Here is a 72,089-nt window from a genome sequence, read left to right on the forward strand (position 1 = left end):
TCGTAGGCAAAGTGCTGCCTACCCGCCACCACTGCTACAAGAAAATGAACAAAGGGCGCTTCCAGTACGAAGTTCTCGACCTGACATACCAGACCCTGACGCCGCGGGTTCCGACTTCATACCGGAGTTCTTTAACCGTCAGTTACTCCGAGCAGCCGAAATAACCAAACCACTACTTCCACGTCAGCAGCAGGATCACTCCCGGAAACATCCGTCCCACGTTTTGGAGAGGATCCAGGAGAAAAACAGGACCTTCCGCGAGTGGTAGCTCAGTATTAGGCGAGATATCAAGGCAGTGGTCGAGGAATACAGAAATCGGGATTGGGCTGGCCTGGTGGCCGTGCTTAATCCACAAAACGGTAGTGCGTGGCAACAGCTTCCTCTGTCGGTGGCAACGCATCCCGCCGCCACAAGTCGGCTGGAACATCTTCTGCAGCCCAGACGGGAAGGCCAGTGTACTGGCAGACACTTTTGCCGAAAACTGTACAGTTGTTGACGGCATCATCGACTTGTATCACATCTGCCGTGTGGGAAGAGCTACTGACCTACCCGGCAGCAAGGGAAGACAGCAATGAAATAACTCCCATCGTTGAAGAAGAGGTGGCACAACAGCTGCGGTCGCTGAACACCGAGAGTGCACAATCTCCTCCCACATAACCTCCCGGAGGGTGTCCATCGACGCCTGACGAGCATGTTCGACAACGTCCTTCTGTCTGGAGTCTTCAGTTCCGTATGCAACATGTGGATATTGTAGCAGTACTGAAGACAAACAAGGATGTTCGTCTGGTCAGCAGCTACAGACCCATCAACTTGTTTCCGTCCGTGTTCAAGCTGCTTACATCAAGAGGCTGCTGCGCCACGTCGAAGCAGAGCCGATCATCTCCGGCGAGCAGTTTGGGTTCAGGAGCGGACATTGCACTACCGACCAGCTGCTGTGGCTGGTAGAAGAATCCACGCGCCCTCTGGAGACACGAGAGTACCTTGGGACGCGACTACTCGATGTTTCCAGGCCTTAGCCTCCGTGTGGCGTACGGCCTCGTGAACAAACTCTTTGTGAACGCCATACCGACGTCACACGGACTCCTCATCCGCTCCTTCCTCGACTGACGGACGTTCTACGTCCGTACAGACGACGGAAGATTGACGCAATGACCGATACGAGCGGGAGTGTCACAGGAGTTGGTACTCGGCCACCTGCTCCACTCCATTTACACTGCCGACCCTCCGCGGATGACGCGAGTGAAGTTGGCAACACGGCGCTTCTTGTGAGCAGTATGAACGTGGCGGAAATGAGGTAACTTTGAACAACTTCGCTGCGATGCCTATTGTGCATGGTCAACCAAATGGCGGTTGAGGTACTACGCCTCCAGGAGCTAGGCAGTGGTGTTCACGAGGAAGCTGCTACCTGCAGATCTCCCGGCGGTCACCACCATGGGAGGCCCCATAGCATGCGACTACTCGATGTTTCCAGGGCCTTCGACTCCGTGTGGCGTACGGCCTCGTGACAACTTCGGGGCTATTCTCGGCCACAGATTAGAGATGTAAAGAGCAGAGGAATTGGGCGCCTTCTCGCCCAATGCCCTCGACCCAACCCGTCGTCGTCGCTTTCCCCACGCCATGGCGTAACACTGTATCTGACACTAATCAGACCAGTGTTTGGATACGCAGCAGTAGCGTGGGGAAATACGCCCGACACCAACATCAGAATGCTGCACAGAGTGCGGAACCGAGCGCTTACGCTAGCTCTACGCCTTCTGAGAAGATACAGACACTGCCATTTCGCTCCTGCACCAAAGGTTCAGACAGACAGCACTCCAGTTCCAGGACAAGGCGGAACACCCCGGGAGCAGGCTCATCCTGGAACTGGACCACCAAATTCCCCGCAGGCCGACGATGCGTTGATCTGACCTGTTGCGGGAGTAGTCATCTCGCACAGCAACCTGAGGACGATACAGAAGCCCAACAATCTATAGGAAAATCCGCAAACAGAGGCAAAAGTACACCGACAAAAGGAAGTGCTACAGGAACAGCGCACAATAGTTAAGGCTTCTCATTTTCAGCGACCAGCTACGGCCCCGGCAGTCTGTAGCTTTACATCTGACAAAAATGGCGGCGAAAGCGATCGAAAGCTCAAGAATTTTATTCAAATTGGTAAGATTTGGAAACCAGGAAGATTTTATTCATTAAATATAGTTGTACATAACATACAGGACGATTTAAAATGAAACAACAGGTTTCACTTGTTTATTACAAACAAACTTTAAAGGCAGAAACACTTTGCACATGTCACTGGATACAGAAAGATACAAAGTTTTGCCACAGGTGCACTCTAGTTTGTTTGTAGCAACATGGCGACTACACCGCAAGAGGAACAATTTTGTGTGTTGGAGTATTTGTGAAGTCAGTCCATTGTTCAAGTGCAACGTGCATTCCATCTTCGATTCAGCAAAACGATATCTCTACAGAAGTAGATTTATGACTGGCATGAAAAATTCTTGGAAGTTGGTTCCATACACAGAGAGAAGAGCACAGTTCAGCCACGTACGTCTGATGCAAATGTCGAGCGTGTTCTAGAATAATTCACACGAAGCCCTCGGAAGTACATAAGACGGGCACTCCAGAAGTTTCCAACTTTCTCGAACAACCGTGTGGTGTCTTCTAAATTGAGGCCAGCATATGAGGCCTTAAAATTGCAGTTACTACAGCAATGGACGTCTCGGCGACCATAACAGAAGGTACGAGATGAGGTACTGAAAGAAGTAAAGCTGTGAGGACCGGGCGTGAGGCGTGCTTGGGTACCTCAGATGGTAGAGCACTTACCCACGAAAGGCAAAGTTCCCGAGTTCGAGTCTCGGTCTGGCACGCAGTTTTAATCTGCCAGAAAGATTCACATGAGGGATTCTACCTAATATCCTGGCACTCATACAACTAAAAAAGCCCATGTCATTAGAAGGAACTGAAAATATAATTTTACAATGAAGTTAATTGTACTTGTCATTCTACTTTTATAATTTTTCTATCTTATTTTGTGGCTCCTATTATTTGTGTTGTATATCGTATGACTGACTTTGTCAACAAAATAAGAATCTGGAATGGTGCTCACAAATGAAGTATTCATACGCACATTGATGAAGTTCAACCATTACATGTCCATTTCTCTATGTTGTCTATACACTGTCTGTAGGTGACATAAGGAATGAAACTGAGGGCTTTAATTTTTGTGCCTACGAGGACGGTCTATGCACATGTGGCATGAAACACTGTCACAAGTGAAAGACAATTAACTGGCTTTTGTCCATTTATTTCTTGGAATTATCTATGTAAATAACAAATGAGAACAGGTATTTTTATTTGTATTTTTATTTGCATATAAGCACGTCAGGAAAAAGGAAACTTGCGCAATTCGATGGGGGAGTCATCATGAAGACAATTGTACTCCAGTCAATTAGATTTCAGGCCCCGATCGCCCCAAAGACTTGTCTGGAGACGGCCTAGAGAGCTGTGGAAACCAACTTGACTGTCAACCGCCATGCGGCCCGACAACCAGAAGTGATTATATAGCGTGACACTGCTTTCCATAGCAGGAAGCCTTTGGTAGTCATTTGCGACACCCTTACAACACAGCGGTACGTCGACAATATTCACGGCCCGTTTTTTTGCCTTTCATGGCCACCCATCCTGGGTTTACATTTCAGCAAGGTAATGCCCGCCCGCACATTTTGAGAGTTTCTACGTTTTGTCTTCGTGCTTGCCAAACCACCCCTCGGCCAGTAAGGTTACGGAATCTCTCCCCGCCGGCCGCGGTGGTCTCGCGGTTCTAGGCGCGCAGTCCGGAACCATGCGACTGCTACGGTCGCTGGTTCGAATCCTGCCTCGGGCATGGATGTGTGTGATGTCCTTAGGTTAGTTAGGTTTAAGTAGTTCTAAGTTCTAGGGGACTGATGACCACAGCTGTTAAGTCCCATAGTGCTCAGCGCTATTTGAACCGTATTTTGAATCTCTCCCCAGTTGAGAACGGATGCAGCATTACGGATAGGACTCCCAAACTAGCTCGCGATTGTGACGATCTAATGCAGCAGTTGGAGATACTTTGATACACTATTCCTCAGGAGGACAAAAGAAGTCACCCACACTTTCCAACGGCCTTGTCGAAGAGGGCAGAGGAGCGGACAGAGGCTCAGGGCACTCTTGGCCTACGGGTGGGAAACTGCCGTTGAAGGCGGAAGAATCAGCTATGATCAACGGCTTGAGGATGCAGAATGAATTGGAAACCACTATACATCTACATCTACATCCATACTCCGCAAGCCACCTGAAGGTGTGTGGCGGAGGGTACCTTGAGTACCTCTATCGGTTCTCCCTTCTATTCCAGTCTCGTATTGTTCGTGGAAAGAAGGATTGTCGGTATGACTCTGTGTGGGCTCTAATCTCCCTCATTTTATCCTCATGGTCTCTTCAAGAGATATACGTAGGAGGGAGCAATATACTGCTTGACTCCTCGTTGAAAGTATGTTTTCGAAACTTCAACAAAAGCCCGTACTGAGCTACTGAGCGTCTCTCCTGCAGAGTCTTCCACTGGAGTTTATCTGTCATCTTCGTAACGCTTTCGCGGTTACTAAATGATCCTGTAACGAAGCGCGCTGCTCTCCGTTGGATCTTCTCTATCTCTTCTATCAACCCTATCTGGTAGGGATCCCACACTGCTGAGCGGTATTCAAGCAGTTGGCGAACAAGCATACTGTAACCTACTTCCATTGTTTTCGAATTGCATTTCCTTAGGATTCTTCCAATGAGTCTCAGTCTGGCATCTGCTCTACCGACGATTAACTTTATATAATCATTCCATTTTAAATCACTCCTAATGCGTACTCGCAGATTATTTATGGAATTAACTGCTTCCAATTGCTGACCTGCTACATTGTAGTTAAATGATAAGGGGTCTTTCTTTCTATGTATTCGCAGCACATTACACTTGTCTACATTGAGATTCAATTACCATTCCCTGCGCCATGCGTCAATTCGCTGCAGATCCTCCCGCATTTCAGTACAATTTCCCATTGTTACAACCTCTCGATATACTACAGCATCATCAGTAAAAAGCGTCAGTGAACTTCCGATGTCATCCACAAGGTCATTTATGTATATTGTGAATAGCAACGGTCCTACGACACTCCCCTGTGGCACACTTGAAATCACTCTTACTTCGAAAGACTTCTCTCCATTGAGAATGACATGCTGCGTTCTGTTATCTAGGAACTCTTCAATCCAATCACACAATTGGTCTGATAGACCATATGCTCTTACTTTGTTCATTAAATGACTGTGGGGAACTGTATCGAACGCCTTGCGGAAGTCAAGAAACACGGCATCTACCTGGGAACCTGTGTCTATGGCCCTATGAGTCTCGTGGATGTATAGATCGTGCTGGGTTTCACACGATCGTCTTTTTCGAAACCCATGCTGATTCCTACAGAGTAGATTTCTAGTTTCCAGAAAAGTCATTATACTCGAACATACCACGTGTTCCCAAATTCTACAACTCATCTACGTTAGAGATATAGGTCTATAGGTCTGCACATCTGTTCGACGTCAATTCCTGAAAACGGGGATGACCTGTGCCCTTTACCAATCCTTTGGAACGCTACGCTTTTCTAGAGACCTACGGTACACCGCTGCAAGAAGGGGGGCTAGTTCCTTCGCGTACGCTGTGTAAAATCGAACTGGTATCCCATCAGGTCCAACGGCCTTTCCTCCTTTGAGCGATTGAAATTGTTTCTCTATCTCTCTGTCATCTATTTCGATATCTACCATTTTGTCATCTGTGCGACAATCTAGAGAAGGAACTACAGTGCAGTCTTCCTCTGAGAAACAGCTTTGGAAAAAGACATTTAGTATTTCGGCCTTTAGTCTGTCATCCTCTGTTTCAGTACCATTTTAGTCACAGAGTGTCTGGACATTTTGTTTTGATCCACCAACCGCTTTGACATAAGACCAATATTTCTTACGATTTTCTTCCTAATCTGTAGTTATAACATTACTTTCGAATTCATTGAACGCCTCTCGCATAGCCCTCCTCACACTACAATTCGCTTCGCGTAATTTTTGTTTATCTGCAAGGCTTTGGCTATGTTTATGTTTTCTGTGAAGTTCCCTTTGCTTCCGCAGCAGTTTTCTAACTCGGTTGTTGTACCACGGTGGCTCTTTTCCATCTCTTACGATCTTGCTTGGGCCATACTCATCCAGCGCATATTGTACGATGGTTTTGAACTTTGTCCACTGATCCTCAACACTATCTGTGCTTGAGACAAAACTTTTCTGTTGAGCCGTCAGGAACTCTGTAATCTGCTTTTTGTCACTTTTGCTAAACAGAAAAATCTTTCTACCTTTCTTAATATTTCTGTTTATGGCTGAAATCATTGATGCAATAACCACTTTATGATCGCTGATTCCCTGTTCTGCGTTAACTGTTTCAAATAGTTCGGGTCTGTTTGTCACCAGAAGGCCTAATATGTTGTCGCCACGAGTCGGTTCTCTGTTTAACTGCTCAAGGTAGTTTTCAGGTAAAGCACTTAAAAAAATTTCACTGGAATCTTTGTCCCTGCCACCCGTTTTGAACGTTCGAGTCTCCCAGTCTATATCCGGCAAATTAAAATCTCTACCCAGAACTATAACATGGTGGGGAGATCTTCTCAAAATATTTTCCAAATTATGCTTCATGTGCTCAGCCACAACAGCTGCTGAGCCAGGGGCCTATAGAGACATCCAATTATCATGTCTGAGCCTGCTTTAACGGTGACCTTCACCCAAATTATTTCACATTTCAGATCTCCGTCAATTTCCTTCGATAATATTGCACTTCTTATCGCTATAAACACGCCTCCCCCTTCACTGTCCAGCCTGTCTCTGCGGTATACATTTAAATCTGAGTTTAGAATTTCATTACTGTTTACATCTGGTTTCAGCCAACTTTATGTCCCTAGTACTATGTGGGCATTGTGACCGTTTATTAATGAGAGCAGTTCTGGGACCTTTCTATAGACGCTCCTGCAGTTTATTATTAGCACATTAATATTGTTATTCCCTATTGCATTTTGCCTACTCCTACCTTGCCGCGTCTCAGGAGGCGTCTTTTCGGGCCTAGGGAGGGAATTCCCTAAAGTAAAAAACCTACATGTGCACTCCACACGTACTCCGCTACCCTAGTAGCCGCTTCCTGCATGTAGTGCACGCCTGACCTATTCAGGGGGACCCTACATTTCTCCACCCGATAGCGGAGATCGAGAAATTTGCACCCCAGATCTCCGCAGAATCGTCTGAGCCTCTGGTTTAAGCCTTCCACTAGGCTCCAAACCAGAGGACCGCGATCGGTTCTGGTAATGATACTACAAATTGTTAGCTCAGATTCCACCCCACGAGCGAGGCTATCCGCCTTCACCATCTCTGCCAACCGCCTGTACGAACTGAGGATGACCTCTGAACCCAGACGGCAGGAGTCATTGGTGCCGACATAAGCAACAATTTGCAGTCGGGTGCACCCAGTGCTCCACATCTCGGACGAGACCCCAGGCAAGCAGACAGAGTGAACACTGGCCTTCTACACGGACCTTTTCGCTATTTCCCTAAGGGGCTCCATCACCCGCCTAACGTTGGAGCTCCCAATAACTAATAAACCCCTCCCCCCGTGTGCCTGCTAGGACCTTGCTGAAGGAGCGGCCACATGTCCACTCACAGGCAGAGTGGGCGATGCCACACGGCCAGCCTCCACATTGACCCTCCGCCTTGTGTGCCGCGAACGCCGCTGAACCCGCCACTCCCCTTGGGAGTGGGTGACCCAACCGCGCCCGGTACCCGCGAAGATGTCTCGACAGCAGGGACAGTGGGTGAAGCATGTAACACCTGGGGTGTACAATGCGACGCACCTGACTCCCCACTGCCGCTACACTCAGAGGCAGCAGCCTGAAGACGGCTGTCCGCGGCCATCAACACGTTTAGCTGTTCGTGAACAGTGGCCAGCTCCTCCCGCGTCCGTACACAGCAGCCACACATTCTATCCATCCTAAGAAATCAATTTACTGTAGAGAGTTAATTTACTTTTAACTAGACTGCTATTTCACTAAAGGCGGCTGATAGTTGACTAAACTGTGGTTACTAGACACTTCGGTAGCGTTCTCGCTTCCCGCGCCCGGGTTCCCGGGTTCGATTCCCGGCGGGGTCAGGGATTTTCTTTGCCTCGTGATGGCTGGGTGTTGTGTGCTGTCCTTAGGTTAGTTAGGTTTACGTATTTCTAAATTCTAGGGGACTGATGACCATAGATGTTAAGTCCCATAGTGCTCAGAGCCATTTGAACCATTTGAACTAGACACTTCTTGTAGAAAACAATGAAAATAGCACTACCTGTCTCTGGACTGTATCCAAAACAAACACTAGCACTAGTGGCACTATGGCTGATAAAAGGGACTCTCTCTGACTGTATTCAAAACAAACACGAAATCGGTGGAACACTATTACCAGCACTCGACAATTAAAGCTTCCTAAAAGCAAAAACACACGGTAGAAGAAGTGACAAGTAAGAAAAATACAGTTAATACTTAAATTAACGTAGCTCGCTGCACAGCAGACGTGAAGCAGATGGCAGTTACGACGACTACACGTAACGTGTATCCACAGGACATGTGTCCTGTAACTGAAGAAGTGTCATGATGATCTCCCCTTTTGCTAAAGATTCCGAAATGGTCCCCTATTCGCATCTCCGGGAGGGGACTGCCAAGAGGGAGGTTACCATGAGAAGAAGACTGAAGAATCCATTCCAGTACGATTATGCCATAGGTGGTAAATCATTGGAAGCGGTAACGACCGTAAAATACTTAGGAGTTACTATCCGGAGCGATCTGAAGTGGAATGATCACATAAAACAAATAGTGGGAAAAGCAGGCGCCAGGTTGAGATTCATAGGAAGAATTCTAAGAAAATGTGACTCATCGACGAAAGAAGTAGCTTACAAAACGCTTGTTCGTCCGATTCTTGAGTATTGCTCATTAGTATGGGACCCTTACCAGGTTGGATTAATAGAAGAGATAGACATGATCCAGCGAAAAGCAGCGCGATTCGTCATGGGGACATTTAGTCAGCGCGAGAGCGTTCCGGAGATGCTGAACAAGCTCCAGTGGCGGACACTTCAAGAAAGGCGTTACGCAATACGGAGAGGTTTATTATCGAAATTACGGGAGAGCACATTCCGGGAAGAGATGGGCAACATATTACTACCGCCCACATATATCTCGCGTAATGATCACAACGAAAAGATCCGAGAAATTAGAGCAAATACGGAGACTTACAAGCAGTCGTTCTTCCCACGCACAATTCGTGAATGGAACAGGGAAGGGGGGATCAGATAGTGGTACAATAAGTACCCTCCGCCACACACCGTAAGGTGGCTCGCGGAGTATAGATGTAGATGTAGATGTAGATGAAATAATAACATTCTACGAGTCGGGGGTGGCATGTCAGAAGCTTGAACGTGGTAGGGAGACTAGACAATTTGAAAATGGAAATGTAAGCGCTCAATCTAGATAAAATAGGGATCAGTGAAATGAAGTGGAAAGAAGACTGGGATTCTGGTCAAATGAGTGTAGGGTAATATCAACAGCAGCAAAAAATGGTATAACGGGAGTAGGATTCGTTATGTATAGGAAGGTAGGGCACAGAATGTGTTACTGTGAACAGTTCAATGCCGTGACAGGGTTGTTCTTATCAGAATCAACAGCAAACCGGCACCGACAACGATAGTTCAGGTATACATGCCGACGTCGCAAGCTGAAGACGAAGGGATAGAGAAAGTGTATGAAGATATTGCAACGGTAATACATTATGTAAGAAGAGGTAAAAATCTAATAGTCATGGTGGACTGGAAGGCAGTTGTAGGGGACGGAGTAGAAGAGAAGGTTACAGGAGAATATGGGCTTGGGACAAGGAATGGGAAAGAAAAAAGATAAATAGAGTTATTTAATAAACTTCAGCTAGTAATAGCTAATACTCTGTTCAGGAATCACAAGAGGAGGAAGTATACATGGAAAAGGCTGGGTGATACGGGAAGACTTCAGTCAGATTACATTATGGTCGGACAGAGATTCCGAAATCAGATACTTGTTTGTAAGACATACAAAGTAGCAGATATAGACTCAGATCACAATATAGCAGTGACGAAGAGTAGACTGATGTTCAAGACATTAGTCAGGAAGAATCAATACGCAAAGAAGTGGGATACGGAAGTACTAAGGAATGACGAGATACGATTGAGTTCTCTAGGGCTATAGATACGGCAATAAGGAATAGCTAAGTAGGCAATACAGTTGAAGATGAATGGACTTCCCAAAAAGGGATATAACAGAAGTTTGGAAGGAAAACGTAGGTATAAAGAAGGTAACTGCGAAGAAACCATGGGAAACAGGAGAAATACTTCAATTAATCAATGAAAGGAGGAGTCCCAGGAATACAGAAATACAGGTCGCTGAGGAATGAAATAAATAGGAAGTGCAGGGACGTTAATAGAAGTGGCTCTATGAAAAATGTGAAGAAATGGAAAAAGTAATGACTATCGATAGGACTGACTCAGCATACAAGAAAGTCAAAACAACCTTCGGTGACGTTAAGAATAAGAGCGATAACATTAGGAGTGCAAATGGATTTCCACCGTTAAGTGCAGGCGACGGAGCGGATAGGTGGAAAGAATACATGGATGCCTCTATGAGGGAAAGATTTGTCTGAGGTTATAGAAGAAGAAACAGGAGTCTGTTTAGAAGAGACAGAGGACCCGGTATTAGAATCATAATTTAAAAGAGCATTGGTGGATTCAAGAGCAAATAAGGCAGAAGGGTTAGATAACATTCCATCATAATTTTTAAGATGGTTGGTGGGAATGGCAACAAAACGACTTTTCACTTTGTTGTGTAGAATGTATGAGTCTGGTGACATACCATCTGAATTTTGGATAAATATCATCCACACAATTCCGAAGACTGCAAGAGATGACGAGTGCGAGAATTATCGCACAGTCAGCTTAACAGTTCATGCATCCAGTTTGCTGGCCGACGTGGCCGTGCGGTTAAAGGCGCTGCAGTCTGGAACCGCAAGACCGCTACGGTCGCAGGTTTGAATCCTGCCTCGGGCATGGATGTTTGTAATGTCCTTAGGTTAAGTAGGTTTAACTAGTTCTAAGTTCTAGGGGACTAATGCCCTCAGCAGTTGAGTCCCATAGCGCTCAGAGCCATTTGAACCAGAGCATCCAGTTTGTTGACAAGAATAATATACAGAAGAACGGAAAAGAAAATTGAGGATGCCTTAGATGACGATCATTTTGGCTTTAGGAAAGGTAAAGGGACGAGAGAGGCAATTCTGACGTTACGATAATAACTGAAGCAAGACTAAAGAAAAATCAAAACACGTTCATAGTATTTGTCGACCTGGAAAAAGCGTTCGAGGATGTAAACCGAAATTCCGAGAAAAGTAGGGGAAAGCTATAGGGAGAGTCGCGTTACTTATAATATGTACAACAGCCAAGAGGGAATAATAAGAGTGGACGGCCAAGAATCAAGTTGCAAGGATTAAAAAGGGTGTAAGACAATGATGTAGTCTTTCGCCCCTACTGTTCAATCTGTACATCGAGGAAGCAATGATGGAAATACGAGAAAGGTTCAGGAGTGGAATTAAAAGTCAAGATGAAAAGATATCAATGATACGAATAGCTGATGACATAGCTATCTTGAGTGAAAGTCAAAAGGAATTACATGATCTGCTGAACGGAATGAACAGTCTAATGAGCACAAAGTATGGACTGAGAGTAAATGTAAGAAAGATAAAGGTAATTAGAAGTAGTAGAAATGAAATCAGCGAGAAACTTAATATCAGGATCGATGGTCACGAAGTATATGAAGTTGAGGAATTCTGCTACCTAGGCAGTAAAGTAACGAGTGAATGACGGAGTAAGAATGACATCAAAAGCAGACTAGCAATGGCAAAAAGAGTATTCCAGGCCAAGAGAAATATCGCCCTTAATTTGAGGAAGAAAATTCTGAGAATGTACATCTGGAGTTCAGCATTGTATGGTAGTGAAACATGGACTGAGGGAAAACCGGAACAGAAAGGAATCGAAGCATTTGAGATGGGGTGGTACAGACAAATGTTGAAAATTAATTGGACTGATAAGGTAAGGAATGAGGAAGTTCTGTGCAGAATCGGAGAGGAAAGGAATATGTGGGAAAAGCTTGTACGGAGAAGGGTGAGAATGATAGAGCCTCTGTTAAGACATGAGGGAATGACATCCATGGTACTAGAGGGAGATGTAGAAGGCAAAAACTGTAGAGGAAGACAGAGATTCGAATACATCCAACAAGTAATAGAGGACGTAGGTTGCAAGTGCTGCTCTGAGAGGAAGAGGTTAGCGTAAGAGAGGAATTCGTGGGGGGGGGGGGGGGGGGGCGTCAAACCAGTTAGAAGACTGATGACTGAAAAAAAAATTGTTCATAAAAATAATTGCTAACTTTCATGAAATTGGGGACTCTATTGACAATCCTTCCCCTAGTCGGTTTAATTCTTTCTTGAATTCAAAATAATTTTGGCAAGTAACGAGGTGCAAGTGTATGCTTATCTCTTTTACGTGTTCGTGTGGTAACTGGTTGTAAGTACCTAGGTCTTGCTCTATTACCTTGAATGTTCCTTGACTGGGATTTCGGAGTATATGATTTGTTCATCTAATGAGATCAACCTATCAGTGTCTCGTATATACAGGGTGTTACAAAAAGGCACGGCCAAACTTTCAGGAAACATTCCTCACACACAAATGAAGAAAAGATGTTATGTGGACATGTGTCCGGAAACGCTTAATTTCCATGTTAGAACTCATTTTAGTTTCGTCAGTATGTACTGTACTTCCTCGACTCACCGCCAGTTGGCCCAATTGAAGGAAGGTAATGTTGACTTCTGTGCTTGTGTTGACATGCGACTTATTGCTCTACAGTACTAGCATCAAGCACATCAGTACGTAGCATCAACAGGTTAGTGTTCATCAAGAACGTGGTTTTTCAGTCAGTGCAATATTTACAAATGCGAAGTTGGCAGATGCCCATTTGATGTATGGATTAGCACGGGGCAATAGCCGTGGCGCGGTACGTTTGTATCGAGACAGATTTCCAGAACGAATGTGTCTCGACAGGAAGATGTTCGAAGCAATTGATCGGCGCGTCTTAGGGAGCACGGAATATTCCAGCCTATGACTCGCGACTGGGGAAGACCTAGAATGACGAGGACACCTGCAGTGGACGAGGCAATTCTTCGTGCAGTTGACGATAACCCTAATGTCAGCGTCAGAGAAGTTGCTGCTGTACAAGGTAACGTTGACCACGTCACTGTATGGAGAGTGCTACGGGAGGACCAGTTGTTTCCGCACCATCTACAGCCTGTGCAGGCACTATCAGCAGCTGATTGGCCTCCAAGGGGTACACTTCTGCGAATGGTTCATCCAACAATGTGTCAATCCTCATTTCGGTGCAAATGTTCTCTTTACGAATGAGGCTTCATTCCAACATGATCAAATTGTAAATTTTCACAATCAACATGTGTGGGCTGACGAGAATCCGCACGCAATTGTGCAATCACGTCATCAACACAGATTTTCTGTTAACATTTGGGCAGGCATTGTTGGTGATGTCTTGATTGGGCTCCATGTTCTTCCACCTACGCTCAATGGAGCACGTTATCATGATTTCATACGGGATACTCTACCTGTGCTGCTAGAACATGTGCCTTTACAAGTACGACACAACATGTGGCTCATGCACGATGGAGCTCCTGCACATTTCAGTCGAAGTGCTCCTACGCTTCTTCACAACAGATTTGGTGACCGGTGGATTGGTAGAGGCGGACCAATTCCATGGCCTCCACGCTCTCCTGACCTCAACCATCTTGACTTTCATTTATGGGGGCATTTGAAAGCTCTGGTCTACGGAACCCCGGTACCAAATGTAGAGACTCTTCGTGCTCGTATTGTGGACGGCTGTGATACAATACGCCATTCTCCAGGTCTGCATCAGCCATCAGGGATTCCATGCGACGGAGGGTGGATGCACGTACCCTCGCTAACGGAGGACATTTTGAACATTTCCTGTAACAAAGTGTTTGAAGTCACGTTGGTACGTTCTGTTGCTGTTCGTTTCCATTCCATGATCAATGTGATTTGAAGAGAAGTAATAAAATGAGCTATAACATGGAAAGTAAGCGTTTCCGGAGACATGTCCACATAACATATTTTCTTTCTTTGTGTGTGAGGAATGTGTCCTGAAAGTTTGGCCGTACCTTTTTGTAACACCCTGTATATGTCTTTTCATGTGATTTGTTAGTTTCGTGTTTTTCACTTTTCTGCCATTTTGTGTTTTTTATTGCTGTGAGATTATGTTTTCCATATGCCTGGCGAGAGCGTATGCGGGTGCTTTACTGTTTATGACGGGCCTCGCACGCGTATTTTCCCTATGAAGCTTTGATTTGCCTTGTCTGTCATGTTGTGTGTGTTCAGTTGTCTTTAGTACTTTCTCATTACTATCTCTGTTTAATAGCTTGCAGTCACAGAGCACAGTTAGAAGTCTGCACACCAACTTTTAGTGTTACTTCATTCTCTATTGGTATATTTTCAAACTCAGTAGCGCCATTTGAGACCTTATACTAATTTTATACACAGTGCGATGTGACTAGGGACTGTGTTTGTTGTGAGTGGACACTACCAGAGTTGGCTACTGTCCGTGAACAGCTGGAAGCTGGGTTGGCTACTATCGACAAGCTTCTAGGTAATGCTCTAAGTTGCGGTGACGTAAGGGCACCAGGAATGAGACCTGCGACGCCTTTGGTGCGACTGGAATCCCCTGTTGACCCGGACGTCGCTGCGGCTTCCGATACGCAACGTCTGACCGGTCCGTCCTCACTCCACAGTGGATGGCAGACGGTGGTGGTTTCGCGTGTCACTGGGCGGAAGGCGAAAGAGGTAGCCGGCCGTGCGGCTGGCTCCCTATGTCATAGTAACAGGTACGAGGTGCTTCCCAGTGTTGATGATAACTAAGTCAGCACGGGACGCCTCTCCTGTTGGGCCAGCGTTCGATTTTCCTGCCCAGTCCGGACAAGTACAGAGGGTGGGTATGCTTATCACTGGGCACTCCAATATTAGGCGGTTGATGGAGTCCCTCAGGGAGACAGCAGGCAAGGCGGGAAAGAATTCCAGGGTGTATTCGGTATGTTTGCCAGGAGGTCTCATATGTGATGTGGAGGAAGCCCTGCCGGCGGCTATCAAGTGCACTGGGTGCAACCGGCTGCCTGTAGTGGCACTTGTCGGCACGAATGACACCTGCCGCTTGGATTCTGAGGCTATCCTCGGCTCCTTTCGGCGGCTGGCTGATTTAGTGAAGGCAACTAGCAAAGCGCGGCGGCGGGGGGGGGGGGGGGGGGGTATACTGCTAAGCTGTCTATTTGTAGCGTCGCACCCACAGTTGATCGCGGTTCTCTGGTTTGGAGTAAAGGTCTAAACCAGAGGCTCAGACGGCTCTGCGACGGTATCGGATGCAAATTTCTTGACTTTCGCTAACAGGTGCAGGGGAATGATTCCTCTTAATGTGTTAGGCGTGCACTAAACGCAGGAAGCAGCTACTGGGGTAGCGGAATACATGTGGCGTGCGCATGGGGCCTTTTTAGGTTATAGGGCCCGTTCCTTGGGAGCAAAGACGATTTGCTTGTTAAATCACAGAGACCTCATAGAATCTTGGTCCTCGTAGATCAGAGAGAGAAAAGATTAACATCATTTTAGTAAACTGTATTAGCACTCAAGGAATGGTCCCAGAATTACTGTCGCATAATGAAGGTTATAACGCACAGATCGCTTACTGAAGATTACAATGCACAGATACCATTCGGAACAGAAAGCTGGTTGAAACCAGATGTCAGTGACAACGAAATCCTAAGTTCAGACTGGAATGTTTATCGTAAGGGTAGGTTAGTCGCCAATGATGGCGGCGTGTTTATTGCAGTAAAAAGTTCGATAAAATCTAGTGAGGTTATCACAGATTCCCAATGCTCTGGGTAAAACTGAGATGAATGGTCAAAAATGGTCATCGGATGCTTTTATAGACCACCTGGGTCAGAATCTGTAGTTGTAGAGCGCTTCAGACGGAACTTGCAGAATATCATTAGTATTTTTTCCTGATCATGCCGTTGAAATAGGGAGTGATTTCAACCTGCCAGGTGCCGATTGGGAATGTTATGCCACCCAAACTGGTGCCAGAAACAGAGAATCGTGTGGCATTGTTCTGGATGTCTTGTCCGAAAATTACCTTGAGCAGATTGTTACAGAACCAACTCGTGAGGGTAACGTCTTAGACCTCCTGGCCACATAAACATCTGAACTTACCGAATCAGTTAACACAGAGGAAGGTATCAGTGATCATAAGGCTGTGACAGCATCTATGACGACGGGTCCTACAAGGAATGTTAAGAAATGTAGGAAAATATATTTGCTCAGCATATGTGACAGTATACAAATTTCAGAACATCTCAGCAGCTAATATTCAGTGATGAGGAGGAAGATGTGGAGAACAAATGGAAAAAATTCAAAGGCATCGTCAAATATGCCCTAGACAAGTATGTTCCGAGTAAAGTTTTAAGGGATGGGGAAGCTCCACCATAGTTTAACAGCTGTGTTAGAAAAGCGCAACGTAAATAATCACCTCAGATTCAAAAGAAGTAAAAACCTAGCTGACAAACAGAAGCTGAACGAAGCCAAAACGAGAGTGAGGAGAGCAGTGAGAGAAGCATTCAATGATTTTGAAAGTAAGACGTTGTCAACCGACCTGAGTAAAAACACTAAGAGATTTGGTCGTATGTAAAATCAGTAAGTCAAAATCATCTATTCATTCTCTCAGCGACCACACCGGCACCAAAATGGAATATAACAGAGAGAATGCCGAAATACTGAATTCGATCTTCCGACGTTGTTGCATAGCGGGAGATCGTAACAGTGTCCCTCCTTTTTCGTCGTGCGAACGTCCAAATTACAGATATTGAGATACCGATCACGGAACTGAAAAGCAGCTACAATCGCTTAATAGTGGAAAGGCTTAAGGATCAGATGAGATACCTGCAAGATTCAATAAAGATTATGCAAAAGAACTTGCTCCCTTTCTAGCAGTAATTTATCGTAGATTGCTTGAGCAACGAAAGGTAGCTAACGACTGGAGAAAAGCACACGCCATTCCCGTTTGTAAGAAAGGCCGTAAGACAGATCCACACTTATGGACCGATATCGTTAACGTCAATGTGTTGCAAAATTATGGAAGATGTTTTACGCTCAAGAATTACGACGTTCTTCGAAAATAAACATCTCCTCTATAAAAATCAACGCGGTTTCCTCAAACAGAGATCCTTCGAACTCAGCTGGTTCTGTTCCTCTATGAAATCCACAGCGCAGTAGATAACGGCGCTGAGGTTCATGTCGAGTTCGTTGATTTCAGTAAGGCAATTGACACCGTTCCGCATTGCCGTTTAATGAAAATAATACGAGCTTACGGAGAATCGGAGCAGATCTGCGATTGGAATCAAGACGTTCTCGCATATAGAACTCAAAATGTCGCTCTTAACGGAACTAAATCAACAGATGTAATGGTAATATCCGGAGTACCACATGGAAGTGTGATAGGACCGTTGCTGTTGACAATCTATACAAATGATCTAGCAGAAAGCGTCGGATGCTCTTTAAGACAATTCGCAGATGACGCAGTTGTTTATACCAGAGTAGTAACGCCAGACGATAGTAAGAAATTGCAGAACGACTGGCAGAGAATTGATGAACGGTGCAGACTCTGGCAATTGACCCTGAACGTAAATAAATATAACATCTTGCGCATACATAGGTACAGAAATCCACTACTGTACAGCTACACTGTTGATGACAAACAGCTGGAAACAGCGTCGGCCGTAAAATATCTAGGCGTAACTATCCAGAGCGACCTTAAGTGGAGCTACCATATAAAACAGATAGCGGCGAAAATCAGACACCAGACTGAGATTCATCGGAAGAATCTTAAGGAAATTAACTCAACCACGAAGGAAGTGTCTTATAAGGCGCTTGTTCGCCCGATTCTAGAGTACTATTCATCTACCTGGGATTCCTATCAGGTAGGACTGGTAGACGAGATAGAGAAGATCCTACGAAGACCGGCGCCTATCGTCACGGGATCGTTTAGTTGGCGAGAGAGTGTTACGGAAATGCAAAACAAACTCCGCTGGCAGACGTTATAAGATAGGCGTTGTGCGTTGTGCGTTACTGAAATTTTTGGACAGCACTTTTCAGGAGGAGTCAGACAATATATTATTTCCCCCACATACATCTCGCGTGTTTACCAGGAGGAGAAAAATGGAGAAATTAGGGCCAATACAGAGGCTTAATCACTCTTCCTGCGCGCGCACTATCCTGGAGTGGAACAGGGTTGGAGGTGTCAGATGGTGGTACCGAAAGTAATCTCCGCCACACACCATTAGGTAACTTGCGGAGTTTGATGTAGATGTGAAAACAGGGACGTGGAAAAGGGCTTCAAAAGACAGCATACGTAAACGGAGGTCCAAAGCTATAAATTGAATGGCCTTCCCCATATTGATATGACTGATAATACGTAAAACGCGGTCAACAGCCCGCGCGTCATTAACTAAAACGACCGATAACTCTGATGGCAAACCCTAGTGGTAGCGTAAACGGTTAAAAAAATTCTCATTCCGCCAGGAAGTGGCGGACAGTTAAAACTTGGACGCAGTATGTACAAAATGGTGGCCGAGTGCCACTTATCAAATGACGATGGCTAATAAGGCAGTGCCCTATGCTCAAACTAGTTAAAATGGCCTCCCGGCAGGAGGGCCGAGAGGAGGTCGTCAAAGCGACTGGTAAAGTTTAATAATCCGGAGCTTATTCCGGTAGGACCAATGACAATGCCAAATGGACACCACCTCCTGACAGACGGCAGCACGGAAATCATTGGAGGGAATATAGGAACCAGTGGGCTGAGGTACGAGGACTGCAGCCTTGGCAGCAGCATAAGCAGCCTTGTTTCCTGGCAGACAGACATGACCAGGAACCCACATAAATATCACAGTGGCTCCGCCAAGAGTGTGCAGGTGACAGTTTTCCTGCACGCGTTGCATTAAGGGATGGCCAGCGTACAACGCACATAGACTTTGAGGGGCGCTGAAAGTGAGTAGAGGACACAATTGAAAAGTCTGTCTGACCGCATGTGCACCATGGCCTGATACAGGGCGAAGAGCTCGGCTGTAAATACTGAGAAGTGTACCGAAAGCCGACATCGAAAGACGAGGGGACGCCGGACACCACGGTCTGTCCGACAGCCATCAGTGTACATAACGGTACTATTGCGAAGTTCCATGCGAAGGTCATGAAACTGAAGCAGACCGATCGAGGCTGGAGTAGTGACCTTAGGAAGCGAATGATGGCCAGCGTTAACACGGACCGCTTCACGAAGCCAAGATGGTGAAGGGTTCACATCCACCAGGAAAGTCGCAGATAGTGTGAAATTAAGCTGTCAGAGCAAGTGCCAAAGGCGGACTGCAGGAGGTAATAGAAGAGGGACGCGCCCCATACTGGCGATCAAAGGAATCATTGAATAAGGAGGCATAGATTAACGGCATGCATACCTGCTGCGGAGAAAGTGATGGCAGTAGGACAGTGGTAGTTGAACAGCCTCAGCATACAGTCTCTCAAATGGGCTAGTGGATAGGCGCCAGTGGCCAAACAGATGCCATAAGGGGAGGAGGGGATAGTGTTGAGACGGTGTAAGAGGGACGACATGCAGGCGCATAAAGCACCCCACGGTCTAGTTCGGAATAGATAAGGGACCGGTACAAACGGAGGAGGGTGGTTCGATCTGCCCCCGAGGAAGTACCATTAAGGACACGCAAAACATTAAGGGACCACGTACAGCGGGCTGCCAGGTAAGACACATGGGAACATATTTCCTATCAATCATGACCGCCAGGAGTTTCGTAGTTGCAACGAATGGAAGAGCAACAGGCCCAAGGTGTAAAATGGTGGCAGGAACCAAATGCACCGCCAGGAATTCACACAGACGGTTTTGTCAGTGGAAAAACGAAAGCCGATGTGGAGGCTCCAGGAGTAAAAACGATCAAGACATCACTGAAGATGCAGCTCAGTGATACTGGTTCGTGGAAAACGGCAGTATATGGCCAAATCGTCAACAAAGAGGGAGCCGGAGATGCCAGGCTGGAGACAGGCCATTATAGAGTTAATGATAGCAAAGAGGACGACGCTCAGGACGGAACCCTAAGTGACACCTGTATCCTGGTTAAAGGTGTCCGACAAGGCAGAACACACATGCACCTTGAAAACTTTGTCTTAAAGTTTCCTGAAGGAAAGATGGCAGGTGGCCACAGAAGCCCCATGTAGATGCCAGTTCTGCAGCAGGTGTCGTAGGTCCTCTCCAAATCGAAAAACATGTCCATAGTCTGGGATTTCCGCAGAAAACCTTTCGTAACATGGGTGGACAAAGCAACGAGATGATCAACAGCAGAACAGAGCGTTCGAAATTCACACTGTGTAGTGTGGGCAGAGCTACCATACCTGCCAGGCATGAGTCATACACTCCATCACCTTGCAAACACAGTTGGTGAGAGAGATGGGGGATAGCTAGAAGGAAGGTTTCTGTCCTTACCGGGCTTGGGTATGAGTACGACTGTGGCTTCACGCCAACGTCAAGGAAATGCGCCCTCTGCCCAGATGCGGTTGATGTATTAACCTGAAAGTGCTTACGCGCAAGAGGAAGGTGCTGCAACATCTGAATGTGGACTTGGCCTGGTTCTGGGGCGGAGAATCGGGATGAACTGACAGCATAATCTGGATCTCTCATAGTAAAGAAGGCATTGTAGCACTGACCATTCTGAGTAGAGCTTCCTCCGCTAGTTTCTGATGGAGAAAGACAGGGTGACAGTGGGAAGAGCTCGAAATTTCCTCAAAATAGCGGCCCAAAGTGTTGGAGATAGCAACAGAGGCCACGGTGACGTCGTCTGCTACTATGAGGCCGAAATATGGCGAATGGAACTTGATCCCAGACAGTTGTCGGAGGTTTGCCCTTACGTCAGATGAAGGGATGGAACTGCTAAAAAAACTAGTTAATGAAATTCAGTTAGCTTTTCTCCTATCCCAAAGAATGCGATGACACTCTGCATGCATCTGTTTATACTGAATGCATTTCGCTATTGTAGGATGGAGGTTAAAAACGCGGAGAGAACATCTCCGCTCGCGAATTGTGTCGCGGCATGCTTCAGTCCACCGAAGGACTAGGACACGGCTTGGTAAAGAGGAAGTGCGGGAAATGGAACATTCTCAAGCAGTAAGGAAAACGTTTGTGAGGTATTCCCCCCTGGTCATCACAACTGGGGAAATATTGTTCTTCGAAGGTCGATAGTGGGGAGTAAAGCGACTAGTCAGCCTTTGTAAGCTGCCATTTGGTTGCGTACGCATGTGGGATAGGACTCAGCAAATATATAGCACACAGGAAATGGTCGCTCAAGTAGGTGTCAGAAAGAACGGACCACTCAGGACGATGGGCAAACTGGGTGGTTCAGAAGGATAGATCCTAATGGGAATATGGAAATAGGTGTGCGAGGAGTCAGAAAGGAATGTGAGGGCTCCAGAGTTAAGGCAGAAGAGGTTGAGTTGATTAAGAAGATCATCCAAGGGGACACCTCTCTGACAGGTTCTGTGGGACCCCCTAAGGGGATGATGTGCATTTAAGTCACCAAGTAGCAGAAATGGGAGAGGTAGCTGTCCAATTATCGGAAGGAAGTCTGCCCTGGTGACATCGAATGCGGAGGGACATAAATGGTACAGAGGGAAAAAGTCAGGCGAGGAAGGAAAAGGTGAGCTTAAACCTAACTAACCTAAGGACATCACACACATCCATGCCTGAGGCAGGATTCGAACCTGCGACCGTAGTGGTCACACGGTTCCAGACTGTAGCGCCTAGAACCGCTCGGCCACAATGATCGGCCAGGAGGATGGGTTGACTATGAACGTCATTCTGAATGAGCAGCATGAGATGGAATGCCGACCTCAGAGGCAAGTTCAAAACGAACTGAGATCAAATACTGAAAGATCAAAGTGGTAGTCAGGACGCAATTTTGTTTCCTGAAGGCAGAGTATAAGGGATATAAGGGGCGTTGCGACGCTAAAAACAGCTGGGACCGAAGGACGTCAATGTTCCATTGCTGGAGAGTCATCATGAGAGAGAAATGAAGGGAGTATCAGTTCAGCAGCTACCGAGTGACAGAATGTGAAGTCATACAGCCACAGGGCAGATAAGCAGGAGGATCCGGCTCGATGAGGACCACAGAAACATTAGCTTACTTGTGCTGTCGGTCTGTGGTGTCCTACTCAGAAAAACGTGGCAACACCGTCAAAGGGGATCTTCGAGTCAGCGAATGAGAAGACCGTTTGGCTTTTCTAGATTTCTTCGAGCCTTTCCGGTTAGTAGAGGAAGACGCAGGTGTTGTTTGACTGGAGGGTTGTAGGAAGTCTTCACGGGAGTACTACTCCTGACCTTTCCAACGTACCAGTTGTATATCTGGTGGATTCACTTCTTGAGGCATAAGCTTAATTGCTTGTTGCACAGCAGGACGGGGGATGGCTATGCTACTTTGACATTTGGCGATTTCACAACCTGAGAGTTGAATTTGAGGTCACATGCCTTCGTGGCCATGTCCTTTGGAGCGAGAGGTAAGAAGAACAAAACAAAACAAGTGGCAGACGGGAGAATGCAGAGTTTGCGATTTGCCAATAACTTGCGAGCAACTGGGTAAGGCAAGTTTTCTTTAGTCTGATCTCCTGGACAGCCTTGTCATCAAGATACATGGGATAATACCGAGAGGAGGCGGCATGGCCGCCATTGCAGTTGATTCAGTAGGGAGAAGGAGGCGAACAATCTCATTCATGCGCATCCCTACCACTGGTTACTGGAGGGTTATAATTTCAGAGCCTGCTTTCATCTTGGACGGAAGCACCACTCTATCAAAGATGAGAAAAAGAATGCGGGTGAGCACTAGGGAGGAATCTACCTTTTTTCATTACCTGATGGAGGGCAATGACATCCTGATCAGAGAGGTAAGATTTTATTTCGGCCTCTGTCAGATCATCGAGCAGCCTAGTATAAACAACACCACGGGAAGAATTCGGAGTTCTATGGGCCTCAACACGAACAAGATAGCCGTGGAGAAGTGAGGCGGCAAGCAGTTATTGTGCTTGAGAATCAGAAGTAGTCTCCAAAAGCCAAGTGCCATTCTGTAAACGAGAGTTCGATTTCAGAGAACCGGCCATGGCATCAACATCTTTCCAAATAATAAACGGATATACTGTTACTAAGAGCTGACCATCTTCAGAGCGTGAAACCACGAGGAACCATGGTGCAGCTTCAAGGTTATTTCAATCATTAGCCACATTTCATTTACATTTCGTAGACGTTGATTGTGAAGATAATTTGCTAATTCCGAGAAAAACTCCCACGATTGTCAGCGTCTCTGATGGCACACTCCTTCCAACTGGGGGCCCCCCTTCACACAGTCACCTGTTATGCTTCAGACACGTGGGCCGGCCGTCAGGAGCGCACAGGGAAGAAGAAGGAAAAGAGGATCGTTAAACGCCGAAGAGGAGGAACGACAGGAGCAGGGAAACAAAGAAAGGGAAATGGAATGAGAAACAGTAGTGAGACTGTTCTTGTGACAGCGACAGGCGATGTGGAACATTCCCGTAACACACCAGACGTGTTCTCCAAGGGAGGGGTAAAAGAATAGCAAGAGGATAGACATGCAACACAGAAGGGGAAAAATGCTGCAACGGCTGGGGCCCCGTGGTATCCAAGTACGAACCCACTAAAGAGTGGCGAGCCCCATTGGGGTGGGGGGGGGCGGAATTTTTTGGTGTATAACATTCTAATTTCAATAGCAAGCAAGCTGTGATGATGCTTTATACCTTTGAAATTCATTTAAAATTACTATGTTAATAATATATTATTATTATTATCAAACGCAAACGCAAAATAAAGCATAATTATTACCTCATTTATCCACTTTATTTGAAATCCTCTTAACTGCAAGAGTTATGGAAGCTCTCATTTTGCTGTTTGAATGAACGTCTTAGCATAATGAGAAATAAGGATTTGGGTTTTGGTGTTGGCGAAATCGCTACACGCAGTATTGTTGGTCTGTTTGAGAAAAGTCGTTGTAAATGATTTCGTAGGTTATTTTATCTTCTTTATTTTCATAAATTTTCAGCTTTGAAAAAGATAGCGCCGTTTCCGACTTATAAGCGAAAAACGCAAGGAATCCCTTTTTTCCATGGGTATTTCCAATTTTGACCCACTAACGTGTCGAAATTTTGGGGTACCTTGAGACTTCGGTTTCAGCACCACCAAGAACATATAGATAGCTTGTCGAAAACGCTTCGACGAATGTTTCCTATAAGAATCACCTTTTCACTGGACTATCATTATCCGTGTTTTAATTGTTTTGTGTGTTTGGTATGCTCTTGTCAACACTGTGGTTCATTAGCCTCATGCTAATTTGGTGTTTCAATATACTGGTTGCTTTTCAAGAAAGGTGTTTATTTTCATGTGTGTGCAAAGCTCCTTCTAGTGCTTTTGATTGATTTTTATTTTATTGAGTTATTCTAAGGGAGCCGATTTCATCGAAAACACGCTCTTGTGTAACAACGCTAAATTTACGATCATTGGTCCATTAGCTTCCCACAGTGACCGTTCACTAGTTGTTCGCAATTTAACCGTTACTGCTGGAGAGTGTGCTGCTTTTGACAGTGAAGCAGCTACTGAGAAGTTTTGCGGCACCGTTAGCTGACACCATAATATTTTACTTAAAGCTGCGTTTTAAAATTTTGTTATTTATGAAAATATTTCACTAATCATAGTTGTTGTTTGCATGTTACAATCCAGAGCTCGGGTTGGGTTGTGGATTTGTGGTATTATTATGTTTGTTGTTAGAGGAATGTTCGTTTTTTGATGTAAAATTTTTCTCAAACCAATCTGTAATCAAAGTTTTCATGTAATGCAAGCGCCGCTATTGGCATAATGAGGGACCCTTGCGCGTGTGCCATTTTGTAACAGCCTTAACAATGGTTTTGCTCACTGTTTAATCTATTCCAAATATCGTAGTAAATTGTGAATTTTAAAATTTCTGCCTGTTGGTAATGTTCCGATTTTGAAGTGATTTTGTCGTTTCTGTTATGTTTATGATTGTTCTTCAGAATTTAAATTGTCTGCAATTGAATTCTAAATTGCTACAGTTATATAGGTAGGTTTCAGGATGTTTCACATTTACAACTTCCACTTTTGTTTATTGAAGATAGGGACAGTTCGTAACAGTACGTGTAAGGAACCACAGCCTAGTATCCACTGCAGTGGAAGTTAGACACATCAACAACATACATGCATTAAAAGAAAAAAGAGTTCTCAGATTTTCCACCAGTGGAGTATGAAAGGAAATTTTTTATAGAACATACTTGTGAATCCATCTCTCTTTCTTTAAACGCAAGATAAATTTTAGATGTCACTTTAGAAAAAGGTAAAGAACGTTACACCCATTATTCTTGACACAACACTTCCAGTCGCCTTCACTGTTCACATCTAAAAAGATGGGAATACTCGCGTCATCCATATTTAGGCAAAGAATGAAGCCACAAGGCTAACGAACTACATAGTAGTTTGTGGGATTCTTCTTTGATCAGTACTTTCTGGAAGTAAGAAATCAGAATTAGCTTCACTATCCTAGAGAGGAAATGCGGGAATAACGCATTTCCATTCAGTATCATTCCTTTGCGGCCAACTACTACTGTAGATGATGTACTCTTTAACGTACCGTAACAATATTGTGTTGATTGTCTCCCCGTGGAACCGAATTTCGGTCTGTGGCTATCTGTACCACGCTTGTAACGGGCTTGGCATTCGTTCTGGAATGTATTGGTTTGCTACTTCCTGTAAGAAGCTATGCATCGTCGTCTCCAAGCTTGTGGTGTCTCTGCATTTGTTCACCAGCCGTTTGCCTCCAAGCACGGCGAATCGGCACTCGCCTATCGCGCGTAAAGAACAATTCGTGTTCATATCCAATAGCGGCGAGTCTGTTCCTATGTGTGTCATTCCATCGTGAATGAGTTTATGGAACTATGGAAGCAACAGTTGCAAAAACAATATCAGCAGCACCGGTAAGAACAGGAGCAGCTCCGGGCACTGCTGGAACAGTGGCAGCACAATGGGCTATTGGCGCAACTGCAGCAGGAGAGAGGTTTGCAGGCTACTCCAGCTCCGTGGCTCCTCACTTTTGGTAGTTTCGACGGGGCGTAACAACAGTGGGAAGTTTATCTGCGTCACCTTTTGTTGTTCAGTGAAGTAAACAATACTGTCGACCCAGCGCGACAACGAGCTTTCCCGCTCCCTTCGGGTGGCGCTGTTTATGAAGCAGTGCAAACATTTCGCCTGTTAGTAGATGATGTGAATTACATTATATGCGATTCCTGGCTTTCTTGACATATTTCAGCTATGAAATCTTCACGGGTTATCAGCCGAGTGGCGTCGTCTTCTAATCGCCGGAGACGACGCCACTCGGCTGACAACCCGATACGATTTCGTAGCTGAATTACTTTTCTCTCCCGTCTGTGATTTGTTGTCCAGCCACTACGGACAACTCTCGAACTATGTAGCGGCCCTACCACAGAACAATCGGTACCATTAATGACTTGATCAATCATGTGCATTGCTCGCAAACATGCAGAGACTCAGTAGAAGATGCCAGTTCGTCTGTTCTAACTGTAAAGTTTCCCATGTGAATTCACTCATTTGGGACGATCTAGCGCGACCAGCTCGAGATCAGGAGATCCGCACTAAAGCAATTCTGATATTGGACTGATCAAAGTTTCTAAGCTCGTTTGAAGGTACGTCATTAGCACTTCAAAGGATTTGACTACGAGCTGTGCGGGGCAGCCAGTCGCTGCTGCAATCTACAACCAGCAGAAGACAGCCGCCCCGCGTCTAGTGAGGTTTCTTCCTCCTCTTCGCCACGCCCTCGCAAGGCAGCATCGCGTATATCAGTCTCACCTTCATCCCTTCCCTAGCATTTTCCCACCCATATGGGCACGTCTTCCCATTTTTATCGGTCATATTCTTCCCTTTCTCTTATACGTTCCTGATAATCCATGGATGACCAGATGGAACATGTACTGGCTCAGTACGGACCCTTGACGCCAACCAACTCTAGTTGGTATTCATTCCGTTGACACTATTCTGCTTATTACTCGCATTCTGGCACCATTATACATTCCCTAATTGAGACGTACACGTTTCTATGGCACATCCCTATCTCATACTCCACCAAATTTCACTAGACATGGCCTGCACCTCAACAGCTATGGGAAGGGGAGGTTGGCAAAGCTTATAGGTGACTGCATAGGTGGGGTTGGTGGGATCACTCATGGGAAAATTCCTGCAGTAGTGGGTGTTAGAGCTGCACCTTTTTTAGATTGAGGTCAGCTGACAGGTATTCCTGCTTAAGGGAAATCTCTCTAACAAAGGAACCACTTTTGACAAAGCTTATATATCCGAGTAATGAGGGAATTAGTATATTTCATCAAAATATACAAGGTGTAAAGATAAAGTTAGTGAACGGCTTATAGATGTTGACTCTGAAATTATTGGTATATCTGAACACTTCTTAAATAAAGAGATAATTCAGAGGCTTCCTTTACCAGGATACAGGTTGGCTGGCAGCTTTTCTAGGAGCTCTTTGCGGTGTGAGGGAGTAGCCATGTATGTGAAAAACGTCATCCCATTTGAATCAATTGACGTTTCAAAGTACTGTTGTGCAGGTGTGGTTAAATTTAATGAAGCTAAACTTCTAACTGTTGTTATTTATAGATCCCCAGACTCCGATTTCACAACATTTTTGCTAAAGCTAGAGGAGGTTCTTGGTTCACTTTATAGGAAATACAAAAAGTTAGTTATATGTGGTGACTTCAGTATTAATTGTATAAGTGATTGTGCAAGGAAGAGGATGCTGGTAGACCTCTTTAATTCATATAATCTTATGCAAACCGTATTCTTTCCCACGAGAGTGCAAGGGAGCAGTAGAACAAACATAGACAACATTTTTGTTCATTCCTCATTACTAAAAGGGCATTCTGTTAGCAAAAAGGTGAATGGCCTTTCAGATCATGATGCAAAAATTTTAACTTTAAAAGATTTTTGTGCTGCAACACGTGTTAAATATAGTCATCAGCTGTTCAGGAAAGCTGATCCAGTTGCTGTAGAGACCTTTGTAAACCTTACAAAGGAACAAGAGTGGCAAGATGTTTATAGCGCTGATACAGTAGACGATAAATATAATGCTTTTCTCAACACTTTTCTCATACTCTTTAAAAGTTGCTTTCCGTTAGAACGTTTAAAACAGTGTACTAGCACAAACAGGCAGCCTGGGTGGCTGACTAGAGGTATAAGAATATCTTGTAGAACAAAGTGGCAATTATATCAAAACGCTAGAAACAGCCAAAATCTATATGCAACCCATTACAAACAGTATTGTAAGGTGCTTAAAAATGTTATTAGGAAGGCAAAAAGTATGTGGTATGCAGATAGAATAGCTAAGTCTTAGGATAAAATTAAAACCATATGGACAGTCGTAAAGGAAGTTGCTGGTCTGCAGAGACAGGTCGAGGATATAGAATCAGTGCGTAGTGGGAATGTCCGTGTTACTGATAAGTCGCATATATGTACAGTATTTAATAATCACTTTCTGAATATAGCAGGTGAACTAAATAGAAACCTAGTCCCAACAGGGAATCATATAGCGCTCTTAGAAAAAAGTGTTCCGAGACTGTTACCTGAAATGCTCCTCCATGATACTGACAAGAGGGAGGTTGAGTTAATAATTAAATCACTAAAGACCAAAAACTCTCATGGATATGACGGGGTATCTAGCAGAATACTGAAGTATTGTTCTATGTATGTTAGCCCAGTTCTCAGCCATATCTGTACCTTTTCCTTTAGGAGTGGTCGGTTTCCTGACCGATTAAAGTACTCGGTAGTGAAACCACTTTATAAAGAGGGAGACATTGATAATGTTGACAATTTCAGACCTATTTCTATGCCATCGGTGTTTGCTAAAGTTATCGAGAAGGTTGTATATACAAGGTTACTGGAGCATTTAAATTCACATAATCTGCTGTCAAATGTTCAGTTTGGTTTTAGAAATGGCTTAACAACTGAAAATGCTATATTCTCTTTTCTCTGTGAGGCTTTGGACGGATTTAATAAAAGGTTGCGAACGCTAGGTGTTTACTTTGATTTAACGAAGGCTTCTGACTGTGTTGATCACAAAATATTACTGCGGAAGTTGGACCATTATCGAGTAAGTGGAGTAGCTTACAATTGGTTCGCCTCTTACTTTAAGAACAGAAAGCAGAGGGTAATTCTCCGCAATATTGAGAGTGATAGTGATGTTCAGTCCCAATGGGGCACTGTTAAGTGGGGCGTTCCCCAAGGGTCGGAGCTGGGGCCACTGCTCTTTGTTATTTATATAAATGATATGCCTTCTAGTATTACAGGTGATTCAAAAATATTTCTGTTTGCTGATGACACCAGCTTGATAGTGAAGGATCTTGTGTGTAATATTGAAACAGTAACAAATAATGTAGTTCATGAAATAATTTTGTGACTTGTGGAAAATAATTTGATGCTAAATCACAATAAGACTCAGTTTTTACAGTTTCTAACTCACATTTCGACAAGAACCGATATTTTGATCAGACCGAACAGGCATATTATAAGCGAGACGGAACATTTCAAGTTCCTAGGCGTTAGGATAGATAGTAAGCTGTTGTGGAAAGCCCATGTCCAGGATCTTGTTCAGAAGCTAAATGCTGCTTTATTTACCATTAGAACAGTATCTGAAATATGAGACACTTCAACACGAAAAGTAGTCTACTTCGCATATTTTCATACGCTTATGTCGTATGGTATTATTTTTTGGGGTAATTCTTCTGATTCAAAAAGGGTATTTTTGGCTCAAAAAAGGGCTGTTCGAGCTATATGTGGTGTAAGTTCGAGAACGCCTTGTCGACCCCTATTCAAAAATCTGGGAATTCTGACATTGCCCTCACAGTATGTATTTTCTTTAATGTCTTTTGTTGTTAGCAATATTAGCCTATTCCCAAGAGTTAGCAGCTTTCACTCAATTAATACTAGGCACAAATCAAATCTGCATGTAGAATGCACTTCCTTGACTCTTGCGCAGAAAGGAGTGCAGTATTCTGCTGCATCCATTTTCAATAAGCTACCACAAGAACTCAAAAATCTTAGCAGTAGCCCAAACTCTTTTAAGTCCAAACTGAAGAGTTTTCTCAAGGATCACTCCTTCTATTCTGTCGAGGAGCTCCTGGAAGAGAAAAAATTGAAGCAAATTCCAGTGTTACATTGTTGAATTTCTTCATTTAAACTTACGATTTGTCACCTGAATCTGTTTTTTTTATATTTCATTTTATCTGTTTCTAATATCGTGTTATAATATCATGTATTGACTCGTTCCATGACCATGGAGACTTCTCCTTAATTTGGTCCCACGGAACAATAAATAAATAAATAAATAAATAAACGTGGCAGTCAAACGTTGTTCTCTTCTACGTTTATGAAGACCAATGTATTCTCACATTGTCCCTCTGTAAGTTGCCAAAGAACATGTATTACATCCATTCTGTGGCAAGAATCCGAACTGTTCAACCCATACTGCTGTTCGTTGTCAGAGACGTCTTTCTATTATCTGCTCCCAGATTTTCATAGTATGCGCCATTTGTTTTTTTTTTTTTCCTCTGTAATTACAACACTCCTTAATGCTACCATTCTCCTTGAATATAATCTGTATTTCTTTCTTCCTGATGTATCTATGGCTTTAATTCCAAGAGCGCATCCAACCCTTCTACACCGAGAGTCTTCCAAGCTTCAAGAAAGACATCATCAGGACCTAGTGCTTTTCCACTTTTCATTTACTCTACAGCTTCTACTACTTTTTCTGTGGTTACACCAGGTGTAATGTTCTACCAGGAAAACCCACCATCAGACAATGATACTGAATTAGCTTCACTCAGTAGATATTCTAAATGTTGCTCCTATCTTTTCTTAATACTTTGTCCCTCGTAATTCTTTATTTTTCTGATTTGGGTAATATCTTGTTAACTTTTGTCTTGCTCCAGTACTCTATAAATCTCCATACCTATTTTAGCTGTCTCTAGTTCCTTATCAACCTTAATCCGTGCAAGTAACTTTGCTCTTATCACAGCCCTTTCAGCAATTTCATTTGGCCTTCGTGTTTTGACCGTGACGAATCCCTCGCTTGTTCACAAACACTTAATTGTCTTATATCTTATTGCTCCAATACCACGTTCCACTGTCCACAGTGGCCATTTCCCAATGTTTCGCCACGTATCTCTTTTCCTAGTTTCCAAATGGCTCTTCGATATGTTTTCCATTAATTCTCTACTTATTGCACTGGTAATATCACTTTCAAAACATTGAACTCACTTTGAAACTGAAGGTCCTTCAGTCTCTGTCACTTGATTGTTCGTTTTGTTCTTATATTATTTGTGCAACTGCACACTCAATCTAGCACTAACATTCTACGATTTGTCGTTACTTTTTCCTGTGTTATATCTTTAGATTCTATACACTGAGGTGACAAAATTCATGGGATAGCGATATGCACATATCCAGATGGTGATAGTAACGCGTAATCAAGGGGCATAAAGGCGGAGTGCATTTTCGGAGATACCATTTGTGCTCAGGTGATTCTTGTAGAAAGGTTACTGACGCAATCATGGCCTCCCGACGGGAATTAAGACATGCAACGCGGAATGATAGATGGAGCTAGACGCATGGGACATTCCATTTCGGAAATCGTTAGGGAATTTAATATAACGAGATCCAAAGTGTCGAAAGTGCATCGAGAATACCAAATTTTAGGCATTACTTCTCACCATGGGGAACACAGTGGTCGGCGGCCTGCACTTAACGACCGAGAGCAGCGGCGTTTACTTAGTTTTGTCAGTGGCAACAGACAAGCAACTCTGCATGATATAACCGGAGGAATCAATGTGGATCACGGACGTAACCGTTAGGACGGTGCGGCGAAATTTCGCGTAAATGGGCTATGGCAGCAGGCGACCGACGCCATAGACTTTGCTAACAGCACGACATCGCCTGCAGCGATTCTCCTGTGCCCATGACACACATGGAGGACTGCAATACCGTGGCCAGGTCGTATGAGCTCCAATTTCAGTTAATAAAAGTGGTGCTCAAGCCATGGACTTAGATTCGCAACAATGCACTGTGCAAATCGGTGGTGGCTTCATTTTGGTGTGGGCTGTGATTAGATGGAACGTACTTGGTCCTCTGTTCCAGCAGAACCGATCATTGACAGGAGATAACGAAGAGGTCTGTTGGTACACAAAATACAGCACCGGCAACACTTTCGCAATTATGGATGGGTATGGGGGTAGCGTACTTGTTGAGCCCATGCCATTTCTAGATGCTGGCTTTCTCTACCATTTCTGTCATACGAGTGTATCACCATGTGCCCCTCATTTTTTGGAAAAAGATTTGCTTCTGGCTAATTGCAAGCCAATTTCACTACCCTCTCCGCTTGTTTATTGCCTGTACCATGACCCTAGCCACTATGCACTATTCTCAACAGTCGGTTCATCGTCGGTTCTGGTCAGGTCCCAGAAACAATCTTTTCTCGTATGTATACTAACGAATTCTAACGGTAACTCAAAATCATCCCAAACAGCTTTCTTCAGGTGATGTGAACATCCTTTCTGCCTTCACCATCATCACCATTGCACAAGAACTTTTGTCCACACCTTTGTTCTCTGGCCTCATCTCCCTTCAGTCATGTGTCTTGTATGATTAAGATGTTAATCTACCTGTTTTTCGATCATGATGACGACCTGTTTTCCTCTTCCTGGTCATTTAGATCTCTAGTTTGTACAAAAACCTCCAGATCGTTGATAGTTCCTCCAGTTACGGAGCGGAAAAACCGAAGTAGCTCCTGTTCTACATATGATGCATTAACTCGTATCCGCATCTCGTTAATGTTGCTATCAGAAGCACGTAGTCTTATATGGGACAAATCTACACTATTTGCCATATACAGCACACCAGACTTTAGTACCCTCAACGGGACGCGTTATGCTACACACCCAACAAGTCGGGAAACCTGCCAGTAATTAGCATGAGCTATCACGTCCCATTAACACGTGGCAGTACGGGGGTTCGCGCCATGTCGCTCAGGGCCACGCTGTCGGGAACAAGCTACTTCTATGCGTCACTATTAATGGTTTATGTGTGCCGTTCGAACTTGACTGCAGAGCAGCAGACCGAGCGATAAATAGGGACATTTTCAGGCGTATCGTGACTTGCCGCGTCATCCACCCCACTGCAGGGGTTTACTTATAGTACGAATAGTAAACTATGTTGTAAATCCACAGAAACAAGTTTAAATGGGTCTGAGCACTATGGGACATAACATCTGAGGTCATCAGTCCCCTAGAACGTAGAACTACTTAAACCAAACTAACCTAAGGACATCACACACATCCATGCCCGAGGCAGGATTCGAACCTGCGACCGTAGCAGTAGCGCGGTTCCGGACTGAAGCGCCCAGAACCGCACAGAAACAAGTGCTTGATCCTTTAAAAATACGTCATTATCAAAACTTAGATAACAACTCACGACTTACTCTCTGGATGCCGGCAAATAAAACACTGTTTAACAGGCAAACTTTGGGTAGCTGCACCACGCTGACAGAAAAATATGGATTGTCATGTGACGGGGATGTCTATACTTGGCACTGATCAACAGCATAATAATCGAGTGCACTATGAGCTAGCCACCCTTTTCATCACAGCAAAATCACGGACGTATGGAATAATCGACCTATGAGGTTATGAACACACTGGACTTTTAAATTGTCGTAGTGATTAGGGTGTCACGTAAATATCTGTTTCGGAAACACTCCTGATAGGCAGCCAGCAGATGTGGACAGGAAGTGTGTTTTGCAAGGTTACTGAGACATGTGCTGCAAATCATTCGTTAGTTGAATGCTAGGGGCAACTGCGGGTGAGCCGCCACACCATCCAGAACCAACTCCACACTACTCGCTGCAGAAGCAGATGGCCAATGCTCACAAATGTGAGTGTGGATGACTGAACAGCGCCGCTAGAAGTTCTTCCAAAACGCGATCCTGGTCACGTTGACATATCGATGGAGAGGAGTAGGCTGTTCGACGAGTATCTGAAGCGATGCTTTCTCCTTGTACTGTTCAGGCACGTGGTGGACCTATTGTGGCACAGGAAATCTATAATGGGCCGACTGGACGCTATGTATACCATCGTCTTCCACTGTCGATCAGTGCAGGAACGGAGGGTTCAGTTCTGTCCATCAGTTTATTCTCCTAGTGTTACTCATAGGTGACGTAGGCAAGGAGGATTACATATCCATCCATTCTTCTTCCCCTTCGCCTCGCTCCAGTGTCACCTGACCTAATTTGTTTTACACACGCCTGGGACACCACTGACAGTTTTGCGTGCTTAGGCACGTCTCTGACCCCATTCCATCGTTGTCAGCGACGCTGAGTTCTCTTGATGGCACCAATGGCTTGTAGTCAGACGTGGGGTCCGTCTCGCGTCGCGTCGCGAAAGGCGGTGCTACGCACTACTAGGTAGTTCACTCTTATTCTGCATCCACATACAGGCGCCACAAGCCCTCGTTAAGTGCATGGTGAAGGACACTTTGTTCCACTCTTATTCATCTACCTCTACATCTGCATCTACATTTATACTCCGCAAGCCACCCAACGGTGTGTGGCGGAGGGCACTTTACGTGCCACTGTCATTACCTCCCTTTCCTGTTCCAGTCGCGTATGGTTCGCGGGAAGAACGACTGTCTGAAAGCCTCCGTGCGCGCTCTAATCTCTCTAATTTTACATTCGTGATCTCCTCGAGAGGTATAAGTAGGGGGAAGCAGTATATTCGATACCTCATCCAGAAACGCACCCTCTCGAAACCTGGCGAGCAATCTGCACCGCGATGCAGAGCGCTTCTCTTGCAGAGTCTGCCACTTTATTAAACATCTCCGTAACGCTATCACGGTTACCAAATAACCCTGTGACCATACGCGCCGCTCTTTTATGGATCTTCTCTATCTCCTCCGTCAAACCAATCTGGTACGCATCCCACACTGATGAGCAATACTCAAGTATAGGTCGAACGAGTGTTTTGTAAGCCACCTCCTTTGTTGATGGACTACATTTTCTAAGCACTCTCCCAATGAATCTCAACCTGGTACCCGCCTTACCAACAATTAATTTTATAAGATCATTCCACTTCAAATCGTTCCGCACGCATACTCCCAGATCTTTTACAGAAGTAACTGCTACCAGTGTTTGTTCCGCTATCATATAATCATACAATAAAGGATCCTTCTTTCTATGTATTCGCAATACATTACATTTGTCTACGTTAAGGGACAGTTGCCACTCCCTGCGCCAAGTGCCTATCCGCTGCAGATCTTCCTGCATTTCGCTACAATTTTCTAATGCTGCAACTTCTCTGTATACTACAGCATCATCCGCGAAAAGCCGCACGGAACTTCCGACACTATCTACTAGGTCGTGAGCGTTATTAATTACAAGTTAATAAACTACCTGAATGCCACATCGAACAGCGCCATGAGGGAAAACAAGGGAAAGGAACGATAACACTTTACCAAACAACGTATTTATTTTCTCGCATTAGTAATTGAAGCGTATTAATTTGAATTATGTATACAATACTTACATAAAGTGTCGTATATTTCATAATACGTAACTTAGGAAATGACGAGGTCACGCACTTCGTTTCCTACAGAGCTGGCATGAGCACAAAATAACCATTTAGGGGAAGAATGAGAAGGCTATACGACGCGAAAGGAAGAAACACAGGTGATCAGTAACGGCTCAACTTTCATTTCGATAATTCGTGACAGCGTGGCGGGCATAGACCAGGGGTGTTCAACCTGTGGCCAGTGGGCCGCATGCGGCGGAAAGCTATTATCAGTGCAGCCGAAGAAGTGAGCATCCATCACATTATCGAATAAATAAATCTGAAAATTCCGATACTGTAAAGTATGATAAATTGAATATTTTCAATTTGAAACTAACGTTACACGTTGTTAATCTATAATCGATCCATACCTTTCTTAACATTGCCACCCAAGCTACACTGAAGAGCCGAGGAAGCTGGTATACTTGCCTAATATCGTGTAGGGCCCATGCGAGTACCCAGAAGTGCCGCAACACGTCGTGGCATAAACTCGAATGATGTCTGAAGTAGTGGTGGAACGAACTGACACGATAACTCCTGCAGGGCTGTCCATAAATCCGTAAAGAGTACGAGGGGGGTGGAGATCTCTTTCGAATGCACGTCGCAAGGCATCCCAGATATGCTGAATAATATTCATGTCAGGAAAGTTTGGTGGCCAGTGGAAGCGTTTAAACTAATAAAAGTGTTCCTGGAGCCATTCTATAGCAATCATAGACAAGTGGTGTGTCGCAATGTCCTGCTGGAATTGCAAAAATCCGTCGTAATCACAATGGACATGAATGGACGCAGGTGATGAGACCGGATGCTTGCGTACGTGTCACCTGTCAGAGTCTTATCTAGACGTATCAGGGGGTCACATATCACTCCAACTCCACACGCCCCACACCATTATATAGGCTCTACCAGCTTGAACAGTCCGCTGATGACATGCAGGGTCCATGAATTGATGAGGTTGTCTCCATAGTCTTACACGTCCATCCCCTCAATATAATTTAAAACGAGACTCTTCCGACCAGGCAACGTGTTTCCAGTCATCAACAGTCCAATTTCGTTGTTGCGGGCCCAGGCGGGATGTGATGCTTTGTGTCGTGTAGTCCTCAAGGGTGTACGAGTGGGTCTCCGGCTCCGGAAACCCATACTGATGACGTTTCGTCGAATGGTTGGCACGTTGACACTTGCTGATGACCCAGCATTGGAATCTGCAGCAGTTTGCTGAAGAGTTGCACGTCTGTCACGTTGAACGATGCTCTTCAGTCTGTTCTTACAGGATATTTTCCCGGCCGCAGCGATGACGGAGATTTGGCGTTTTACCGGATTCCTGATATTCACGGCACACTCGTGGAATGGTCATACGGAAAAATCCCCACTTCATCGCTGCCTCAGAGATGCTGTGTCCCATCGCTCACGCACCGACTCTAACACCATGTTCAAACTCAAATCTTGATAACCAGCCATTGATGCCACAGTAACCGCTGCGATAGACACTTTTTGTCTTCACAGCGCCGTATTCTGCCTGTTTACATATTCCCGTATTTGAACACTCATGCCTACACCGGTTGGCGCTTCCTTTTATAACTGAATTGTCAGAGTCACGTTCTTACAACCGGTCAATTCGTCAGAGGGGCTGGTCTTTTGTCTTACGTCTACTTCAGTTGTAAGTGCCGAACTAGAGATTTAGAAGCGTATAATGAAATTAATTTACGGAAATACTAGAAAATTTAGTGTTATTTGTGTACAATTGACATACAGAATGTAGAAGCCATCATGTGGATTTCAATTACTGCAAATGTTTGCTATCTTGCAGTTCTGTAATTCTGTTACTATAGGTTTAATCTGAAATATCCATTGATATAAATAAGAACCGCATTTGGACGTGAGTGGCTCTACAACGGACTTTCAAGAAATCTTTATGTTCGTGCGCAGTTTCTGCCATTGTAGATGATCGGTACAATTCAATATTTGTTAGTATTGCACGTGATGGTGGAAGCCAGTTACGTCGGCTTTCGACATCCCGCAGCAGTCGTCATGCTCATTCACCTCACGCCTCACAGTCGAGAAATTTCTGTATAGTGTGGTTGTACTGCACTGTCTGGCCGTAATTACTTGATCGTTGTCTCTCGTCGGTAGCTATCGACGGATGTCGGAAGTTATTGTCTTGGAACTACTATCAACCGACGTGATCTAACAGTGTGTTAGTTGGACTTAATCATACGTTGTAAGGAGTGAGTCAGAACTCTCCATTGCATTGAAAACAATATATTCAACTTAACGCTATTCTCTGCATTGGGTACGCACTCAGATATCGATATTAACAATCTGAGGGCGAAACATGGGAGTGCGATTCTAAGCATTGTTGTGAGACGAGGTATGTCTGAGAGAGTGGAAATAGCACTGTCGGTCGAGAGTTCGGAGACAGAAGACGTGTCTCGCTGCCTTCACGACAGTGGTGGCAGATCTTACCACACTAAAGGCCTGATTTCATTTATATAGCCGGGAGAGATTTAGATGGCTTAAGTACGCTTGGAGATGGAATTCAAGGTAAAATTCGCAAGCATAGCGCAAAAGTAATTGCAGGGTAACGCTTGTGATTGTTAGTTCGAGTTCGCAATAATCCTATGATTTGTTTGTCAGTTAAGGATGCCTCCTTATCCTCCAAATAACAACAATTATTCTTCACATCTAAGTAAAATGTTATGGTTATTAAATGTTAATGTAACTTTGAAATTGAAATAATTTGTTAATCTGGCACTCAGCCATTATTGACACTTACGTCATTGTCTGTTATTGGTTATGGGTGAGGATGATTCTGAAGTTTTAATTTATGAAATCCGTTCTCACAAGTTATTTAGGAGATAACAGGACCCAAAGAAACTCCTTTTATTAAATTCATTTTTAGTAACAATAAGCTTTAGCCGCTGCTGCTGCGAATTGCTGTAAACCACATGGAGAACAGGAGTCATCTAAAAAGGTGAGTGCAAAACTTAGGGCCAAAACAGAGACACTGGAACACGACAACATGTCAAGTACTCTTATCTACTACATTCCGTTACACAAGTCATATTCTGTATCACTTGTAAGATTCTTATTAAAAAAGGCACTCAGATAGTTTATAAAAATATTAGTTTTTACGTTTTGCATGAAACGGTCTGTTTACGGCTTAAAGGACAGTGAAACTGACACTCATACAACACGCACGCAGTGATACGCAAGTTAGATTCCGTTTACTGATAGCTCAGGTTGCCTGTCGGATCCAGTTCCACAAACGAACATAGTCACGCATTAGTTGCATATACGTTAAAACGTGCCCATAGACAGATATCCCTTGCTGCACAGTTACGTGTTTGTTTGGAAGCACGTACGTTTGTAAAAAGTTATTTTCAAGAGTAAAGTACACTGACGATAAAAATAGTACCAACATCTCAGATAAAAACCTTGAGAACATTCTTATAATTACGTCCATTTCACTCTAACCGATATTGATAAACTAATTTCCCAATTCAAAGTCTAGTGTCACATTAATTTTATGGCATGTGGTAATTCCTTGTAAAAGTTTTGATCGCTTTATTTATACCGTGTTTCAAGTAATCATCATCAGGTAACTGGAGCCATAACTAACACATTTTTTGTCTTCGTTGTTGTTGTTGTTTCATCCTCCCACGCCCTGTATGGGTGGGGTGGGAGGATTGTGGGATGTTAGGGTACAGGCAACCAGTTCTTCAACCTACAGAGGGGAAAGAGGAAGAGAGAGACGCGAAACAAGAAATAGATAGTGTAGGTATACACAGTGAATTTAGAACTTTGTTGAGGTGAAAGATAAAGTGGAATTTCTGAGATATATGGTAGACGACACCTTGCACTGGTAGTTAAAAACAGTGATAATAAAAGATAAAATGAAACGATTAGTGGACGTCTGAAACATGTGGTCAATACACTGATACTTAAAAAAGCATTTTCCTGTCACTAGATACTGGAAGGACTAGCCTTGAGGGAGTGAGTCGGTTGCTGGAGGGAAAAATGTTAGCCAGCGAAGAATTTTGGAACGTCGTAGCTTAAAGTTGGAAGACTGGCACACAGCAACGATAGAGTGGGACAGAAGAGATGTTGAAGTAAAGAGGGGCATTGGGGATTGTAATAGGTGTTGGAAAAAGGGGGTAGGGAAATAAAAACAAATAAAATATAAGGAAAAGAGAGGGTAAAGAAATATGGGGAGGGGTGGGACAGAAAGGCTTTCTAAGGTGGATTGGGTTGGGAGGACCTATAGCTTGTAGGATGCGTAAATGTCAGCGCAGAGTTCATGACTTGGGAGGGGGAAATGGTTGAAACTTCTTTGGGAGATCATGTTAAGAGCGTATTGGTTGAAGGTTGGTGGTAAGTGTTGGTAAAGGCGCGGCAAAATATGAGGACTGGAAAGTAAAGAGAAAATAATAGGATTATTGGAGTCAAGTTCGTGGATGGTGTAGATTGTTCAGAGGCGTTGATTGTGAGTGAGAAGAGGTGGAAATTTGACGAGCTGGAAAATGATCCTTGTGGGGGAAGGTAAATGGATGCGGAAAGCGAGGCAGAGCACATGGTACACTAGGATCTGGAGGGGCTGATGTTATTAGGTAGCAAAGAGTATGTGGTACGCAAATAGAATAGCTAATCCACAGGATACAACCAAGAGCAAGTGGTGAGACGCAAGGGAAGTGTATGGTCAGCAGCACAAAATCAAGTCAAGAATATAAAGCGAGTATGTATTCAAAATATTTCTTTTACTGATAAGTGAGATATATGTACAATATTGAACAATACTTTCCTGAACATAGCTGGTAATTTAAATGAAAACCTGGTTTCTACAGGGAATCACAAAAATCTCGTGGAAAATGACCTTCCAAGACTTGCCTGAGATACTCCTCTCTGATACAGACAAGAGGGAGATTGAGTCATGGATATGACGGAGTATCTATCGGAATACTGAAGTACTGTGCTGTACATGTTAGCCTTTTATACAGCTATGTTCTTAATTTTTCCATTTGGAATGGTCACTTTCCCGAACGATTAAAGTACTCAGTAGTAGAGCGGCTTTACAAAAAGAGATAGAGGGATAAAGTAGATAAATGTAAACCCAAACCTGTGCTACCAGTGTTTACTAAGTGATTGAAAAGGCCCTACATATAAGAGTAATTGATTATTTCATGTCACGAAATTTGTTGCCAAATTTACAGTTTCGTTTTGGAAGTGGTTTAAGAACAGAAAATGCTATATTTTCTTTTCTCTGTGAGATACTCGAAGGATTAAACAATATGTCTCAAACGCTAGGCTTTTTTTTATTTAACTAAGGCGTTTGTGTTGATCAAAAAGTATTGTTTGGTTGGTTGATTGGGGTTGAAGGGACAAAACAGGTCATCAGTCCCTTGTCTCAAATGTGGTCCATTCAGATAGTTTGATATCTCAGAAAAGTCAGAACGATGAAAGGGAAAAGGCTAAAAACGTTAAAATGCTGTCGGGTTGTCAATGATAAATAGAAAATGAGGTAAGTGATCAAGAGAGCGACCCCAAGGCTATGCTAGAGGCAGGAAATATCCCACCTCTGAAGCAGTAGAGGCAAGACCACATGCGACTTAAGAAGCGCTCAACCGCTAGAATGTAGAAGTGCGTATGGGTAAAGGAGACTCACCAATTCTAAAAAGTGATAAAAACAGAGTAAAAGCGGAAGAAAAGAGGATCTTGGCCAGGGAGGGGAGTCGGGACAGTGGGAGATACCCCAACGCTCAACGCCCTGCCCCAACACCAGAGTGAGATTAAAAACCGCCCGCATCTCGTGGTCGTGCGGTAGCGTTCTCGCTTCCCACGCCCGGGTTCCCGGGTTCGATTCCCGGCGGGGTCAGGGATTTTCTCTGCCTCGTGATGGCTGGGTGTTGTGTGCTGTCCTTAGGTTAGTTAGGTTTAAGTAGTTCTCAGTTCTAGAGGACTGATGACCATAGATGTTAAGTCCCATAGTGCTCAGAGCCATTTGAACCATTTGAACCATTAAAAACCTTAAAACCGAGAATAAAAACCACTTTCCCGGAGGAAACTGAGAACCAGTTCGACTATCCGGGAATCTTCAGCCAACATTAAAGGTAAAGTGTGGGAAAGTCTGTACTAAGTACGCAGAGCCAAATGAAGGGGGCATTTCACCAAAATGTGGGCTACTGACTGGAAGGCTCCGCAACCACAAATTGTGGGTGGCTCATTACGCAAAAGAAAACCATGGGTCAGCCTGGTATGACCGTTGCAGAGACGACAGAGTTTGGTCGAGTCCTTTCACGAGAGACGGAAGGAAGAACGCCACGGGCCTGGTGTCACCTTAATCGCACGAAGTTTATTAGACAGGGAGGTAGCCTCCCAAGAGTTGGACCATGATTGTGCTAAGTGGGATTTGATGTGAGGCCGTAAATCCCCTGCAGGAGGGGTTATAGAAAACAGCGGGGGGGGGGGGGAGGGGGGGTAAGTGACTGCTCCCCCAGCCAAACGATCAGCAAGCTCATTACCTGGGATACCCACATGGCCAGGTGCCCAAAGGAAGTCAACGGAACAAGCAGCATGGTGAAGATCAGCGAGATGGTCATGGATGGCTGAGACCAAGGGATGGCGTGAGAAACACTGGTCAATAGCCAGGAAGTCACTCATTGATTCCTTACATAACAAATCGTAGTTGTGTTGGGACTGTTTAATAAAGGTAAGGGCCTGGGAAATTGCCATCAATTCCGCAGTAAACACCCCACATGTAGGTGGCAGCAGATGATTTTCCGTGCCAACAGAGGACGTGAATGCATATCTCACACGATCAGCAGATTTAGAGCCATCGGTGTAAAAAACAACATCATCCTGAAACTCCCATAAAATTGGGCGGAAAAAGGACCTCGGAGTATATCCATCCGAATTCGGGTCCGAGGAACTAACCAAGGGGAGGGGGGGGGGGGGGGGAGGAAGCGTGGAAGACAGGACAAAGAAGGAAGCTGAAAATCACTTCGAAGAGACGCAAGGCGAAGCCCAACTGGCAAACTCGCCCGAGGGCGTGAATCAGGTGGACAACGTCCATAGTCTGGGAACAGGATAGAATAGGAAGGATGAGTGGGAGAGGAACGGACAGCGATTGCATACGACACCAGAAGCTGGGACCGCAGAACAGAAAAGGGGGGGGGGGAGGGCGGGGTTCCCAGCTTCAACCAGGAGACTATCAACAGGGCTAGTAGGGAAGGCACCGGTGGCCAAACCAGTACCATGATGGTGGACTGGATCCAGCACGTGCTGTGTGGAAGGAGCAGCCAAACCATAAACTTGACAACCATAGTCCAAGCGAGACAGAACTAAAGCACAATAAAGGCAGCGATGGATGGAGTGGTCTGCACCGCAAGAGGTGTGGGCAAGAGAGCACAAATCATTGAGTTTACAGAAACATCCTACCTTCAGAAGTCCGATATGAGGCAGCCAAGTGAGCTTGTTGTCGAAAAGAAGACCCAGGAATCGACTCTGTGGGACCACAGGCAATCGTTGTGTATCGAGATAGAGCTCTAGATTGGGGTGGATCCTAGTACGGCGACAGAAGTGGACCAACCGCGATTTTAAAGGAGAAAACTGAAACCCATGTGAGAGGGTCCATGCAGAGGCCTGACATATAGCTCCCTGGAGCTGTCGCTCTTCAGAGGCCATCGAAGAGGAACTAACCCAGATGCAGAAATCACCCACATACAGAGTAGGGGCGACCAAAGGACCGACAGAGGCCACAAGTCCATCGATAGCAATCAGGGAAAGAAGTACACTCAATACAGAAACCTGTGGTATACCCCACTGATGAAGAGTAAGTAAGATGTGATGGCCCCAAGCCGTGTTATAGGCCTTGCGAAGGTCGAAAAATACTGCAACCAATTTGCCGCGCTGGGAGAAAGCCTGCCAAACTGCAAAATTCCAAGCGAAATAAATGATCAATCAGGGGCCCTCCCTCTCGGAAGCCACACTGGTAAGGGGACAATAGATCCCGAGATTCGACGACCTAATTGAGCCATCGGGCTACCATCCGTTCAAGCAACTTTCAAACAACATTTGTCAGACTAATTTGCCGATAACTTTTAAAGAATAGGGGCTTTTTGCCAGGCTTAAAAAAAGGAACCACGATTCTATCCCTCCACTAAGAAGGGAAGTCACCCTGGAGACAAATACAGTTAAACACCTGGAGAAGATGTTGCCGTTGTGTAGCACTGAGATGTTGAAGCAGTTGGTTATGAATGGAGTCTGGGCCAGGGCCGTATCATGAGAAGATGAAAGTGTGGAAAGAAATTCCCATTCAGTAAAAGGTTCGTTGTAAGATTCTGACTGACAAGGAGTAAAACATAAGGCGGAAGCCTCGACCCGCTGTTTCTGGTGAAGGAAAGCAGCCGTATAGGAGGCTGCTGCTGATGCCATGGCAAAATGAGTCCATACAAAGGCCATCTGGGAGGTGTAGACCTGGGAGGGTGGCAAGCTCGGAGAGAGCGAAGTGTAGCCCATACCCGTGACATAGGGACAGTAGAACCAAGGGAAGAAACAAAGCGTTCTCAACGTATCCGTTTGCTCTGTTTCATTAAATAACGGGTTTTAGCGCAAAGGCGTTTAAAGGTAATAAGGTTTGCAACGGATGGGTGCCTCTTAAGGTGTTGAAAAACTCGACGGCGATCAGGGATGGCGATGGCAATGGCCGTACTCCACCACAGGACTTTCCGGCGGCGAAATGGTCCGGATGAGCGCGGTACAGCAAGGCTAGCAGTGCGAACTATCGCGTCAGACACGTCACGTAGGACGTCATCAATACAACCCGACGAAGAGGGAGAAAACACTGTATATTTCTTCTTGTAGAAATATCTTTATAGAACTCATGCAAACCCTCCTGATTAAATTTCTCGTTTAACTGTGCGATACTGCATTTCGCAACATTACTTTTGTAAGTGTCTCGGTAGTGAACTCATGTCTACGGATAATGGCGTAGCAAATACAGAAAAAATCTGACGGTGTTGCTTCAGATCCTGAAATCAGATTTCGAATTCGTATATCAAAGAAGCGTATTTAATCGCTGCCGCTTGTGTGACAGCCGATTGCGTTGACAGTGTAGGAAAATGTGTGAAGTTTTTTGTTGGTAACTGTTGTTATGAAAGCCGAAGTTTCATGTGGAATGCGGAAATAAGACCATGCGTGACACTAATCAGCTGATCTTTTCCTTGTAGACGAGTATTAACATCATTTAGGTGACTGATTATACCTACAAAAACCGCAAAGTCGGAATGCCGTTCTTTACCTTCAAACTTAGGGTGTTCCTTTTACTTGCTTTCAAAGAATGATTGCATTTCTTGCTTCAAATCAATCTTTTCGATATTTTCGCAATATTTTAGCCTTCTCCCGTGTAAAACGCAATGTTATCATGCTCTGAATCCTAAGACTTTTGGAACTGACAGTGTTTCAGTGTTTTCGACTTAATAAAGTTCACTTTATGGCCACTACCTTGACAGTATGATAAGTTTTGAGGGACTTGGCACATAAATCATCTTGATGGATAATGCAATGAAAGTTTAGCATCGACGTATTGCCAACTTCGTGGACCTCCTTTTCAATCAACTAAACTAAACCTTCGCGTTTCCCAGCCATTGCTGGAGCACCATCTGTTCTTAGCTCCGATACGTTGTTAAGGTTTAACGAAAAGCGATTTTATATCGATACAACTGTTTCCAACAAATCTCGTGAGTTCGTGGTGTCCTTAAGTGGATACAATGCCGCTAATTCTTCCATTTTATTAAAATGGCCATCAATACCTCTGACATAAATCGCAATTTGGGCGGTATCCGCCATATCTGTGCATTCATCCAAAGCTAGAGAATAAAATATAAACTCAGACGCAAGATTTTAAAAATTATATTCAATTTGTCTTCCAGTGTCGTCCATACGTCTAGGCTTATTTTTTGATATATCCTTTTTCTTTTCTGAACACACAATTTCAACGATGGTCCCTGAGTATTCCTTATACATTTCGTCGTCTGAATATGGCTTTGTTTTACCAGATCAGAGCTTCTGCATACCTCGATTTCACGTGGGATGTGTACTCTGAATACTCCCTTGTAAATATCTTATGTTACGTACAAAGTTTGCTTTTTAAGTTATTTACCCGATCTTGCCAAAACTATCTCGTGTACTTATCACACTTAACTGCGTGTTTAGTCTCGTAATATGCTTTCAAATGATTTCATTATTTGGAAACATGTGTGAACAGCTTTTTAGTCAGATGAAGGACATCAAAGCACAAATAGAACACGAATTACTGATATTCATCCGAAAAACTCTTCGCGTGCAGCAGCTACTTCAGTTGGAAACATTCTCATTTAGTTGAGTCAAACGAAGTCAGGCATCCCACTAACATTGTATTTCATGAAACTGTATGATTAATGTTCTTTACTCACAACTGTTTTAATTTCTTTAAAAAATAAATTAATATTGTTTGTTTGTTTTGATTCACAAAACAAAAACTGTTAATGCTGCCCGCGGGAGAACCTCGTCTCAAAAATTTGGCCCGCAAGCCTTAAAATTTGGCCATCTCCAGTCTACACCAAATAATGTACAATTAAATTTAGAATATAGTTACAATATTTATTGAACATAATACCATTAAAAGGCTGCCAGGAGACCTTCATTTACAGCGCAAGTGAGATAACGTAAGATACCAAACTTCAACGCAGACAGACAGGATGCGCGACTGCAAATAAGTAGGAAATCACACTAAGAAATACTAGAGAGACTTCCAGACTGCCCCAAACCATCTATGCCCACGCGGCAAGAAGCCGTCGACATGGAAAGCTCTCCGGGCAAAACAAGTACTATTAGCAAACACCGAACATAAATGTGTCAACATTACAAGTTAAAGTTATTGCTCAACCACGATTGCACATATAGAACCTTTACAATAAGATCATGCACCCTAAAACATTAGCCTCGCTAAAAAGGTAAAATGTAATAGAAAACTTCTCAAAAGGAGCTGTAAAGTCTTCCTGGAAGGAATTTAAATTTCATCTCGCTGAGGTCTTACCATTCGCTGCAGGTCATAACACATCATACCTAAGGGGCTGGCTAACAGAGGTGCCAGAGAGCAGACCAGCTTCTAAAACACAGTGAAAACAAAAATTACAATTTAGAAAAATTTTGTTCTCTTGCATAAAACAATTTAAAAACAAACACAAAATTTAAAGAAAACTAGATAACTTGTTGGCTCCTAGTATAATTATGCGTGAAAGATGGACACGTTACATAGCCACAACAACAATAACCATGGCAAAGTTTTAGAGAGAGCAATGGCCAGCAGATTAACACAAGTCACTCAAAAAAGACACAGGGCAGAAAAGACTGTTTAATTGGTCCTTGATTAGACAGAATCAAATAAGAAAGGCATGCATGACAACTCAGTGAATATAAACACGCAAATCTGCTCAAAGGCATTGCGTAGTTGGAAATCGGTGCACAGAACTGAACAAATAGATACGAACGGCATAGTCGAACCAAACCTTACGCCTTCTACCCAGTCCTGGGAAAGGCGATCGTACAACGACACGGAAAAGACGTCCTGCTGATCCGCATCGCATGTCCGCTGCGCCAATCACTGCCGCTGATCCCAGCATATCCACACTGCGCGAAGGCTATACATAAACTGCCTGCACTGCTCCGTTCGAAGGCCCCAGACGCCCTTTTTTTCCTTGATTGTTATTTTCAAACCTTATACAGGTAGGCCGGCAGCGGCAAACTACACCGCTCTTCGTCCACAAAGAAGACAATCGGTACATAAGGAGACATCGAAAAACAAAACATGGTGGTCCCACCTCCCCCTTCCCCCCCCCCCCCCCCCCCCCTCCGCCAGACGCCCCTCCAACACAAGGGAGTGATGCGCGCCACCTAGCTAGACGCCAGTTGGAAGCTATCCACAGTGGAAAGGTGAAACGAGCCACCACGGATCGAACTCCTTCTACTCCATAAATTTTTAAGAATGTGTATAATGCCTGTATTTGTGTATGTGTGTGTGTGTGTGTGTGTCTGTGTGACTGTCGTTAAGTGTAGATCACAGAGTGTAGAGAAGAATTACTGTTAGCAAAAACGAATGTAAAATACTGTGTTAAATTGATTTGTAAGTTGTCATAGTTTTTACTGACAGTGGGAATTATGAGTGTAAATTTACTAGTTCGACATTACAATGAGAGAAGTCATTCATGATCTCCTGAAAAATAAAATATTTAACCAGCTTGTCTGAATAACTCGAAGAAATGCTAACCGGTAATGCTGAAAATCACCGATGTCTTGACAGGTAACCATCCGTGTCAGTTTAAGGCATTTTCCGGTTCATGCCTTTTAAAGACAGAAGTTTACACGTCGAAACATTATCCGGCCGCATTCTCAAACAGTTGTTAGAGCATACAATAAGCTGAGAAAAGCTCATCTTCTCCTTGGGCAGTAAATTGTACACAGCAGATACCGAGCGAAGTGGCGCATTGCCTAGCACACTGGACTCGCATTGGGGAGAACGATGGTTCAAACCCGTGTCCGGCCATCCTGATTTAGATTTTCGGTGATTTCTCTAAATCGCTTCAGAGAAATGCCGGGATGGTTCCTTTGAAATGGCGCGGCTGGTTTCCTTCCCCCTCCTTCGTTAATCCGAGCTTATGCTACGTCTCTAATGATCTCGTCGTCGTCGGGACGTTAAACTCTAATCTCCTCCTCCCCCACAGAAGCCATATACTTCATAGGAAACGATCTGTCTCGGTGAAGTGTAGGAAGTTCTCTTATATTATGTATGCAATTAATACATTGGCAAACACATTTCCTAAACCAAGGGTTCTTAATATCAAGAAATATTATTATTTTACTTTGTTCCAAAGTCTACGTCATAAAACTACCGTCACAGCTCTCTGATCTGTGTCCGAACCCTATGACTGTAAATTTACGGTGATAAATTGAGGACTTATATACATCTCCTCATTCTTATCAAAGTCTTATTTCTGAAGTTTTTCACTGTGCTGTACACAGTGTGCTCACGCTGACGGCGGAATATTGTCTATTGGTTCCTGCCCGAAAGACTCAGTGTCTGTTACCTTGCATGTTTTGCATTGTTCCTCACACTTAGCCTGTAACCAGTGGCCAAATTAATTCCATTGGATTATAGTGATAGTGACATGTGGGTAAACACAATATAAACTTCCTGGCAGATTAAAACTGTGTGCCCGACCGAGACTCGAACTCGGGACCTTTGCCTTTCGCGGGCATGTGCTCAACTATCTGAGCTACCGAAGCACGACTCACGCCCGGTACTCACAGCTTTACTTCTGCCAGTATCTCGTCTCCTACCTTCCAAACTTCACAGATGCTCTCCTGCGGACCTTGCAGAAGTAGCACTCCTGAAAGAAAGTTTGGAAGGTAGGAGACGAGATACTGGCAGAAGTAAAGCTGTGAGTACGGGGCGTGAGTCGTGCTTCGGTAGCTCAGATGGTAGAGCACTTGCCCGCGAAAGGCAAAGGTCCCGAGTTCGAGTCTCGGTCGAGCACACAGTTTTAATCTTCCAGGAAGTTTCATATCAGCGCACACTCCGCTGCAGAGTGAAAATCTCATTCTGGAAACATCCCCCAGGCTGTGGCTAAGCCATGTCTCCGCAATATCCTTTCTTTCAGGAGTGCTAGTTCTGCAAGGCCCGCAGGAGAGCTTCTGTAAAGTTTGGAAGGTAGGAGACGAGATACTGGCAGAAGTAAAGCTGTGAGTACCTGGCGTGAGTCGTGCTTCGGTAGCTCAGATGGTAGAGCACTTGCCCGCGAAAGGCAAAGGTCCCGATTTCGAGTCTCGGTCGGGCACACAGTTTTAATCTGCCAGGAAGTTTCATATCTGCGCACACTCCGCTGCGGAGTGAAAAATCTCATTCTGGAAACACAATATAGATTGGCCACACTAGAGCGCAATAAACTCAAGTATGTACGTTTTGTCGCGTGACTTCCATAAATTAAAGAGCTGCAGAGGTTTGAGACGAATCTGTTTTATGCTATATGGAAGATTTTTATTTTTAAGTCACAGCACAATATCCAGTTTCTTGGTGTTTGTGCTTGATGTCTACTCTGTAATGGCTGAATGATTCGGAACTGACTTGGTACAGTAGCTGACTTCAAAGCGAGGTGTGGCAAGATTTTTAATTGAACCACATCTTGAAACTGACAGTGTTCATTTCTGAATGGCAGTCACTGCTGCTTTTTTTCTTACAGCTAAATGTAAGTTTAGTCTCAGAAACAAAACCAGAAGAAGAGTCAGCACGCAGAATAATTATCCAAGAACAATTTTCTATTGGAAACTTACAATCGCCAGTACCATCAGTCATATTCCAGCACGTATTCCTGGAATCATTCTGATTCAGCCGTGCATTGATGAAGCGCTACCTATGAAGCCAATTTGTCCGCACATAATAGTAATAAGTTTTGGTAAAGCCAGGTATTCACCGCTTATGTACATTTCAAACACAGAGTATGTAATGTTGACCTTGTTTCCTGCTATTGCAATAAGATCACCTTTCCTGTACTGGGATGAAGATGAATGAGTGCAATACATGAGCAGCGAGTAATAACCTTGCATAAGCGTTTCGTTTTATCTGTGGTTGAATTGCTAGCCAGTCAGCTGGGTAGCGGTGGGGCATTCTTACTTGATGCGCAGTAGAGAGCAGTTTATTTTTCGGTGAATGAGGTCTGTTTTCCGTGAATCTGGGAGAAACTATCTGGAATATTGTATTATGGGGATGAAAACTCATTTATAATACTGTATCGTTCTTTATACTGATGGAGATGATTTAGGAGGAATTTTATAGGTAACGAAGGCATGCGTCAGAACGCAATGTTTCTCAGAATTGTTGACTGAAGGAAATATTAGTCCGTCAGTTAACTAATGACATTTAGGATTAGAATTAAATGGATCTTTTTGTTTTGCACTGTGTCGTAATTAATTCAACTCGTTGAAATGTTTGTAGTTTATTTGTAATGAAAGAAATTTGCAATTATTAGATTCTTCTTATGCTGTGCAGTCTCTTCGTCAATAATCGGAGTTTGATTCCGTTAAAACTATTTTCTTTAAAGTAAAACCCACGACCATGAAATATAGCATAGTTTTAAACTTCCTGTCATGTGTGCATTGCACCTAACACCGCAAACAGCAACCGATAGTTTCTGACGAGCAAAAAAATATGTAGAGTTTATTATTTGCCTTTACCTGCTGCATCTGCTAATTTGTATTTGCTTCGAGGAAAGTCATTACACCAGACACGAAAACAGAATGCTGAACAAAAGGTAAGTCACTTTTATTCTAGGGCAGATCACACCTTGCACTCTTCAACAGTAGTCTGATTTGTCCGGTATCGTGCTAGCAAACTCGTTAACTTTCAGTGAACTGTATTCGTAATTGCAAATAGTTATTTTCACGCAACGTGAGTAATGTTCTTCTGTACCAAGATTTACGTATATAGTTTTCATTGGGCATACAGTTAGTTTCTTTTGGCACTTAATTAGGTTCATTTTCTTGATTTTAAATTTTGAACTTCATGAAGTTCAAAGTTCTATTTCACGACACTGTTCACATGTGCAACACAAGGCCAACCGGCAGTCAGTTATGTTCAGCTATTGAATATGATACCCAAAGTACACGTTACATGAGGAGAAAGTTTTGGAAAACAATATCTTCAGTTTTCTCTCATATAGAGAGTCTTTTTATAGAAAGCTTACGAGCACTTTAAAAATTCGGTGTCAGAACCATACTTGTGTTACAGATTTCTATCGGTTTCGATACTTCCCAGGGGACACCAAACCAAAATTCCTTATTTTCTACAGGTCTGACTCTTTCGTTTACAATTATCTCTATTGTTCTGTCGCTGACACCACATGCTTCTGCAGTCCGTTCTTGTGCCTTCAGATGTCAACAGTAGAAACCCTGTTTTCAAATTTACGTTTCAAAAAATATAATACGGTAAATAATCCCATTCGTCTGCTTGTGAAGCACTTGACATTAATTGCCATTACCCGACATATTTATTTGAATATCGCAGTAACACATTTACAGGTACACTTTCGCAGCAAGAAGATAGCATCTACAGTTTAATGAAGAATTCAGTTGTTATGAAGTACAGCAACAGTACAGCACGCAGGGGAGAGAGTCTCAACGTTCAGTAATTTCTCACGGCAAGCTACTCGAAAAAAGAATGAAACTTTTGGGCTGCCAGTGGTCAATGGAGGGGGATACTAAGGACGGCTGCAAACTGCGTTGCCTTCCTACATCACGCTGGCTTAAGTCAAGGTAGAGCAGTCCCATTATTGGTACAACGTCATGAGCGCTCTGATAGTTCCGTTGTCCTTCTCACACGATTTTACAGAAATCGTTCTTCAAAAAAATTAGGTGTTTACCTTACGTAGAGCTTCATGGTGAAATGCCCATGATCTCGCTAATAATCATATTTATTGCGGTATTCGGATTTAAGTACGACGTTACGCTAAATTCCAAAACGCTTTGCAATGAAAATTATGGGTCGCTATAATATTGCGTTTGGTGCATATTACACCATATGTTGTTGCAAATGAAATTTGGCTGTGATATCGAGTTTTTCTTTAGACTTGGCAGGAAGTCCCTTATATCTCCAGTCGCGAAACAATGAAATTTACGTAGCACGTTCACTTTCGACACATGTACAGGAGAATAACATATTAATAAAATACCTCATATCTCCGAAAGCGTTCGAGGTATCTAAACGAGATGGTGTCAGTTGATAGTGCACAACCAGGACAGTATTATCCATTTGGTTAATATACTGAATTATCTTATCTACTTTGATATACCAGAAGCTCTACTTTTTATTTAATTATTTTTCAGGCACACTATTTCAATATTCTGTTACAATATCTTGCGTGCCTCAGCGATGCAGATAGCCGTACCGTAGGTGCAACCACAACGGAGTGGTATCTGTTGAGAGGCCAGACAAACGTGTGGTTCCTGTACAGGGGCAGAAGCCTTTTCAGTAGTTGCAGGGGCAACAGTCTGGATGATTGACTAATCTGGCCTTGTAACACTAACCAAAACGGCCTTGCTGTGCTGGTACTGCGAACGGCTGAAAGCAAGGGGAAACTACAGCCATAATTTTTCCTGAGGGCATGCAGCTTTACTGTATGGTTAAATGATGATGGCGTCCTCTTGGGTAAAATATTCCGGAGGTAAAATAGTCCCCCATTCGGATCTCCGGGCGGGACGACTCAAGAGGACGTTGTTATCAGGAGAAAGAAAACTGGCGTTCAACAGATCGGAGCGTGGAATGTCAGATCCCTTAATCGAGCAGGTAGGTTAGAAAATTTAAAAAGGGAAATGGATAGGTTAAAGTTAGATATAGTGGAAATTAGTGAAGTTCGGGGTGAGGAGGAACAAGACTTTTGGTCAGGCGAATACAGGGTTATAAATACAAAGTCAAATAGGGGTAATGCAGGAGTAGGTTTAATAATGAATAAAAAAAATAGGAATGCGGGTAAGCTACAACAAACAGTATAGTGAACGCATTATTGTTGCCAAGATAGACACAAAGCCCACGCCTACTACAGTAGTACAAGTTTCTATGCCAACTAGCTCTGAAGATGATGAAGAAATTTGTGAAATGTGTGATTAGATAAAAGAAATTATTCAGATAGTGATGGGAGACGAAAATTTAATAGTCATGGGTGACTGGAATTCGAGTGTAGGAAAGGAGAGAAAAGGAAACATAGTAGGTGAATATGGATTGGGGGTAAGAAATGAAAGAGGAAGCCGTCTGTTAGAATTTTACACAGAGCATAACTTAATCATAGCTAACACTTGGTTTAAGAATCATAAAGGATGGATGTATTCATGGAAGAATCCCGGAGATGCCAAAAGGTATCAGATAGATTATATAATGGTAAGACAGAGATTTAGGAACCAGGTTTTAAATTGTATGACATTTCCAGGGGCAGATGTCTATTAGTTATGAACCGCAGATTAAAATTGAAGAAACTGCAAAAAGGTGGGAATATAAGGAGATGGGACGTGGATAAACTGATTAAACCAGAGGTTGTGCAGAGTTTCAGGGAGAGCATAAGGGAACAATTGACAGCAGTGGGAGAAAGAAGTACAGTAGAACAAGAATAGGTAGCTCTGAGGGATGAAGTAGTGAAGGCAGCAGAGGATCCAGTAGGTAAAAAGACGAGGGCTAGTAGATGTCCTTGGGTAACAGAAGAAACGTTGAATTTTAATTGATGAAAGGAGGAAACATAAAAACGCAGTAAATGAAGCAGGCAAAAAGGAATACAAACGTCTCAAAAATGAGATCGACAGGAAGTGCCAAATGGCTAAGCAGGGATGGCTAGAGGACAAATGTAAGGATGTAGAGGCTTATCTCACTAGGGGTAAGATAAATCCTGCGTACAGGATAATTAAAGAGACCTTTGGAGAAAAGAGAACCACTTGTATGAATATCAACTCAGATGGAAATCCAGTTATAACCAAAGAGGGGAAAGCAGGAAGGTGGAAGGAGTATATAGAGGGTCTATACAAGGGCGATGTACTTGAGGACAATATTATAGAAATGGAAGAGAATGTAGATGAAGATGAAATGGGAGATGCGATACTGCGTGAACAGTTTGACAGAGCACTGAAAGACCTGAGCCGAAACAAGGCCGCGGGAGTAGACAACATTCGTTTTGAACTACTGTAAGTAGGCTGTTCAGGTTTTTATATTGGTAACGTCACGTAGCGCTCTGTATGAAAATAACTGGCTGTGCTGTGTGCAGTCTGTGGCTAATTTGCATTGTTGTCTGCCATTGTAGTGTTGGGTAGCTGGATGTGAACAGCGCGTAGCGTCGCGCAGTTGGAGGTGAGCCGCCAGCGGTGGTGGATGTCGGGAGAGAAAATGGCGGAGTTTTGAAATTTGTAAGACTGGATGTCATAAAGTGCTATATATATTATGACCTTTGACCACTATTAAGGTAAATACATTGATTCTTCTCTATCAAAATCTTTCTATTGCTAAATATGCCTGTCAGTAGATAGTGCCTTCCGTAGTTTGAATCTTTTATTTAGCTGACAGTAGTGGCGCTCGCTGTATTGCAGTAGCTTGAGTAACGAAGATTTTTGTGAGGTAAGTGATTTGTGAGAGGTATAGGTTAATGTTAGTCAGGGCCATTCTTTTGTAGGGATTTTTGAAAGTCAGATTGCGTTGCGCTAAAAATATTGTATGTCAGTTTAAGCACAGTCATGTATAATTTTTCAAAAGGGGACGTTTAATATATCGACCCTTAGCCGAGGATACCTCACTGGAATCTTCTGATTTTTTTCTTGTAGTTTGTGTAATTAGTGTAGCCTTTGTTTATTGCTAGCGCGTAATCATAGACAGAATTTCCTTTGTAACTGCAGTTTTTCATTGTTGTACAGTAAAACAGTTGTGACATGCATGTAGATCTGCACCAAGTATTTCGCAGCTGCGCTTGCAATTAAGTAGACATTATTTCCATTGCTATGTTATCTTATTTTGCTCTTCAAATTGTGCTTTTCTGTGTTGTCGTGTGAAATATTGTGACAATAATGGCGTGTGAAAAACGTAATACTAGGCTCCAAAGTAAACTGAGAAATGACAGTGAAGACGAAAGCAGTGTGTTAGCGCCACCGTGTAATGAATTAACTAATGTTCAACATAGTAATTTGGTAATTGTGCATAGGGAAATGGAGCGGGCGGCAAACAATGGCGTAGGCAGTGAAACAATTAGTGAACAGGGAAGCATTATCGATCGATCGCTCTGCAACAGCTCGCCTCAGGAATCCGAAATGACAGGACACAATTTTGCAAATACCGTAGATTCAGGTTTTGCGTCCTCACCGTTTTCCCAAATAAGTCAAGACACACTTTCTGCTTGCCAAAACATGAATGTTGCCGGCGCAAATGCACTACCGAAAAGCGTAGAGGAACAGATTCCAGACACTAATGCATTGTTATTACAGCTAATGCAACAAATGGAACAAAATCATAGACATACACAGCAAATGCTTCAAAAGTTAGACACAATCGAACAAAACCTGAGACCAACACAGCAACAGTTAGACACAATGGAACAAAATCAGAGATAAACACAGCAAAAGCTTCAAAAGTTAGACGCAATGGAACAAAATCAGAGAAACACAGCAAAAGCTTCAAAAGTTAGACACCACTCTTGAACAAACACGTGAAGATTTAACTACTGAGTTACATAAATTGAATCGAAATGTCAAAAAGTCTGTAATAAAGTAAAAACACAAATTTGTGAGCATTTTGAACCTATTTTTTCGCGGCATGAAAATGCATTACAGAATCAAGAAGCAGCCATAAAAGAACTGCAAACCATTGTTCATGAAAATCACGACACCTTGCAAGCTAAAATTGACTCAGTTGCATCTACCGATTCGGTTACGCAACTTGCAAAAACTCAGGAAAACTTAAAGGACACAGTAGATACTCTGAAACTTTGTTCAGAAAAACACATTGAGGAAATAAATACACTATCGGAGAAAGTAGCCGAACTTTCGGATCAGTTCACTAACTTATCTACAAAGGTAGATGATGATCTGAATGACACAAGACCTGTAGCCATCACTGACACAGAAGAGTATGAACAAATTAAGAAATTCAAACAAAATCAGAATCAAATTAATACGCAACACCAAAGAGAAATCCAGGAAGTACAAGATCAGTTGGCACGAGTAATACAAAAATGACATATTTCAAAGGACACTCATGCTCCAACACGGGAACAGGGACTTAGAAATAAGGAACAACCACAAAATAATAACACAGGACACTTCGGAAATTATAAAAGAATTTGGCAAGGCACACCGAATTTTGAGATGGAACCGCCGAAACGACGTAACAATGACCGACATGCGACTCGCCGACATGATGATTTTGACTATAAGCTGTTCATTACTACACGTAAATTCAAAACATTTAAGAATTCTGGCAACGACATTCATCCACAAGCATGGCTCCATCAATTCTCTCATTGTTTTCCTCCCAACTGGTCGTTAGAACACAAATTACAATTAATGTGTCGCTACTTAGAGAATGAACCAGCTGTAAGAATGCGATCGGTCATTCACGATTGTCACAGTGAAGGAGTATTTTATCATGCCTTCCTCTCAGCATATTGGTCTCAAGCTACACAAGACCGAGTAAAACATAGCACCTTGATGATGAAACATTTCGAACAATCTGAATTTTCCAGTCTTGTGAAATATGTTGAAGACATGTTGCACATGAATCAGTGCCTGTCAAACCCATACAGCCCCTCAGAACTCATCCGCATTTGCTTAATCAAATTACCTTAACATTTACGACATATTCTTTTGGCAGGACGTTGCAAAGACGACATTGAAGCTTTTCAGGGATTGTTACAAGAATTAGAAATTGACACTGACAATCGCGAAAAAAGGAACACAACAATTACAGGTCACATCTGTCGCAATTCCGCGATGAAAGAAATAATAACTAGACACGACAAGGCTATTCTCACAACACAAATTGTGACCAAAACAGACATCACCCGTATGACAACCATTGGCAGAGTAGTAATAATTACAGGGAAAGATCACCTCTCCGCGGTAATGACTATCACAGAGACAATCAGAGGAACAGACAATATGGGAACCAAAATATATATTATCAAGGAGACAGAATAACTTTAAACGCAACGGTCCAGCGCGCAGTTACGATTCAGGGAGAAATTCTCCACCACGTGACCGACAAGAAAGAAACAATGGAATCTACCGACATGACGACACACGATATGATCGTAACGACAGACCTGAATTGCATCAGAACTGGCGGGATTTAAACAGGGCAGGGCCCTCTCGACAAGGTGAATTTGTAGAAGCTAGGTCTCCAAACCCCAATAACGACGCGCGCCAACAAAGAGACAATAGGCAATGACTCATACTGCTGGCAGCCACAAAACGTACGTATGAAACTAACGACGCAGCTGCCGTAGCTAGTAATTACGTAAAAATGGAAGACATTAAGGACATCTTACTCCAAGAACACGACGTAAAACATAACAACATTGCATATCTTGTGATTCACATTACAGTAAATGACGTAAAATTTACGGCAGTACTTGACTCTGGCAGTCCCATTTCAGTAATTTGTGAAACAGCCTTTAGCAAATGCAACAAATCGAACGATTGCCCCACACTTCCGTTACGTAAGATTAAATTACAAGGTGCAATCTTTGGAAAAAGTTTAGATGTACGCCAACAAACCAACTTAGAACTCTTTTGTCAAAGCCACAGCTTCTCTATGTACTTCCTTATTGTTCCACTATTGTCGACGGAAATTAAACTGGGAGTAGACTTTTTGAATGAATACAAAGCAATCTTAAACTTTCACGATGCTGAAATAAGTTTAGAAAAAGAAGGTAGGTCAGTAGCTTTGAAATTTGAAGATTGGCTCTCAAACCATGACGAAGAAATTAATCGGCTTTACCTCCTGTTAGACAACAGTTCGGAATTTTTGACGGAACTTGACACTAACAATCACTCTGCAAGTACTGACAGGGATGATATCGACGGCGCATTTGATACTAATGAGTTAATTCAGAATAAAATTCAAACAATTGAGAATTGTAATGACACTGATAGGGAGGACCTTTTTGAGATTTTACAAGCACATTCCACAGCTTTTACTCACAAAAGAGGAACAATCAAGGGATTTCAATACCAATTTCGTGTTCGTGAGCATACTAAATTTTGTGTTAGACCATACGTAATTCCGGCGCATTATAGGGACCGTGTTAGAACAGAAGTACAATCTATGCTTGACGAGGGCATTATTGAGCCTGCAGTAAGCTCATACAACAATCCATTACATGTTGTTGAGAAGAAAAATGGATCGATCAGGCTTGTCTTAGATTCGAGACAAATCAATACTATCATCATTCCTGAAACAGACAGGCCGGAAACGTTGGAAGAACTTCTTCAAAATTTTAATGGTGTAAAAGTGTTGTCTTCCATTGATCTCAGATCCAGCTTTTATCAGATCGAACTTCATCCAGAATGTAGAAAATACACAGCTTTCATTTGTTTCGGCGTTTGTTATCAGTTTCGGAAACTTCCTTTTGGTTTGAACATTTCTTCGGCAGCATTTATTTGAGGGCTAAATTCCATATTACCTGAGTTCCTTATAAGTTGACGATATCGTAATAGCAGAAGCTTGATGGGAACGACATAATCGCATCCTCAACAGTTTGTTACGTATTTCTGAAGAATCTGGAATTACAGTTAACTTGGAAAAGTCTGAGTTCGGTAGGTCAAACGTGAGGTTTTTGGGACATATTATTTCTTCTGAAGACATTCAGCCGGATCCTGAAAAGTTAGAAGCAATCAGACCAATTCCAGTTCCATCCACAAAAAAACGTCCGCAGTTTACTAGGTCTCGCAAATTGTTACCGTCGTTTTCTGAATATGCAATTACTAGTTACACCAAAACTTTGTTCTCTCACTGGAAAAAATACTATTTGGAACTGGGACGTACAAGCACAGTTGGAATTCAATTCTTTGAAAGAGTCGCTACTTAACGCGCCAATACTAGCTCATCCAGATCTGTCACAAGATTCTTCCAAAGTCGGTCTTGGTGCCCATTTATTTCAAGAGCCCATAGAAAATGACATTACCGTTCAGAAAACCATTGATTTTGCTAGCCGAGTGCTAGGAAAATCTGAAAAAAATTATTCCGTTACTGAATTAGAAGCTTTAGCTATCGTTTGGGCATTGGCTAGTTTGCATTTTTGTCTGCCATTGTAGTGTTGGGCAGCTGGATGTGAACAGCGAGTAGCGTCGCGCAGTTGGAGGTGAGTCGCCAGCAGTGGTGGATGTCGGGAGAGAAATGGCGGAGTTTTGAAATTTGTAAGACTGGATGTCATGAACTGCTATATGTATTATGACCTTTGAACACTATTAAGGTAAATACATTGTTTCTTCTCTATCAAAATCTTTCATTTGATAACTATGCCTATCAGTAGTTAGTGCCTTCTGTAGTTTGAATCTTTTATTTAGCTGACAGTAGTGGAGCTCGCTTATTGCAGTAGCTTGAGAAACGAAGATTTTTGTGAGGTAAGTGATTTGTGAAAGCTATAGGTTAATGTTAGTCAGGGCCATTCTTTTGTAGGGACTTTTGAAAGTCAGATTGCGTTGCGCTAAAAATATTGTATGTCAGTTTAAGCACAGTCATGTATAATGTTTCAAAAGGGGACGTTTCACTACTGACGGCCTTGGGAGAGCCAGTCCCTACAAAACTCTACCATCTGGTGAGCAAATTGTATGAGACAGGCGAAGTACCCTCAGACTTGATGAAGAATATAATAATTCAAATCCCAAAGAAAGCAGGTGTTGACAGATGTGAAAATTACCGTACTATCAGTTTAATAAGTCACAGCTGCAAAATACTAACGCGAATTCTTTACAGGCGAATGGAAAATCTGGTAGAAGCCGACCTCGGGGAAGGTCAGTTTGGATTCCGTAGAAATATTGGAACACGTGAGGCAATACTGACCTTACGACTGGAAAAGCAAACCTACGTTTCTAGCATTTGTAGACTTAGATAAAGCTTTTGACAATGTTGACTGGAATACTCTCTTTCAAATTCTAAAGGTGGCAGGGGTAAATACAGGTAGCGAAAGGCTATTTACAATTTGTACAGAAACCAGATGGCAGTTATAAGAGTCGATGGGCATGAACGGGAAGCAGTGATTGGGAGGGGAGTGAGACAGGGTTGTAGCCTCTCACCAATGTTATTCAATCTGTATATTGAGCAAGCAATAAAGGAAACAAAATTCGGAATAGGTATTAAAATCCATGGAGAAGAAATAAAAACTTTGAGGTTCGCCGATGACATTGTAATTGTGTCAGAGACCGCAAAGGACTTGGAAGAGCAGTTGAACGGAATGGACAGTGCCTTGAAAGGAGGATATAAGATGAACATCAACAAACGCAAAACGAGGATAATGGAGTGTAGTCGAATTAAGTCGGGTGATGCTGTGGGAATTAGATTAGGAAATGAGACACTTTAAGTAGTAAAGGAGTTTTGCTATTTGGGGAGCAAAATAACTGATGATGGTCGAAGTAGAGAGGATATAAAATGTAGACTGGCAATGGAAAGGAAAGCGTTTCTGAAGAAGAGTGTTTACTTTAATTCTTGCAATTCAAGTCTTCAGTAGCGGTCAAAGGGTCTTCAAGAAATTACAGTACTGGACTGAAACAATAAAATAAAAACCATAACTTCTGTTATATCGTCATAGATGAGAAAGTTCCATATGTTAACCGGATAGCAAAATACTCTCCTCTTTGCGCGCTATCACTTTTCAAAATCTCGTATCGATACTTCGAACGGTTTTGGATATGTGTGGGATGTTATGAATATTGCATTCTCGTGCGCATGCGGTCGGTAGTGAATGTGTTATATAAATTCCATTTTCTGGAGACTGGAGGCCTCCTCCCAAGTCTACAGTACCCTAGCTACATATCATTCAGAGAAACAGATGGTGTAACACCCACGAAACGCGAAACCATTGCGACCTTTATTTTTAACTGCAATCTCTTCGATTTTCGCACAGTGTCGTACTTCAACGCGAATATCATATTAAGTACGAGTATGACTACTTTCGGAATTCTGAGCACTTCATCTTGAAGCTGACATACACCAATGAGCCAAAACATTATGACCACGTGCTTAATAGCGTGTTGTTCCACATTTCAAACACATTACAACAGAGATTCTAAATGGGATGGACTTTACAAGTCATTGACAGGATTTCAGAAATATGTGGCACAAGAGGTCTGTGTTCAGGTCAGGCAATTCCCACAAACTGGGAGATGGAGACTTACGGGCACGCAGCTGGCATCCGATTTGTGTTCCAATGGTTACAGATCAGGCTTTTTATCTGTCAAAGACATCAATGTGAGTTATACTTTTTACTTGAAAGTTGCCTCTGGGTGTCGGTTGATGAATACGATTCTGCAGTGCCTTTGTTATTCCGAATTACGACGCAATTTTCCTTCAGATTTCATGTCCTTGTCATTCTCAACAACTTCTGAGTGTTTAGATTTATTTATGTCCACTTAAATTTCATATCTTTTTGCAACTTGCTCAGTTACAACCTATAGGTTATAACCAAAAAATTATGATCAGATTCTACACCTGTATTGAGAAATGTTTGGATTTAAAAATCTGGTTTCCAGCTTCCTTACCATTATACAATCTATATCAAATCTTCCAGTGTCTTCAGTTCTCTTTCACATCTACGTCTACATCTACATACATACTCCTCAAGCTACCGTACAGTGAGTGGCGAAGGACACCCTGTACCGCTATTATTCATTTCCTTTTTTGTTCCACTCCCAAACAGAGCGAGGGAAAAACGATTATCTTACCATTCTGTACTAGCCTTAATATCTCTAATCTTCTCTTTACAGTACTAACGTGAATCGGTGGTGGCAGCCCAATCGTTCTGCAGTCAGCCGCAAATGGCGATTCTCTAAATTCCCTCAATAGCGCCTTTCGAAAGTAAAGTCACCTTCTTTCCAGTGATTCCCATTTGAGTTCCCAAAGAACTGCTGTAGCAATTGCGTGCCGTTCGACCCTACCGCTAACAAACCCAGCAGCCCGCCTCTGATTTGCTTCGATGTGGTCCTTTAATCAGACTGGTGTAGATGCCAAACACTTCTGACTCGGCAAGCTTATCCATTACGGATATTTTATGACCCGTGACTATGAATTGAATGTAAATACCTAAAACTGAAACCAGTCATTTTCTTGTATAGTTATGTACTAGCCCATGAACCGGTTTCAGATGGATTTCTGGAAGTTACGTCACTATTTCTAGCATAATGCTGGGAGCTGGCTTGCAACAATGTGGGCGGATTTCTTCGTTAATGGCCATCTATCTGCTTCTATTTTGATGGCCCGTTGGTACATCAATTCACACACTTCCCTCCCCCCCCCCCCCCCTCATGAACCACGGACCTTGACGTTGGTGGGGAGGCTTGCGTGCCTCAGCGATATAGATAGCCGTACCGTAGGTGCAACCACAACGGAGGGGTATCTGCTGAGAGGCCAGACAAACGTGTGGTTCCTGTACAGGGACAGCAGCCTTTTCAGTAGTTGCAGGGGCAACAGTCTGGATGATTGGCTGATCTGGCCCTGTAACACTAACCAAAACGGCCTTGCTGTGCTGGTACTGCGAACGGCTGAAAACAAGGGGGAAACTACAGCCGTAATTTTTCCCGTGGGCATGCAGCTTTACTGTATGGATAAATGATGACAGCGTCCTCTTGAGTAAAATATTCTGGAGGTAAAATAGTCACCCATTCGGGTCTCCGGGCCGGGACTACTCAAGAGGACGTCGTTATCAGGAGAAAGAAAACTGGCGTTCTACGGATCGGAGCGTGGAATGTCAGATCCCTTAATCGGGCAGGTATGTTAGAAAATTTAAAAAGGGAAATGGATAGGTTGAAGTTAGATATAGTGGGAATTACTGAAGTTCGGTGGCAGGAAGAACAAGACTTTTGGTCAGGCGAATACAGGGTTATAAATACAAAATCAAATAAGGGAAATGCAGGAGTAGGTTTAATAATGAATAAAAAATAGGAGAGCGGGTAAGTTACTACAAACAGCATAGTAAACTCATTATTGTGGCCTAGATAGAAACGAAGCACACGCCTACTACAGTAGTACAAGTTTATACGCCAACTAGCTCTGCAGATGACGAAGAAACTGAAGAGATGTATGATGAAATAAAAGAAATTATTCATATAGTGGAGGGGGACGAAATTTTAATAGTCATGGGTGACTGGAATTCGGTAGTAGGAAAAGGGAGAGAAGAAAACGTAGTAGGTGAATATGGACTGGGGGTAAGGAATGAAAGAGGAAGCCGCCTGGTAGAATTTTGCAGAGAGCACAACTTAATCATAGCTAACACTTGGTTCAAGAATCATGAAAGAAGGTTGTATGCGTGGAAGAAGCCTGGAGATGCTGACAGGTTTCAGATTGATTATATAATGGTAAGACAGAGAGTTAGTAACCAGGTTTTAAATTGTAAGACATTTCCAGGATCAGATGTGGACTCTGACCACAATCTATTGTTTATGAACTGTAGATTAAAACTGAAGAAACTGCAAAAAAGGTGGGAATTTAAGGAGATGGGACCTGGATAACCTGAATAATCCAGAGGTCCTACAGAGTTTCAGGGAGAGAACAAGGGAACAATTGGCAGGAATGGGGAAAAGAAATACAGTAGAAGAAGAATAGGTAGCTTTGAGGGATGAAGTAGTGAAGGCAGCAGAGGATAAAGTAGGTAAAAAGACAAGGGCTACTAGAAATAATTGGGTAACAGAAGAAATTATTTGATGAAAGGAGAAAATATAAAAATGCAGTAAATGAAGCAGGCAAAAAGGAACACAAACGTCTCAAAAAAGAGATTGACAGGAAGTGCAAAATGGCTAAGCAGGGATGGCTAGAGGACAAATGTAAGGATGTAGACCCGTATATAGCTGGGGATAAGGTAGATACTGCCTACAGGAAAATTACAGAGACCGTTTGAGAAAAGAAAAAGTGGTTCAAATGGCTCTGAGCACTATGGGACTTAACTTCTGAGGTCATCAGACCCCTAGAACTTAGAACTATTTAAACCTAACTAACATAAGGACATCACACACATCCATGCCTGAGGCAGGATTCGAACCTGCGACCGTAGCCGTCGCGCGGCTCCAGACTGTAGCGCCTAGAACCACTCCGGCCGGCTTGGAGAAAAGAGAACCAATTGTATGCTTAGATGGGAACCCAGTTCTAAGCAAAGAAGGGAAAGCAGAAAGGTGGAAGGAGTATATAGAGGGTCTATACAAGGGTGATGTACTTGAGGACCATATTATGGAAATGGAAGAGGATGTAGATGAAGATGAAATGGGAGATATGTTACTGCGTGAAGACTTTGACAGAGCACTGAGAGATCTGAGTCGAAATAAGGACCTCGGGAGTAAACAACATTCCAGTAGAACTACTGACAGCCTAGGGAGAGCAAGTCCTAACAAAACTCTGCCATCTGGTGAGCAAGATGTATGAGACAGGCGAAATACCCTCAGACTTAAAGAATTCCAATCCCAAAGAAAGCAGGTGTTGACAGATTCGAAAATTACTGAACTATCAGTTTAATAAGTCACAGCTGCAAAATACTAACATGATTGCCTTACAGACGAATGGAAAAACTAGTAGTAACCGACCTCTGGAAAGATCAGTTTGGATTCCGTAAAAATATAAGAACACGTGAAACAATACTGACCCTACGACTTATCTTAGAAGCTAGATTAAGGAAAGGCAAACCTACGATTCTAGCATTTTGTTGACTTAGAGAAAGCTTTTGACAATGTTGACCGGAATACTCTCTTTCATATTCTGAAGGTGGTAGGGGTAAAATACAGGGCGCGAAAGACTATTTACAATTTGTACAGAAACCAAATGGCAGTTATAAGAGTCGAGGGGCGTGAAAGCGAAGCAGTGGTTTGGAGGGGAGTGAGACAGGGTTGTAGCGTATCCCCGATGTTATTCAATCTGTATATTGAGCAAGCAAGAAAAATTAGAAGTAGATACTAAAATACATGGAGAAGAAATAAAAACTTTGAGGTTCGCTGATCATATTGTAATTCTGCCAGAAGACAGCAATGGGCTTGTAAGAACAGTTGAACGGAATGGATAGTGTCTTGAAAGGAGGATATAAGATGAACATCAACAAAAGCAAAATGAGGATAATGGAATGTAGTCGAACTAAGTTGGGTAATGCTGAGGGAATTAGATTAGGAAATGAGACACTTAAAGTAGTAAAGGAGTTTTGCTATTTGGGGTGCTAAAGAACTGATGATGGTCAAAGTAGAGAGGATATAAAATGTAGACTGGCAATGGCAAGGGAAGCGTTTCTGAAGTAGAGAAATTTGTTAACATCGAGTACAGATTTTAGTTTCAGGAAGTTGTTTCTGAAAGTATTTGTATGGAGTGTAGCCATGTATGGAAGTGAAACATGGACGATAAATAGTTTGGACAAGAAAAGAATAGAAGCTTTGGAAATGTGGTGCTACAGGAGAATACTGAAGACTAGATTGGTAGATCGCATAACTAATGAGGAGGTATTGAATAGAATTGGGGAGAAGAGGAATTTGTGGGACAACTTGACTAGAAGAAGGGATCGGTTGGTAGGACTTGTTCTCAGGCATCAAGGGATCACCAATTTAGTACTGGAGGGCAGCGTGGAGGGTAAAAATCGTAGAGGGAGACCAAGAGATGATGTCGGTTGCAGTAGTTACTGGGAGATGAAGAAGCTTGCACGGGATAGAGTAGCAGGAAAGCTGCACCAAACCAGTCGCAGGACTGTAGACCTCAACAACAACAACAGTCCCTCAACGACGACACCTCCTCATGCATTATGGTACATCAGCAAACAGTTGCCCTGTCGGCAGACCAATCATATATAAAGAAAATAACAGCGGTAATACTACACTTCCCTGCAGCACTCCGGACGATACCCTTGTCTCTAATGAACATTCGCCGTCTAGGACAACGTGCTGGGTTTTGTTACTCACTAAGTCTACGAACCACTCGCATACTTGGGAACCTATTCTGCATGCTTGTACCTTCGTCAACAGTAGTCAGCAGTATGGAGTCCGCCTGTTGCCGTTCATCTGTGGTTCGTAGGATGTCATGGGAGAAAGAGCAATCCGACTTTCGCACAGCGACGCTTTCTAAAACCGTGCTGATATGTGGACAGAGGCTTTTTCCTCTCAGGAGAATTTACTATATTCTACTTTGAAGATATTGGTCTCCAATTTTGCGTGTCGGTTCATTTAGCCTACTTATGTATGTTTCTTTCAGTCGTTTGGGACTTAGCACTAGGCTAGAGATTCGTGATAAATGCAAGCTAAGGAAAGGGGCCAATGCTGTAGAGTACTCTTCGTCAGATCGAGCTGAGATTCTGTTAGGATCTGGTGGAATGTTTGCTTGCAACTCTTTCAGTTTTTTGTCTACACCTGCGATACCTATTACTGTGTCCTCCATACGGGACTCTGTGCAATTGTCAAATGACGGTATGTTTGTACGATCTGTTTGAAGGATGTCTTATATGTGAAATGTAAAACTTCGACCTTACTTTTGCTGTCTACTACTGCCAAAACGGACTGGTCAAAGAGTGATTGGACAGAATCTTTAGACCCACTCAGTGATTTTACGTAGCTTGAGAATTTTTTTCGAATTTTCGGCAACGGCTGTTGCTAAGGTATGACTGTGGCACTTGTAAGCTTAGCGCATCGATCTTTTTGCACACGCACGGGTTTCTGTTAACTTTTGCCTGTCGTCATCTGTGTGTTCTGTTTTGAACCGAGTGCAACAGCCTTTGCTTCCACAGCATTTTTCGAATTTCGATGTTAAACCAGGGTGGATCTTTTCCGTCCTTAATCCATGTAGTCGGCACGTAGTTCTCCGGAGTATGAATTACAATCACTTTAAACCTTGCCCTTAGTTATTCTATGTCCACCGTACTGGAACCAAATGATGTCTATTCGTTGCCTAAGTGAGATACTAACAACTGTAAGTCTACCATTTGTAGCAGAAGTTCTCTCTAGCCTTCTTGAGTGCTTTATTAACTTCACTAACCAAAGTCGCTATGATGACATCGTAGTTACTAATCTTTGTCTGTAAACTGTAGCCGTCGATTAGGTTGGGGCTCTTTGTAGGTACGAAGTGAAAAATATTTCCATTGCGTGTGGGCTGTCGAACTAGCTGCTCAAAACAGTCTTTTTGAAAGCGTTTTCAAAATAACTGCGCAAGACTATCTGTCTACACCCCCAGCTATGTATCAATAGACGTCCCAATCTACACTCGCTAGGTGAAAGTAGCCTCCAAGTAATACTGCACGATCTGGGTATTTTCGCGAGTCACCACAGAGACAGCGGAATCGAGTGGCCGGTAAAAACATCCAAGAATTAACTTCATTTCTCCTTACCCTGCTATACGCAACCACCTAACTTCACAGTCAAACTCAAATTCGACCTCAGTAGACAATGTTTTTCTCAGCTGCAATGAACGCATCCCGTCCTACAGCGTCTAATCTGTCTTTGTGATATACATTTCACGAATCTCTAAATATCTCAGAGTTACGACTGCTGGGGTTGCTAGCTCTCGATCCCGAGAATAATTTGATCCTGAGAAGTTTCACGGTGGGCAGTAAATTCTGGAGTACAATTGTCTTTCAAATCTCCTAAAGCCAAGCGTCAGTCATTATTAAATTGTGCTTTCTGCTACTTATACGTTTTATCCCACTCCTTCCCCTTTACCAATCAATGTTTCCCTACCCTTTCTCCCTTTTACTGTCCCTATTACAGTTAAATTTTCGTCTCCCTTAACGATCTGAATAATTTATTTTATCTCGTCGTATATTATTTAAATCCCATCGTTATCTGCGAAGCCAGTAGCAATATAATTGTAGTACTGTGGTGGGTATTGGCTTTGTGCCCACCTTCATTATTCATTATTAGACCACCTACTTCGTCACTCTTGTTTGAGTTTCTATTGATAACCCTGTACTTACCTGTCCAGAGGACCTGGTACAATAAACAGATGTATAAATGGAGAAGTTATCTAAAATGGAAGTAAAAATGATACGTCAGTTAAATACTAAGTACAATGTACGAAATTACTCAATCATTTCAAATAATCTGACTTAAAAATAAAAATAACGAGAAAGTCTACTTCGGAAAAGTACAGACAGCAAAAAATCGATTCATAAGCTAGAGAAGAAGTGTACCATTGCTATATCTAACATATTCTCCCACCGTATCTTATTATACGTAGTGCAAAAGTGAGATCGACAGCAGAATATAAATCGACAGTTACAAATCTTACCATTTACTATAAGTTTTACATAACCATTATGTTATGTAAGTGTTACTTAACTTTCATTTTTACAATTTGTTTTTTAGAAGCCGGCTTCCACACCGTTGACTTCTACGTCCACCTCATCATTTAATGTGGAATCTTTGACTATTTGTGTGAATCAGACATTTAAATCATCATCGGTCCCTCCCTTCACCCCCCCTCCCCCCCCCCCCCCAACCCTCTCTTTTATAATATGGAGATGTATCATCTTTCTTTGTAACTGATTTTTAGCCAAAGATGACCTTCTCTACCCTGTGCTGAAGAAACGTAATTTTTATGAGAAGCACTGTTATTTTCACAGTATCATCACGACATAATCATACCATCTATTTACGATCAAACTGCGTCATCGGCTAGATGTACAGTGTCAATGCGCCCCTTTTTAAGTGATATGGAAGAGCTCTTCTATGCACATAGCAGACAATCGACTTTGTGTGTAATGATTGGAGTTCTGTTCTCGAAGAGAGACGCTACCTCGTAAAGCGCAACGTGGGGAACTTTGAGTAATAAGCGGGAAAAGCAATGAACGAACTATGAAAGACAACGCCGCTCTTCCAGAATGAGATTCTCACTCTGCAGTGGAGTGTGCGCTGATATGAAACTTCCTGGCAGATTAAAACTGTGTGCCAGACCGAGACTCGAACTCGGGACCTTTTCCTTTCGCTGGCAAGTGCTCTGCCAACTGAGCTACCCAAGTACGACTCACGCCCCTTCCTCACAGCTTTCCTTTCCCGCGAAAAGCAAAGGTCCCGAGTTCGAGTCTCGGTCTGGCTCACAGTATTAATCTGGCAGGAAGTTTCAACGCCCCTCTTGCCTAACAAGGCTAGAACTTGTCGGGGAGTAGGTAACTTTTCATAGGTAACACAAATTTATTTCAAATGCAGATCTGAACTACGTCCACAAATACATTATGTACGACTGTGTTAAATACAAATAACAATAACTATGAAATCAAATAAATGACGTAAAATGTGCATAAAAATTTAACATCAAGCTCTGCCGAATCGCTCATTCAGCTAATTCGTCGTAACCTACGTTGAGACGGAGAACTGTCAGTTAATCAGAAACAGTGATTCAGTTTGGTGGTAAATGATAGAAACGGTGTTCCCAGAAATATTTATCCAAAATCATTTCTATATAAAGTTTATAGCAGTCAATCCGTGGTCTAGCGGTGGCGTCTTTGACTAGTAATCATATCGTCCGTGCGACTGTTAAATTTTGAATAAAAATCAGAAGCAATGGCCACCGAAGACTTCCGGCGTAAGAAGTCATCCTCGACCTGCCAACGGTCATGTCAGAGAGGGCGGAGGAGCGGACAGAGGTATCGGATGCGAAACTGTCCCTAAAAGGAGGAAGAATCAGCAATGATCAACAGCATGAGGATGCAGAAGGCAATGGAAACCACTACATTAAAGACACGTTAGGTGTATCCATAGGACATGTGGCCGGCAACTGAAAAATTGTCATGATGATCTCTCCATTGGCAAAAGATTCCGGAATAGTTTCTCATTTTGGATCTCCGGGAGGGGACAGCGAAGGGGGAGGTGATCATGAGAAAAAGACAGAATTACCAATGAAAGGATAACGTTCTACGAGTCGGGGCGTGGCATGTCAGCAATTTGCACGTGGTAGGGAAGCTAGAAATTCTGAAAAGAAAAATGCTAAGACTCGATCTAAATATAGTGGCTGCCAGTGAAATGAACTGGAAGGAAGACAAATATTTCTGGTCATTTGAGTATAGCGTAATATCCAGAGCAGCAGAGAATGGTATAACATGAGTAGGAATCCTTACGAATAGGAAGATGGAGCTGAGAGTGCGTTACTGTGAACAGTTCAGTGATAGGGTTGTTCTCATCATAATCAACAGCAAACCAACACCGATGACAATAGTGTAGGTATACATGCCGACACCACAAGCAGAGGAGGAACCGATAGACAAAGTATGTGAGGATACTAAGAGAGTAATTCTGTACGTAAAGGGAGATGGAAATCTAATAGTCATGGGATAATGGAATGCTGTTGTAAGGGAGGGAGTAGTAGAAATGGTTACAGGAGAATATGTTATTGCTACTAGAAAGGAGAGATGATGAAGACTATGGAGTTTGCAACAAATAGGTCTATTAATTAATAATTGCGAATCCTCTGATCCAGAAACAAAAAGAAGAGGAGGTAGCCTACAGTTTCAAATGGCAGGTGATACGGAAAGATTTGGACTGGATTACATCATGGTCAGGCAGAAAGTTCGAAATCAGATATTAGGTTTTATATGAAGGTATGCGAGGTGTCAAGCAGAGGGGTGTTCTGAACACAATTTCGACACAAAGCAGCTCAATAAGCTGTAGAGTGGAAGGGGTAGGCTAGCAATAGAACAGTGCATCACCATTGACTAGACACTAATTTATTGAACACATAAGTCAGGTATTACCCAAAAGGAACAATCAGTACAAATTACAAAATAATATTCTTTTCCTTAAGTCACTCAAACATTTAAACAGGCAAATAGGAATCATTTAACTGAAAACCTTTTAAGAAGGCTAGACTAGAAAATTTGAATGATGAGTTAAAATCATATTTAAATAGGCTCTGACCGAGCACATATTTTAAAACGAAATACTTCCTTTAAGGATCTAGCGATCAAAATTAATTACATAATCATCAACAACCATATTACATCCAAGAAATTTAAGATTAAACAGTAATATATAACATCAGTGAGCTGCAGTCCCAACTTTTAAGTAGCACGCTTCAGATGGACTGCACTGCAACAGTACAATACAAGTCCCTCAGAGCATCTCCCCACACAGGAAGTTATTGCCACAATCGACAAAATATCAACATCATTCCATATACAGACCTAAAACAAACTAAAAGCTCTCTTAATTTTGGTACAGTTAATTCCCTTTCAACATAACATACATCACAAGTTTAGCCCTAAGACGGCACCGGCACCCCGCAATTTAGCACGCGAAAAACTACAGCGATGCACTCATCACGTATCCTTACATAATCCAAGAACAGAAAGCCGGCTCCCCAATAGTGGAACGATAACCAAGCGCGGCGTGC

This window comes from Schistocerca serialis, chromosome 1, assembly GCF_023864345.2.
Source record: "Schistocerca serialis cubense isolate TAMUIC-IGC-003099 chromosome 1, iqSchSeri2.2, whole genome shotgun sequence".
NCBI lineage: Eukaryota > Metazoa > Arthropoda > Insecta > Orthoptera > Acrididae > Schistocerca > Schistocerca serialis.